Below are 72,089 nucleotides of genomic sequence, written 5' to 3'. Positions count from 1 at the left end.
TGGGACAACACAGACTCTTACCAGGATTACTTTGATTTGGATACACAGACGCAGACGTGGTTCCGTGAGTACGCAGCTGCGCTTCCAAACATTTGATCGCTTGCCTGTACGTGCGTGTCACGTACGTAACTTTGGGTAAATATATAAGCTTTATGAACCTTGGGTTAGGTGAACGGTCCTTTGGGCTGAGTGATTGTGTGTGTTGTGCAGGTGTTTGAATTGTATTTGCGGGTTATGTGGACGGGAGCTAGGAGCTAGGAGCTAGCAAAACAAACACCTAGGTGTTTGTTATGCGGGATTAATTTGTGGCATATTAAATATAAGCCTGGTTGTGTTGTGGCTAATAGAGTATATGTATGTCTTGTGTTTATTTACTGTTGTAGTCATTCCCAGCTGAATATCAGGTCCCACCCGCCTCTCACAGCATCTTCCCTATCTGAATCGCTTCCACTCCCCACTAGTCCTTCACTTGCACTTTCCTCATCCACAAATCTTTCATCCTCGCTCAAATTAATGGGGAAATCGTCGCTTTCTCGGTCCGAATCGCTCTCACTTCTGGCCGCCATCACTGTAAACAATAGGGAACTTTGCGGAAATGTTCAACTGACTACGTCACGCTACTTCCGGTAGGGGCAAGGCTTTTTTGTCAGATACCAAAAGTTGCGATATTTATCGTCGTTGTTCTCTACTAAATCCTTTCAGCAAAAATATGGCAATATCGCGAAATGATCAAGTATGACACATAGAAAAAATCTGCTATCCCCGTTTAAATTAAAAAAATTCATTTCAGTAGGCCTTTAACCCTTTTGAATAGTTTTTATCTCCATTTCTTACGGTTTGTTGGGTTAATACTGGATTGATACGTGGACATGACAAAGGAGATATTTGATACCGAGAAGAGTTTACATAAGACTGTGACTTAAAGTTTAATCCTGGCTTTGTAGATACACTCAGACAAAGTCTAAGCTCATTGTGTTTTTGAAACTGCACCAATTTCTTCAGAATTTTCAACAGACTTGAAGTGTTTTGTCCGGAAGATTATTTGTGATTTGTACATTTTCAGAATGGGCTTGTTCTATTTTTGGCCAAAGTAAAATAAAGAAAACAACATGAAGTTGTCTTAATTTTTAAGTTATCATGCCATGATTTTACCATTCCGGCCCACTTGGGAATAGATTTTCCTCCATGTGCCCCCTGAGCTAAAATGAGTTTAAAACCCCTGGGTTAAGGGGTTACAGAAGGACATTGGAGAGGTGGAGATGGCGAAAGTGCTAAGGGACGGAAGACTGTTCATTAAATGTAAAAATGGAGAGCAAAAGAGCAAAAAAATGTGATTGCAAAAGCTGTGCAATAAGATAATAAAGAAAAAATAGAAGTGGGGGAACAAAATGGGGCTGAAGGAGTAGTGACAGGAATCTGTTCGAATAATTATATAGAAGTTATCACACAACTCTTATGCTTAAAGGCCGTTGCTCTAGTTATTATCTATTGTGCTCAAGCTGTACTTTTCTTTTCTTGCAAAGGCACACAACTTGTTATCTTCCACTGCAAGTTAGGAGTTGCCTCGCCGCAGAGGTTTCTGTCTTTCAGCCTGCTAACAGCCGAGGACGGACCTCAAGCACCTCTACGAAAATAAGGCAACAGCAGGCAGACAAAGCAGAGACAGGGCGCAATCACAAGGCCCCCAGCACATTTCCGTTCTGAATCATCACGTATTGTGCGTACTGAGCTGCTTGCATAATGTGTGAGCCCCTCCCTTTAGAAGCAGCCTCAGCGATGTAACTAGGGAACTCCTAAACTGAATAAATAGGGGAGCGCGTGGGCTGTTCCTCAGAGCGTATGGTGAGACTGTAACTGAGTGCGCAGCTCCAATGCCTTCTCCTCATGAGGAAAATTGAAATCTGTTTCCTGCCCGATTCCTTGCTTCTTGTTCTGTTTAATAGACAGTTTGGTGCTTTATCTTGACAGAATTCCAAGAGGAGAACATTTTGAGGATTTGAGAAGAGAAAAAAGGGGGAACTGTCACAAGGATGAAGAGATTGATGGCATTGAAGTCCTCCCGGAAAGAATTATGATTGGCTTTTCAAGCTTTTACGTTAGACCTTACCTTCTTACGTTAACTGGTCAATCCACATCAGTAAACTTGTGAAGAAAAGTAAAAAGGTGGTAAATATTATGAGGGCTTTGAGGGGTAACGATTGAGGGTCCGATAGACAAACACTGAAAGCAATGTATATCACATTAATTTGATCTGTAAGTGATTATGGATGCATCATTTATCAAACTGCTTCAAAAACATTACTTGGTTAAGTAGACAGGATCCAGCAACCCAACATGTTGAAAGTGCCATATTGGACCAAAAATACTAAAAACAAATCGGTCTGGAGCCGCAAAAAATAAAAAGCCTAATGTAAGTGTTATAATGAAGGCAACACATTAAGTAAGTGTCTCAGAGGGTGAGATAACGCCTGGAAATGACTGGCTTAAAACTGGCAGAGGTAAAGATAAGTGTGCCCAAGTTAAAAGAATTGGCAATAAATTATAATGGATTTATCACAATCTTTGCAAGCTTGGTAATGTTTGCTGTGGTCTGGAACAACATTGCACACAATCAGAAATGCAGCCAATATTACATACAGATTATTTTCATGAGACATGCAAATATAAATTAAATACACAGAGGACATAAGTACAGGAAATTAAATGAGCTCAAATATACGTATAAACGAGGCATAATTGTCACGAAGGACGCATTCCAATGCACTTCTCTGTGCGCTCGGCTGATTGTGCCTCCAAGAGCGCACCTGTGCCAGTGCACAGCTGCAATCAATCAGCACACCTGAAGCTGATCATCAGGCCTGTCTTCATAAGCCTGCACAACCTGCTATCCCGTGCCAGAACGTAGTCATCTGTTCCCGAACATCTGCCTTCATTCCACGTTTCGAGCTGTGTGTCTCGTTTTCCCGCGTTCCCTCTATTTCCTTGGCTGCCTCTTGGGTCTCGGCCTCCCGCTCGGACACGGACATTCGACGCTTCGCTATAGCCCCCGACTTCCTGCCTGCTCACGGATCTACGAGCCCGCTCTGCCCCTGTTGGACTTCCGCCTCTCTCGCTCAACACTCACAGTAACACTCAGCAACTGATTCCCACACATAGTCACACACCATACACTCTTGGATTTTGTCACACTCCATTCCCTTGTTTATTTTATATTATTATTTGGTATTTATATATATAGTTCATATATATAAATAAATGGAGCTTAATACTATGCCCCTGTTGTCTGTGCCGTGTCCTCCTCCTGTATACACAACAATAATGATGCAATATGTACACACAGCTAGCCTAAATAGCATGTTGGCGTTGATTATTAGCACTCCACGCAAGTCAATAACATCAACAAAGCTCAACTTTGTGCATTCACGCACAGCATAAAGGGTTTGGTGGACAAAATGAGACAAAGGAGTGGCACAAAACACGTCTTTCTGTGGCAGCGTCGGAGAAAGTTGTGCATGTAAACAAACTACGGTGAGTTCAAGGACAGCCAAAATTAGCAGGACAAAACGGCGCTCGTCAAATACTGTCATCAGTGAAGCATAAACACAAACATTAAACGGTGGGCTTTCTAACAATTAGGAGGGTTTGTGTCATGTTTGTCCTCATACAGAAACATATTTTCAGTAGGAGACACACCGTATCCATTTTTGAGCAATTCTCCAATCATTTAGGGCTGTGTAAATGTTGTCATCAAATGGAAAGTGTAGGACATGTGTAGCCAAGTGGGGAAAAAATGAATTTTACAATGTAGTTCAGAGAGAACTCCACTAGGGGTCACTGTGGCATCGGTGGTGTGTTTGCAACTTTGCAAAGAGGTAAGACAGCGAATAAGCCAGAGTTGGATGAGACCCCAAGAAGAAATAAGTTGTATTTGAGTGAACTCGTAACTTTTGGATAAACGTGTGTGTACTTTTGTTGCTTCTTTAAATGTCATTCAAGATATTTTGAACAAATGAGGGGGGAAAAGCCACTGCAGGTTGTTCTTTTTATTATTATGTCATACTAAAGTTAAATAGAATTTACTTCTGATAGTTTCAGAACATAAGGTGGACACCTCTTTTGTAACTGGTGAGAATATACCCCGACCTAAACCTTTATTATTTCATTTATATAGGGTTCAACTACCAATATTTACTAGAGATGTCCGATATTATCGGCCGATAAATGCTTTAGAATGTAATATCGGAAATTATCATTATCGTTTTTTTTAAATTCGCCAACCATTTTTATAATCGATTTTAATCGATTTAATCGATTAGTTGTTGCAGCCCTAATATATATATATATATATCTGTGATGAGGTGGCGACTTGTCCAGGGTGTACCCCGCCTTCCGCCCGATTGTAGCTGAGATAGGCTCCAGCGCCCCCGCGACGAATAAGCGGTAGAAAATCGATGGATGGATGTATATATATATATATATATATATGTATATATATGTATATATGTATATATATATATATATATATATATATATATATATATATATATATATATATATATATATATATATATATATATATATATATATATATATATATATATATATATGTGTGTGTGTGTGTGTGCACAAGTTCCGTAAATAATCAAAATTTGAAGCACAGCATCATAGTTTTCACAGCTTTTTGGTTGTTAGAGGTGGAGAGCTTTTTAAAGTGGAGTTCTAATTCTTTTTTTAAAGGCACAAAAAAACAGGTCGGGTATTGAGAAACTTACATTTATGAATATATGAATATAACATTTAGCCAATAGTATAATGAGGTTGCAAAGGTAAAATCCCTTTTCAAATTTGGACACCAGAACCGCCATTAAACCAAAAAAAAGGAGGAAGAAGAAGAAGAAGCCATAAAACCACAGAAGAAGAAAATGCGGCGCATGCGCGAACACATCGGATGACACAGACGTTAGCATTTAGCATTAGTGAAGCTCGTCGGTGTGCTCGCTACTAGACATCAAACATGTTGAAAGAGTTGGTGAAAGAACGACTAATGGCGGCAGCCGATGAAATATTCGCGCTGTTTGAAAGCACGATAACGTCGTACGAGGAGGAACTTTGTCGAACGAGAGAGGAGAAGGAGCGACATCGACAACAACTGGAAGCTGCTCGCAAAACTCAAATTGTGCTACACGTTGAAGGTATTTTCACACTTTCATCATCCTCATACTTCGTCTTTTACACGACGTTATGTCGCTGATTACTACCGACAATAACGTCTAACTTTACGCCGAGTGCGTCTTCGAACCTCCGTGTGGACATCGCTGTGTGGCGTGGGCTTTTGTCCCCCGCGCGTGGTTTTCTTCGGGCACTCCAGTTTCTTCCCACGTTCCAAAAATATTCATGTTACCTCCATTGCAGACTGCAAATTGTCCACATGTATGAATGTCAGTGTGAAGGTGTTAGAACATCCACTTGCGTGATAGCATCAAAGCAAGACGAAAGAGAACCATTTTTCGACTACGCATGCGCCTCCTGGTACCCCAGTACCTCCAAAACCCTCAAATCTAAACTCCAAACATCCCAAGTCAACTTTATTTATATAGCACGTTTTCAACAACTTTTAAATTGAACCAAAGTGCTTTACAGGTTAAAAAAAGCATAGAGCAAAAAACAAAACCAAACAAAGAACATAAACAATGAATGAGCTGAACAAGATAGTGCAAAAGCAATACGGTGAAAGGGGTCGAATAAAAAGTAAAAATATGCAGAATTAAAATAATAATAATAAAAGTGCGACAAATTGAAAAATAAAACTAAAGCGAAGGGGTGGGGTGGGGGGGGACTAGAAATGGTGGCTTAGTGGGCGGACTCAGCTCACTCAGGTCAAAGGCCAGCGAGAAGAGGTAGGTCTTAAGAAGGGTCTTGAAGACCCCCAGGCTCTGGGCTGACCTAATGTGGAGGGGAAGGCTGTTCCAGAGCTTAGGGGCGGCAACGGAAAAGGCTCTGGATCTGGGGACCGACAACAGCAGTTGGTCAGCTGACCTTAGGGCTCTAGACGAGGTATGACGATGCAGAAGCTCGGTCAGGTATTGTGGGGCAGAACCATTTAGGGATTTAAAAACAATTAAAAGTAATCCAGAACAAGCTAGTCAGATTACTTCTAGACCTCCACCCCAGATCACACCTCACTCCTACCCACTTCTCCAAAGCGGGCTGGCTCAGGGTGGAGGACAGAGTAAAACAACTTGCACTGAGCCTAGTCTATAAAATCCGCTACACCTCCCTGATAGCGAAGTACATGTCAAACTACTTCCAGAACGTAAATGACCGCCATAACCACAACACCAGGGGGAGCTCCACAAACCACGTTAAACCCAGATTCCGATCTAACAAAGGTCTTAACTCATTCTCCTTCTATGCCACATCAATATGGAATGCACTCCCAATATGTGTAAAAGAAAGGGCATCTCTATTCTCCTTCAAAACCGCACTAAAAGAACACCTCCAGGCAACTTCAACCCTAGACTAACACCTTCCCCCCACCACATCCCACCTCCCCGGATTGTAAATAATCAAATGTATATACTTGTTCTTATGCTTTCTGATCTCTCTCTCCGTGTCCACTACTTGCTGTACATATCCTACCAAGTCAGTCCTACACTGTTTCACTGTCCATTTCTCTGATGATGCAATTGTTGATGACCGAAGTGCTGATATCAACCAAACTTAACCCCCCCCGCCCCAACCCCCTCCACATCCCACACCCCGGATTGTAAATAATGTAAATAATTCAATGTATATACTCTGATGATTAACTTGTGTGATGACTGTATTATGCTGATAGTATATATTTGTACCATGAATCAATTTAAGTGGACCCCGACTTAAACAAGTTGAAAAACGTATTGGGGTGTCACCATTTAGTGGTCAATTGTACGGAATATGTACTGTACTGTGCAATCTACTAATAAAAGTCTCAATCAATCAATCAGTCCTCTGAGTTGGATTTGGGGAAAACATAACTAGGGTGTTATGTTGGTATTCTTCACAATGAAGTCACTGTAAAACTAACCACACTAAAGAAAGTACATTATGTGTACACATGAAGTGCACATACATGTATAATATAGTTTGGAATAAACTGAAAAAAAGCAATACAATTATGCAGGATGAAGGTTGAGCTAGCTTAATGCTACAATGGACTAGCTCGTAGACAAGATGACTCAAATTAGCATGGCCAATTGCAGGCATTTACACTGTATATAAACAATCCTTCTGTTGAACATGATAATGTGATTGCGCCTTTACTTGTTGTATTGTACGCTTTTATTTTTGGAGCGATGTGCACCAGAAAGTGACTACCAATAAATGTGTGTGTGTGTTTGTGTGTGTGTGTGTGTGATAATGGCGGAGTGTCCATGCTGCCATTAATACGTGTTCCTATTGATTGATTGATTGATTGAGACTTTTATTAGTAGATTGCACAGTACAGTATATATTCCGTACAATTGACCACTGAATGGTAATGGTAAATGGGTCGTACTTGTATAGCGCTTTTCTACCTTTTTAAGGAACTCGAAGCGCTTTGACACTATTTTCCACATTCACCCATTCACACATTCACACACTGATGGCGGGAGCTGCCATGCACGGCGCTAACCAGGCCCATCAGGAGCAAATTAACTAAATCGTAACACCCCAATAAGTTTTTCAACTTGTTTAAGTCGGGGTCCACGTTAATCAATTCATGGTACAAATATATACTATCAGCATAATACAGTCATCACACAAGTTAATCATCAGAGTATATACATTGAATTATTTACATTATTTACAATCCGGGGGGTGGGATGTGGAGAGGGTTGGGGCGGGGGGGTTAGGTTGGGTTGCTATCAGCATATTTAAGTTATCAACAATAATATAATCTGAGAAATGGACATTGTAACAGTGTAGGTCTCACTTCCTAGGACGTGTACAGCGAGCAGTGAACATAGTGAGCTCAGAAAGCATAAAAACAAGTATTTGATTATTTACATTTGATTATTTACAATCCAGGGAGGTGGGATGTGGTGGGGGGAAGGTGTTAGTCTAGGGTTGTAGTTGCCTGGAGGTGTTCTTTAGTGCGGTTTTGAAGCAGTGTAGAGATGCCCTTTATTTTACACCTGTTGGGAGTGCATTCCATATTGATGTGGCATGGAAGGAGAATGAGTTAAGACCTTTGTTAGATCGGAATCTGGGTTTAACGTGGTTAGTGGAGCTCCCCCAGGTGTTGTTGTTATGGCGGTCATTTACGTTATGGAAGTAGTTTGATATGTACTTCGGTATCAGGGAGGTGTAGCGGATTTTATAGACTAGGCTCAGTGCAAGTTGTTTTACTCTGTCCTCCACCCTGAGCCAGCCCACTTTGGAGAAGTGGGAAGGAGGGAGGTGGGATCTGGGGTGGAGGTCTAGAAGTAACCTGACTAGCTTGTTCTGGGATGTTTGGAGTCTAGATTTGAGGGTTTTGGAGGTGCTGTGGAGGATTGTTTACATATTTGGAAAACTGAATTGCAACATTCAGGGAGGGCAGAATAAAATATAGCTCGTATTACCTTTTACAATAAGTAACAATTGAAACTGCATTGAACAAAGAGAGCACAGTCTACAAAGTCTGACATGTGAGAGCTAAAGTGTATTTGTGTTCTATAGACGTCCGGCAGCTCCGTCACGAAGAATATCCCTTTACGCCACAGGACGGAAGCTCCACTTTGAAGCAGGAGTATCCACAGCCCCCCCACCTTAAAGACGGTATCAGTCAGTCAGGAGAAGAGTGTTTTCTAGGGCCGCAGGAGGCTGATCTCACCAACTTACCTCTGACTGGTTTCTCTGTGAAGACTGTAGACCATGAAGACAAACCTCAAATTGACAACCTCTTAGCTCCTCTATCAGATAGTGACGACATAACGTCACACTCTGCTGAGGATGAAAACGAGGACCACACCCAAGAACCTTTGAGCAGCGATACAGACTGTGAGGGTGATATGAGGACGCACACTGACAACCAACACCCTGAATGCTCTGAAACGAAAACATGTAAAAAAGATTTTACCTGCTCGTTTAGTGCTGAAATGTTTTGTAAAAAAAGTTATTATGATGAACACGCGAGAACACAAACGCAAGAAAAACCTTTCAAATGTTCAGTTTGTGGCAATACATTTTCTCTGAGGCACAACTTGAAACTACACATGAGAACACACACAGGAGAAAAACCTTATATTTGCTCATTTTGTTTTAAAACGTTTTCACAGAAATCCAATTTGACTGTACACATGAGAACACACACGCAAGAAAAACCTTTCAAATGCTCAGTTTGCTGCAATCGATTTTCTCAGAAGGCAACTTTGACTTTGCACATGAGAACACACACAGGAGAAAAACCTTTCAAATGTTCAATTTGCGGCGATACATTTTCTCAGAGGGGCAGCCTGAAACAACACATAAGAACGCACACGGGAGAAAAACCTTTCATCTGCCCATTTTGCTGTAAAACGTTTTCTCAGAAAGCCACTTTGACTGCACACATGAGAACACACACTGGTGAAAAACCTTTTCAATGTTCATTTTGTGGAGCTGCATTCACTCAGAGGGCCAACCTGATATTTCACATGAGAAAACACACAGGATAAAAACATTTCAGTTGTCCACTTTGTGATGAAGGTTATTCTGAAAAGCAAAGTTTGACAGCACACACGTCTGCACACAACAGAGAATAAATGTTTTCCTGTCCAGTTTGTGCTCTAATATAGTCAAATTGTAGAAGTGCAATGTCTTGCATGAAAATAGCAGTAGTAGAAGTAGTTATAGTTTTTTTTTTTACCTTAATATTCATTGGGATTTTCATATTATACATAGACTTGATGGGGAAAACTATATAGGTATCTCAACTAAAAAAAAAGTAGTTTAATTACATTTTGTTTATAATTGAGTAAATCATTAAAAAAAAAACTATTAACAATCATAGATAAACGTAACAAAACATGCTTGTGGGATCAATAATATTTTTCTTTCCACTAGTTTCTTATCATCTAAAAGGTAGTTCTTTACCAAATATAAGTATTGTGATTTTCTTCTAAATAAATTATCCACTTCAACCATCTTTTCTTGAACAGGTCTTCCATAGTATGTAGTATATGAGTCATGTTTGTGTTTGGATCATTTCAGTGTTGATTATCTCGCCTCGGTCTCTTGCCAACCCAGACAAACCTGGAAATAATCTTATCCCAGGCTGATAATAATTGTTTATTTCTGTCATTTATACGTCACTTAGATAGTGATGATCTGTTGTGTGTATGATACCAGATTCCCTCATGAGTTCCAGGTTAGTGTGCCACTAAGAACAGTAGCTACATTATTTTAGATCGACTCTGAAGCAAATAAACAATGTTGACTAACATGTTCAGACAGTCTGATTGGTGGAGGACAACCTGGATGGATTTTTCCCTCACATCAAAAGTGTGTTTGTTATTTTATCTCTCTTTATGAGGGCACCAACATGTGCTTCATCGGTTCATTCTTTATTTAAAGAGCATTTATTATGCTATGTCTTGCTGTTTCCTTATTAGCCATCTGGAAGACTCTCTGTTATTTCTGCCTGCCACTGATGTGTGTTTGTATGATGTCTTATACATTAAAATAATTTTGTTATATTAAAGGCCTACTGAAATGAATTTTTTTTATTTATTCCATTCTATGTGTCATACTTGATCATTTCGCGATATTGCCATATTTTTGCTGAAAGGATTTAGTAGAGAACATCGACGATAAAGTTCGCAACTTTTGGTCGCTGATAAAAAAAAAAGCCTTGCCTGTACCGGAAGTAGCGTGACGTCACAGGTTGAAAGGCTCCTCACATTTCCCCGTTGTTTACACCAGCAGCGAGAGCGATTCGGACCGAGAAAGCGACGATTACCCCATTAACTTGAGCCAGGATGAAAGATTCGTGGATGAGGAAAGTGAGAGTGAAGGACTAGAGTGCAGTGCAGGACGCATCTTTTTTCGCTCTGACCGTAACTTAGGTACAAGCTGGCTCATTGGATTCCACACTCTCTCCTTTTTCTATTGTGGATCACGGATTTGTATTTTAAACCACCTCGGATACTATATCCTCTTGAAAATGAGAGTCGAGAACGCGAAATGGACATTAACAGTGACTTTTATCTCCACGACAATACATCGGCGAAGCACTTTAGCTACGGAGCTAACGTGATAGCATCGTGCTTAAATGCAGATAGAAACAAAAGAAATAAACCCCTGACTGGAAGGATAGACAGAAAATCAACAATACTATTAAACCATGGACCTGTAACTACACGGTTAATGCTTTCCAGCCTGGCGAAGCTTAACAATGCTGTTGCTAACGACGCCATTAAAGCTAACTTAGCAACGGGACCTCATAGAGCTATGCTAAAAACATTAGCTATCCACCTACTCCAGCCAGCCCTCATCTGCTCATCAACACCCGTGCTCACCTGCGTTCCAGCGATCGACGGAGCGACGAAGGACTTCACCCGATCATCAATGCGGTCGGCGGCTAGCGTCGGATAGCGCGTCTGCTATCCAAGTCAAAGTCCTCCTGGTTGTGTTGCTGCAGCCAGCCGCTAATACACCGATCCCACCTACAACTTTCTTCTTTGCAGTCTTCATTGTTCATTAAACAAATTGCAAAAGATTCAACAACACAGATGTCCAGAATACTGTGGAATTTTGCGATGAAAACCGAGCTTTTTGTATTGGATACAATGTGTCCGAATACTTCCGTTTCAACGATTGACGTCACGCGCATACGTCATCATACATAATTGTTTTCAACCGGAAGTTTAGCGGGAAATTTAAAATTGCACTTCATAAGTTAACTCGGCCGTATTGGCATGTGTTGCAATGTTAAGATTTCATCATTGATATATAAACTATCAGACTGCGTGGTCGGTAGTAGTGGCTTTCAGTAGGCCTTTAAAGTAACAGTGAAACTCAATGTATTAATCACTGAATTGAGAACTGGGGGTGGGATTAAATAAATTATCTTCTTCCCACTCCCTTTCACTCCCTATTAAGAAGGTTAGAAAACTGCTCTTAACTGGTTCAAGTCCTAGCTCGATCACGGGACATACTTTAATGAAATTGGTAAGTGTGTCTCTGACCAAATGGCGATGAACTGTAGAGGGGCTCGATTCTGGGACCCCATATTGTTCAACCTGTACATGCTGACACTAGGTCAGCTAATACGCAGGTGAATGTCGACCTGTTGATTGACTTTGTCGCTGCATGGAACAGATCAGTGTGTGGATGCGAAACAAATTTCTTCAGCTAAACTCAGACACAACTGAAATTATGGCCCACAGACGCATATACAAACTATTATTAGTTACCTTGAGACCCTCTCACTGAAACCTAATAATCAGGTTAGAAATTTAGGGCTAACAATGGACTCAGACTTGAACTTTAACAGCCACATTAAGTCAATAAAATCTGCAGCTTTTTACCACCTAAAAACATTGACAAAATCAGAGGAATAATGTCTAAATCAGACCTAGAAAGACTAATCCATGCCTTTGTCTCCAGAGAGTTAGACTACTGTAATGGCCTTCTCACTGGGGTCTCTAAACCAGCAACTGCAGTACATTCAGAACGCTGCTCGAGTCCTGACTAGAACTAGGAAATATGACCATATTAGTCCAGTGCTTAGGTCACTGCACTGGCTTCCTGTTCCTCAGAGAATAGACATTAAAAACCGCTTTGCTTGTGTACGAGTCTTTTCACGGTCTTGTGCCAAAGCACATCTCTGACAAGTGAGAACCATATGAACCATCTCGAGCTCTGAGAACCTCAGGGCGTGGTCTTCTGCTGGTGCCCGGAGTCAAGACCAAACATTTTCTCCTGATGGAATCAATAAAAGCCTTATCCCTGCAGCTATAGCCGCCCTAAACAGCAGGCCTGGCCGACCTGTCTGACAAGCCTGTAAATGTGTTGGTCGTGTATGATGTCTTTTTGTTTGTTATGTGTAATGTCTATTGTTTAAATGTACGGCAGTGAAAATGAATTTCCCCAACGGGGACCAATAAATCTAAATCAAATCAAATCAAAGTACTATCTATCTATGCAGAGACTGCGTTCCAGTTTTATTGCTCCTAAAATCTGGAATATGTGAGACATTCCTCAACATTGGCAATTCTCAAAATCCAGGCTGAAAACACTTGTATTTACACCTTTTGATTGATTTTAATTAAATTTTGATGATTATTTTATATCTGCGATTTTGCTTTCTTGTCATTTTCTGTCAAGCACTTTGAATTGCCTTGTGGACAAATTGTGCTCTATAAATAAACTTACCTTGCTTTGCCTTTAAAACCTCCATCGAAGAAAAACAAGGCAGACTTGTTTTGCTTTACTGCCCAATTTACTCGCAGGAACTTACATTCCAAGAACTTCAGCTTGTCAGTCATTCCAAGAGCCTAAAAAAAGTCTACATGCTCTACAGTGTTTTCTATTCGGGTTCCATGACTCTGGAGTGCCCTACCGGCAATCTATATACTCTAGCTTTTAAGCAGTCTCCGTTTTAGACCAGTTGACCTGCCGCTTCTCTTTTTTGCCCCCCCTTTGATGCAATGAGAGGTTACGAGAAGGCCACAGATAATACCATTCTGGAGGACATGCTAGCTGTGTGGAACACTCATTTACGACCTAGACGAAGACCTCTGCTTGCCCCTAATGGACTGGACTCTCACATTATCATGAATAATTGGCAAAAACTGTACCCACAGACCAGTGATGTCATAGTGGTTTGTGCTGGCCTTTGAGGCGCCTGTGATTTAGGGCTATATAAATATATTTGATTGATTGGTTTATTGATGGACTGTGTGAATCTAGTACAGAGGTCTTTAACAGGGTGTCCTTGACCCCTTAGAGGTCCGTAGAGGTACTGCAGGGGTTTGTGAAATATCTGATTGATTGATTGATTGAAACTTTTATTAGTAGATTGCACAGTACAGTACATATTCCGTACAATTGACCACTAAATGGTAACACCCGAATAAGTTTTTCAACTTGGTCCACGTCAATCAGTTCATGGCAAAATTCTGGTTGATTCAACATTTAAAAATATATATATTTTCTTATTTCCTGTGCAAATGTCAATGTATTTAAGTACACATTAACTCTGATTCAACACAATCTAGTGTAGTTGCAGTGAATATGAACATATTTACCTTATATTCATGTTATCATTGAAGTTACCATGAATTGATTTACGTGGACCCCGACTTAAACAAGTTGAAAAATAGGTACTGTACTGTGCAATCTACTAATAAAAGTTTCAATCAATCAATCAAAAGCTAGCGATTAGTGCTTTAGTTGTAGCCCATAGTGATTAACGTACCAAGCTGCCAACGAGCAATTGGCGTACAAGACAACAAGTTGCAAGCTCGGGATTAGCGAGGTACATGCTAGCTAGCGATTAGTGCACTAGATGTAGCCTAAGGATTAGCAGCCCTAGCTACTAGCTAGCAATTAATGTACCAGTAGCAGGTAACAAATAGCATGCTGATTGTTAGCCACGATTAGTTTGCTCGTTGTCACCGAGGGAATAGCGGCCTCAGCTGCCAGATGGCCATTCGAGTGTTAGTTTCAAGCTAGCGATTAGCGGCCTTGTGTTAGATTCCGGTAATTGACGCACAAGTTCTTTTGCGAGTCAAAATCCAGCACTCCGTCAAAGGGGTCCTGTCCTCTCGGTGCAGACGGTCTTACCGGCTGCTCCACCGACGTAGTCTCTACTCAGCTGGATGGCGAGGCAATTCGCCTAGTTCTAACTACCCTGTGTTGGTTCAGCGTCTGTCCCGCTTCCCCTTGTGGTCTACTCGGCAGAGAAGCCTATCTCTTAAGACTGAGTCAAAAAATCTCCAAATCCCGTCTAATGAATCTTGGCTTTTGTTACTGACTAGGTTAGATTCGAGGGCTGGGAAAAGAAAAGCCCTTCAGGACATATTGTAAGTGGACTACATTTAGAGTGACCCTTCAGAGCTAGGTGTTGGACACACAGGAGTCCTAACTTTCTACGTCAAGGACGCAATGGTACGATAAGGAATAAAATCTTGATACTTTTTATAATGCTTTTTATTGCAGGCTCAATAGCGTAAGCATTGCACAGCGTCAATAAATCATTCAGGATAATAATGAAAAATTGTAAAAATGTAATAAATGGCTAATCAATGAGTATCTAATTCAGTTCAAATGGAAGTTCGGTTGGATCTTACTGTGCAAGGTTCTTCGGGGAAGATCCGAAAATGTCCGAAAAAGTGTCTCTGTAATTTAGAAGAAGCTGGATAGGTCACTGGGCCCGGTGATCACATCCAGGCTTCGGCTGCATCAGCAGAAGAGCGGGGCCAGCAGAAGTGGTGTCTTCCAAGAGCCGTGGCCCGGGCGGCCAACGCCCTTGTTCCTCTGGTAGATTCGAAAGTCAGTCCTCTGGTGCCACAATGCAGAAGTCGAATCCTGTTCCTCTTCTGCTTTTGCCGCAGGGGGAGATCAGATGGAGAAGAGTCTCTTGTTTGTCGAATCAAGTCCTTCTTGGAGAGTTGGAAAAGTTATTTTAGTCCAAGCAGGTCAAGAGTCCTCTCTGTAGTCCATCCGATGCCACGTAGAAGTACGAAATCCCGTATAATAGCGAATTCTGCATCCTTATATACACTTCGATCTGGGTTGATACATTTCTAAGCCAACCACAGCTCTCCACGCTCTTGGGTTACAATATATCACATAGTTCTCAACTTTTCATTGGATATGGTTTCAGTTTGTCCCATGTACTATCATTTCATTGACTGGAAGACTCTGGTACTTTTCAGAATCTTACCCAACTTCCCGTTTCTAACTAGCCATCCGTCTTTAACTTCCCGTTTCTTACTGACCATCTGTCTCTAAGCACACTTTCCCCTGACTCAACTCTTCCTCCACCTTAGAGGTCATCCCTCCTTTCAGCTATAAGCCTTCTTCTTTTAAGATACTAGGATAATACACATATTAGCCACTTGATTAACCTGTTTTACCACACTTGATTAATATGATTACCATATACGATTAAAGGCCTACTGAAACCCACTAATACCGACCACGCAGTCTGATAGTTTATATATCAATGATGAAATCTTAACATTGCAACACATGCCAATACGGCCGGGTTAGATTAGTAAAGTGCAATTTTAAATTTCCTGCGAAATATTCTGCTGAAAACGTCTCGGTATGATGACGTTTGCGCATGACGTCACGGATTGTAGCGGACATATTGGGACACCATTGTGGCCAGGTATTAAGTCGTCTGTTTTCATCGCAAAATTCCACAGTATTCTGGACATCTGTGTTGGTGAATCTATTGCAATTTGTTTAATGAACAATGAAGACGGCAAAGAAGAAAGCTGTAGGTGGGAAGCGGTGTATTAGCGGTCGGCTGCAGGAACACAACCAGGAGGACTTTGAGTTGGATAGCAGTGAGTACGCAGCTTTGGCTTCCAAACATTTGATCGCTTGCCCGTACGTGCGTGCCGCTATGTGCATGTCACGTACGTAACTTTGGGGAAATATGTGTGCTGTATGAACTTTACGGAGGTGAACGGTACTTTGGGCTGTGGGATTGAGTGTGTTGTGCGGGTGTTTGAGTTGTATTGGCGGGTTATATGGACAGGAGGGGGGAGGTGTTTGTTATGCGGGATTAATTTGTGGCATATTAAATATAAGCCTGGTTGTGTTGTGGCTAATAGAGTATATATATGTCTTGTGTTTATTTACTGTTTTAGTCATTCCCAGCTGAATATCAGGTCCCACCCGCCTCTCACAGCATCTTCCCTATCTGAATCGCTTCCACTGCCCTCTAATCCTTCACTCTCACTTTCCTCATCCACGAATCTTTCATCCTTGCTCAAATTAATGGGGTAATGGTCGCTTTCTCGGTCCGAAATTGCTCTCGCTGCTGGTGGCCATGATTGTAAACAATGTGCAGATGTGAGGCGCTCCACAACCTGTGACGTCACGCTACTTCCGGTACAGGCAAGGCTTTTTTATCAGCGACCAAAAGTTGCGAACTTTATCGTCGATGTTCTCTACTAAATCCTTTCAGCAAAAATATGGCAATATCGCGAAATGATCAAGTATGACACAGAATGGACCTGCTATCCCCGTTCAAATAAGAAAATTTCATTTCAGTAGGCCTTTAACTATGTTGTGATTACAATCATTGATTACACTCTGGACTATATAACTGATTATATATCTGGGCCCTTCTGAGCCTAGGTGTTAGGACCCGAGGGTTTCTACTAAACTCAACACTTGTCAACTAGCGATTAGCTGACTGGTTGCCAGCCAGCTATTAACTGCGTTATACTGTTTTTATTGAATATATTATTATTGCACATTAACAAGTTTAAATTTAAAACACAACTTTTTACAGAATGTGACTATGGCTAATATTGAGGGGGTACATAAAGTCTATTAATAAACGGATGACAGAAGGATTAAATAATTAAATAAGAGAGCAAGTTTAAATATTTTAGTTATTTATTTGTATTTGTTTTTTCTTTTTCAAGTGTTTTGTGCACTGGGGGATTAGATTGCAATCTACTGTCTGACCTACACGCCGGAACAGAAGGTGGCGGTAATGCGCCATTAAGAGGGCAGTACGCATGCGCAAACGGATCACGGCGCATAGTTCTCTATTTGTTCGGGCGGTGACACGGAAGTTAGCATCTAACATTTAGCATTGCTAAAGTTTGTCAGTGTGCTCGCTACAAGACATCAACATGTTGAAAGAGTTGGTGAAAGAGCGACTAATGGCGGCAGCTGATGAAATATTCGCGCTGTTTGAAAGCACGATAACGTCGTACGAGGATGAACTTTCTCGAACGAGAGAGGAGAAGGAGCGACATCGACAACAACTGGAAGCTGTCTGCAAAACTCAAGTTGTGCTACACGTTGAAGGTATTTTTTTTTACACTTTCATTATCCTCATCTTTTGTACGATGTTTTGTCGCTAATACACGGAACAGGTGAAACAACATGGAAAAAGTTTTCCATTTAGTCGATCTTGAGTCACAAAGAGATTGTAATGTTCATCAGGCGTGACGTCAGAGTACATAGGCATCTTATAAGTAGACGCAGCATCGCGCGCTACTGGCGCTGACGAGACGCGGGGCCGCCATCTTGGAGTGGTGATCCGCTCCACTCAGTGCAATTCATTTGGCAGGAGCAATGAACTGTCAGCGCATTTAATTCTTCTTACCTCACTGAATACCACTGATTTTCACGCGGTTTTTTGTCATACGTGTAGCTATGATAAAGGACACATGTTTTGGCGTGTTTTATTATTCATAGTTTGCTTAACAGTAATAAGATTAAAAGATTAAAGTACCAATGATTGTCACACACACACGAGATGTGGTGAAATTTGTCCTCTGCATTTGACCCATCCGCTTGGGGAGCAGTGGGCAGCAGCGGCGCCGCGCCCGGGAATCATTTTGGTGATTTAACCCCCAACTCCAACCCTTGTTGCTGAGTGCCAAGCAGGGAGGTTATGGGTCCCATTTTTATAGTCTTTGGTATGACTCGGCTGGGATTTGAACTCCAACCTACCGATCTCAGGGCGGACACTCTGGAATATTCTTATATGCTGTAAGTGACCAGACGTCCGAGATCAAAACTGGGATTATAATCTCAGAGAAGGGGGAAAAACGGTCAACTATTTTTAAATTCAAGAAACAATATGATTAGGTTATATATACATGCGTATATCCTACATAAAAATTGGGTTGTAAAGCTAGACTAAATTTAGACTTGTATAATACTGTATAGCCACTGTCCATCTGATTGTCTAGTTAGCTAACATATATTAACCCCCCCCCCCCCCCCCCCTACACAATCTGGACTGTGGTCCTAACTTTTACCCCTGTTGGCTTTTACAATCTTTGTCTTCATCATTTATTTCAACTTTATGTTATTCAAGTATGACATTTTTAAATTTAATGAATTTCATTGACAAGCAATTCTATTATGGTCATACTCTTGTTTGCTAGCGGCTACAATTTCAGTACTATTGAAGATCTTTGCTCCTTCTCAACTCTGTGGTAATATTCTTTTCACAAAATACAACCAATAGTACGTTAATGTTAAATCTTACTTGTGAAAAGTAATCTCCCGATTCCTATTTTCAACAGTCCGCTCATTTGAGCAGGAAAACGCTGAACACCAGCCCGGCATCTTTGTTTTCTACCTGTCAACTGTCAGTTTAGGCTGCTCGCCGGCTCCTCATCTCCACTTCAAGATGGCGGCCGAATTTCTCGCATCACAGCAGCCAATGCTGCGTCTACTTATAAGATGTCTATGATAGAGTATCTTTAAGAAGTCTTTAATAACGCAACCACCTTGCGGAGTCCGTTTTTACGACAGCCGTATTCCAGGTCTACAGGTTTTTTATTTTATTTTTTTATTTACTTTATTTTATAAACCCTTATTTATAAATTGCAAAATTTACAAACAATTGAGAAATAATAATAATCAAAATAAGTGCAAAAACAGTACAAACAGCACCAGGGGGTTGTAAACTCAATAAAGTAATTAAAGCTGCAAGCAGCGATGGACGGGACCGACTTGAGGGCTCATAAAAGCCCAACCGGAGCAGTAATTAAAACTCTTTCATCAACTTTTAATCAGAAGGGTTCAATCTCTCTTCTGTGCTAATTTGAAGCCGACACGACAAACGCGCTCAGAGGAGATCATGTTTGAAAAAAGGTGACTGTTTTTACACAACTTTTGTTTTGAAGGGGGAATTGCAAACTTCCTGTTAATTTTTGCTGGTGGTTGTCAGTGTATGAAATATACGTCTAAGTGAGACCTACATAGAGGTTTTTGTTTCATGTCTTTACGACATTCCTACTGGGAGTTACAGGCAGTTTTGTCTGTGTTTTCTTCCTAGGGGGCGCTAGAGCGCAATTTTGAGTTTTCAGGTTTGTTTTTTTGTGTGTGTGTCCAATTTGGTGAGTTTTGAAGCATGGTAAAGGGGTCAAATTACAGCTCAAAGAGGCGGCGGTACAATAATAAAACGCTAGAAATACAATAGGGTCCTCTGTCCCAAAGGGACTCGGTCCCTAATAAGTACAAAAACAGTACAAACAGCACCAGGGGGTTGTAAACTCAATAATGTAACTAAAATAGAATGCAAAATATACATATACTGTATATAACAAAGTGCAAAGCCATAGGCTCACACAAGTTCAGTAAATAATTTAAATTTGGAACACAGCATCATCGTTTTCACAGCTTTTTGGTTGTTAGAGGTAGAGAGTGTTTTAACGAAGAGTTCTAAATCTTTTTTAAAGGCACAAAAAACAGGTCGGGTATTAAGAAACCTACATTTATGTATATAAAACTTAGCCAATTCCAGGTCTACGGGTACCCGTATGTCTCAGAAGCCTATTACGTCACATAGATGGTCGGAAGAGGAACTTTAGCTTTCTTTAAAGATGTATACTATAGCTATATATGCTATTATATATATATATATATATATATATATATATATATATATATATATATATATATATATATATATATATATATACTATTACTATAGCTATGAATTGTGCAACCGTTACTACCATTAAGGCGTGCAATCCATTTTGCTCAATATGCACAATGTATGCTGATCATCAAAACGCCCACAATACTTGGAGGACAAGTTGCAAATCTACAAAACCCAAAACCAGTGAAGTTGGCATGTTTAAATCATAAATAAAAACAGAATACAATGATTTCCAAATCCTTTTCAACTTATATTCAATTGAATAGACTGCTAAGACAAGATGTGTTATGTTCGAACTGAGAAATGTAATTATTTTTTTGCAAATAATCATTAACTTAGAATTTAAAGGCAGCAACGTGTTGCAAAAAAGTTGTCACAGGGGCATTTTTACCACTGTGTTACATGGCCTTTCCTTTTAACAACACTCAGTAAACGTTTGGGAACTGAGGAGAACAATTTTTGAAGCTTTTAAGGTGGAATTCTTTCCCATTCTTGCTTGATGTACAGCTTAAGTTGTTCAACAGTCCGGGGTCTCCGTTGTGGTATTTTAGGCTTCCACACATTTTCAATGGGAGACATGTCTGGACTACAGGCAGGCCAGTCTAGTACCCGCACTCTTTTACTACGAAGCCACACTGCTGTAACACGTGGCTTGGCATTGTCTTGCTGAAATAAGCAGGGGCGTCCATGGTAACCTTGCTTGGATGGCAACATATGTTGCTCCAAAACCTCTATGTACCTTTCAGAATTAATGGTGCCTTCACAGATGTGTAAGTTACCCATGTCTTGGGCACTAATACACCCCCATACCATCACACATGCTGGCTTTTACACTTTGTGCCTAGAACAATCCGGATGGTTCTTTTCCTCATTTCTACCACTCTTATTTTTTTGTGATAGAGTGATTGGAGCACATAGGTTTTAGAATGGCCTTCCCAAAGTCCTGACTTAAACCCCATTGAGAACATGTGGACAATGCTGAAGAAACAAGTTCATGTCAGAAAACCAACAAATTTAGCTGAACTGCACCAATTTTTTCAAGAGTGGTGGTCAAAAATTCAACCAGAAGCTTGTAAATGGCTACCAAAAGTGCCTTTTTGCAGTAAAACTTGCCAAGGGACATGTTACCAAATATTATTCCACCTACTCAGTGGCCTAGTGGTTAGAGTGTCCGCCCTGAGATCGGTAGGTTGTGGGTTCAAACCCCGGCTGAGTCATACCAAAGACTATAAAAATGGGAGCCATTACCTCCCTGCTTGGCACTCAGCATCAAGGGTTGGAATTGGGGGTTAAATCACCAAAATGATTCCCGGGCGCCACCACCACTGCTGCCCACTGCTCCCCTCACCTCCCAGGGGGTGATCAACGGTATTGGGTCAAATGCAGAGAATAATTTTGCCACACAAAGTGTGTGTGTGACAATCATTGGTACTTTAACTTTTTTTTTAACTTTATTAACATTGCTGTATGTATACTTTTGACCCACCAGATTTGCTCACATTTTCAGTAGACCCATAATAAATTCATAAAAGAAGCAAACTTCATGAATATTTTTTGTGACCAACAAGTATGTGCTCCAATCACTCTATCACAAACAAATAAGAGTTGTAGAAATTATTGGAAACTCAACAAAGCCGTGACATTATGCCCTTCACAAGTGTATGTAAACTTTTGACCATGACTAATAGTACACGCTATTTAATTCATTGCACACGCTGTTTACCGCGTGTGGTGTCTGGATCTTAGTCAATCAGGCTCTTAAAGGCCTACTGAAAGCCACTACTACCGACCACGCAGTCTGATAGTTTATATATCAATGATGAAATCTTAACATTGCAACACATACCAATACGGCCGGGTTAGATTAGTAAAGTGCAATTTTAAATTTCCCGCGAAATATCCTGCTGAAAACGTCTCGGTATGATGACGTTTGCGCGTGACGTCACGGATTGTAGCGGACATTTTGGGACACCATTGTGGCCAGCTATTAAGTCGTCTGTTTTCATCGCAAAATTCCACAGTATTCTGGACATCTGTGTTGGTGAATCTTTTGCAATTTGTTTAATGAACAATGAAGACAGCAAAGAAGAAAGCTGTCGGTGGGAAGCTGTGTATTAGCGGTCGGCTGCAGCAACACAAACACGTAGAGAACTGGGACAACAGAGATTCTTACCAGGAGGACTTTGAGTTGGATACGCGCTACCGTGAGTACGCAGCTGCGTCTTCCAAACATTTGATTGCTTGCCCGTACGTGCGTGCCGCTATGTGCATGTCACGTACGTAACTTTGGGGACTTTGTGGAAATATATGTGCTGTATGAACTTCGGGGAGGTGAACGGTACTTTGGGCTGTGGGATTGAGTGTGTTGTGCGGGTCTTTGATTTGTATTGGCGGGTTATATGGACGGGAGGGGGTAGGTGTTTGTTATGCGGGATTAATTTGTGGCATATTAAATATAAGCCTGGTTGTGTTGTGGCTAATAGAGTATATATATGTCTTGTGTTTATTTACTGTTTTAGTCATTCCCAGCTGAATATGAGGTCCCACCCGCCTCTCACAGCATCTTCCCTATCTGAATCGCTTCCACTGCCCTCTAGTCCTTCACTCTCACTTTCCTCATCCACAAATCTTTCATCCTCGCTCAAATTCATGGGGAAATTGTCGCTTTCTCGGTCCGAATCGCTCTCGCTGCTGGTGGCCATGATTGTAAACAATGTGCAGATGTGAGGAGCTCCACAACCTGTGACGTCACGCTACTTCCGGTACAGGCAAGGCTTTTTTATCAGCGACCAAAAGTTGCGAACTTTATCGTCGATGTTCTCTACTAAATCCTTTCAGCAAAAATATGGCAATATCGCGAAATCATCAAGTATGACACATAGAATGGACCTGCTATCCCCGTTTAAATAAGAAAATCAAATTTCAGTAGGCCTTTAAAGTACAATTGACTCTTGGAAAAAATAAAAATAAAATGCCAGTCTGATTGAGTTGAGTACATTGCTCTCTTGGATCTGAATGAAAGTGACCTGTACATGCGATCCGAGGGTTATTCGGGTTTGTCCCTCGTCCGCCGTTCGGTTCCAGACAGGAGCTGTCGCAGCACTCCTCAAACTCCCAAAGAGCTGATCCGGTGGAGATGAGAGGGCCATGACAGCAGAGACAGGAGAACTGTGTCATCATCCTACTTCACCACATGTCAGTAAGGCTGCGTGGTTCTGCAGTCATCGGTGTGGAGCAGGGGTCGGCAACCCAAAATGTTGAAAGAGCCATATTGGACCAAAAAAAAATCTGTCTGGAGCCGCAAAAAATGAAAAGCCTTATATAAGTGTTAGAATGAAGGCAATACATGATGTAAGTGTCTATATTAGCCTACTATCAAAATGACTTTTAAAGTCTTGTATAAGTGTTATAATGAAGGCGACACATGATGCAAGTGTCTATATTAGCTATATTAGCCTACTATCAAAATTACTTAAACAGTCTTTTATAAGTGTTATAATCAAGGCGATACATGATGTAAGTGTCTATATTAGCCTACTATCAAAATGACTTTAAAAGTCTTATATAAGTGTAATAATGAAGGCAACACATGATGTGTCTATATTAGCCTACTATCAAAATGACTTAAAAAGTCTTATATAAGTGTTATAATGAAGGCAACACATGATGTGTCTATATTAGCTATATTAGCCTACTATCAAAATGACTTTAAAAGTCTTATATAAGTGTTATAATGAAGGCAACACATGATGTAAGTGTCTATATTAGCCTACTATCAAAATGACTTTAAAAGTCTTATATAAGTGTAATAATGAAGGCAACACATGATGTAAGTGTCTATATTAGCCTACTATCAAAATGACTTTAAAAGTCTTATATAAGTGTTATAATGAATGCAACACATGATGTAAGTGTCTATATTAGCTATATTAGCCTACTATCAAAATGACTTAAAAAGTCTTATATAAGTGTTATAATGAAGGCGATACATGATGTAAGTGTCCATATTAGCTATATTAGCCTACTATCAAAATGACTTTAAAAGTCTTATATAAGTGTTTAATGAAGGCGACACATGATGTGTCTATATTAGCCTACTATCAAAATGACTTTAAAAGTCTTATATAAGTGTAATAATGAAGGCAACACATGATGTAAGTGTCTATATTAGCCTACTATCAAAATGACTTTAAAAGTCTTATATAAGTGTTATAATGAATGCAACACATGATGTAAGTGTCTATATTAGCTATATTAGCCTACTATCAAAATGACTTTAAAAGTCTTATATAAGTGTAATAATGAAGGCAACACATGATGTGTCTATATTAGCCTACTATCAAAATGACTTAAAAAGTCTTATATAAGTGTTATAATGAAGGCAACACATGATGTGTCTATATTAGCTATATTAGCCTACTATCAAAATGACTTTAAAAGTCTTATATAAGTGTTGTAATGAAGGCAACACATGATGTAAGTGTCTATATTAGCCTACTATCAAAATGACTTTAAAAGTCTTATATAAGTGTTATAATGAAAGCAACACATGATGTAAGTGTCTATATTAGCTATAATAGCCTACTATCAAAATGACTTTAAAAGTCTTATATAAGTGTTATAATGACGGCAACACATGATGTAAGTGTCAGTGTTTCCCACACATTCATTTATTTGTGGCGGCCCGCCACGAAAGAATTACGTCCGCCACAAATTTTAAAAAATATATCTTTTTTTTTTATTTTTTAATTTTTTTGTCCTGTCCAGCTTCTCAGGCAAATCATATAGTTGATGTAGATGCCCATATAGGCTGTTCAGATTTACTTTACTAAAGAGAAGCGTAGGATACTTCTCTTGTTGCCTTATTTGTATTTGACCACTACTGTTTTCTGTTTATTTGTTACTGACTGTGGCAGGACACCTCTGCCTCTGTTTCACTTTATGTTGCTGGTAAATAATATGGTTGTAGTAGTAGGCTAAAGTTAAATTATTTAGTATGCACTAATTAAAGGGGCAGAGCTTTAAGAGACATTTTAGCTTTTATATTTTACAAGATATATTTTTTGTAAGAACCACAATTAATAAATATATTTCAGTGAATAACTTATTGTTCAAATCTCTTTATAAATATGTACATAAAGTGTTGTAATTATATTGTAAAATGGATGGATGGATGGACGTTTAAAACAAAACTGTTATTATTAATTAGTAAGTATACATTTTTTTCAGCCTTTTTAGAGAAAATCATATCATTGTAGTAAATTATGCAAATTACTCGATGATGTCAGTGTGACCACGCCCATAGCCCCGCCCATAGCCACGCCCCCACCGCCACAGGTATCTTGGCAGTTTGTGGGAAACACTGAGTGTCTATATTAGCTATATTAGCCTACTATCAAAATGACTTTAAAAGTCTTATATAAGTGTTATAATGACGGCAACACATGATGTAAGTGTCTGTGGAGGTCGCCTCCCAGTGGGTTCTTGCTGATCACACGCATGAGCTGGAGACCGGCGTTCCGGGTTAACAAAGTTTTATTTTTCATACAAGTTCTAGCACGACACTCGACTTTTCAGTCCAACTCCTCCGTGTTCCGCGTGCTTCCGCCTCTCCAAGCCCTTCCTCCTCCTCCTCCTCCTGCTCCCGACCGCTACTGATAAGAATAACAGGTGATTAGACAACAAGACCCAGCTGGGCAATCTAATCACCTGTCAGCTGTGTTCCAAAGCCGGCCCTGGCACACCCCGCTCCTGCAGCAAGCATGCCGACCACGCCCCCCTCCACAGTTTCTATATTAGCCTACTATCAAAGGCTGACGCAAATCTTCGTTGACAGAAATGTTGTATTTTAATTTTTATTCTACACATTTTTGCAACATTGGAAATCATTAGTAAAATGGAGGCTTCTCAGAGGGTGAGATAACTCCTGGAAATGACTGGCTCAGAATGGCCAAAGGTATAGATGTGTGTCCAAGTTTAAGGAAACAGCAGGCTGTCTTCTTCTAATGGATTTATTACAATCTTTACAAGCTGGGTAACGTTTGCTGTGGTCTGGAACAACATGGCACATAAACAACTATGAGAAATGCAGCCAAATTACATACAGATAATGTGTCATGAGACATGCAAATATAAATGAAATACACAGAGGACATAAGTAAAGGGAATTAAATGAGCTCAAATATACCTACAAACGAGGCATAATGATGCAATATGTACATGCAGTTAGCCTAAATAGCATGTTAGCATCGATTAGCTTGCAGTCATGGATTGACCCTGATAAGCACTCCAGCAAATCAATAAAATCAACAAAGCTCACTTTTGTGCATTCAGGCACAGCATAAAACGTTTGGTGGACAACATGAGACAAAGAAGTAGTGAAATAAAACACGTCTTTCTGTGGCAGCATCAGAGAAAGTTGCACATTTAAACAAACTACGATGAGTTCAAGGATCGCCGAAATTAGTAGGACAAAACGGTGCTTGCCAAATACTCTCGTCAGTGAAGCATGCATAACATAAACAATGGGATTTCTAACAATTAGGAAGGTTTGTGTCATGTTTGTTCTCCTACAGAAAATATATGAAAACAAAAAATATATTTTTTTCTTCATCTTCTTCCATTTTCACACATCTCTGAAAGAGGTCCAGGGAGCCACTAGGGAATATTTTTAGTTTTAATACATTTTCTGTAGAACAAACATGACACAAACCTTCCTAATTGTTAGAAATCCCACTGTTTATGTTACACATGCTTCACTGATGAGAGTATTTGGCAAGCACTGTTTTGTCCTACTAATTTCAGCGATCCTTGAACTCATCGTAGTTTGTTTACAAGTACAACTTTCTCCGATGCTGCCACAGAAAGACATGTTTTTTGCCACTCCTTCTTTGTCTCATTTTGTCCACCAAACTTTTTATGCTGTGCGTGAATGCACAAAAGTGAGCTTTGTTGATGTTATTGATTTGCTGGAGTGCTTATCAGGCATATTTGGTCAATCCAAGCTAATCGATGCTAACATGCTATTTAGGCTAGCTGTATGTACATATTGCATCATTATGCCTCGTTTGTAGGTATCATTGAGCTCAATTTCCTTTACTTATGTCCTCTGTGTATTTCATTTATATTTGCATGTCTCATGGCGAAGTTGGTAGAGTGGCCGTGCCAGCAATCGGAGGGTTGCTGGTTACTGGGGTTCAATCCCCACCTTCTCCCATCCTAGTCACGTCCGTTGTGTCCTTGGGCAAGACACTTCACCCTTGCTCCTGATGGGTGCTGGTTAGCGCCTTGCATGGCAGCTCCCGCCATCAGTGTGTGAATGTGTGTGTGAATGGGTGAATGTGGAAATACTGTCAAAGCGCTTTGAGTACCTTGAAGGTAGAAAAGCGCTATACAAGTATAACCCATTTATCATTTATCATGACACATTATCTTTATGTAATATTGGCTGCATTTCTCATAGTTGTTTGTGTGCCATGTTGTTCTAGACTACGGCAAACGTTACGCAGCTTGCAAAGATTGTAATAAATCCATTAGAAGAAGACAGCCTGCCATTTCCCTTAACTTGAACACACACATCTATACCTTTGGCCATTCTGAGCCAGTCATTTCCAGGAGTTATCTCATCCTGTGAGAAGCCTCCATTTTACTAATGAGTTCCAATGTTGCAAAAATGTGTGGAATAAAAATTAAAACAAAGATTTGCGTCAGCCTTTAATAGTAGGCTAATATAGATAATAAAGACACTTACATCATGTATTGTCTTCATTATAACACTTATATAAGACTTTCAAAGTCTTATATAATCAACCCCTGAGGAATTTCAAAGATGGACGCTTTTGACCTCCCTCCCTCCTCAACGACACCTGGGAGTCGAACTTTGCTTGCATTGCATGCAGAACGATCCTGGGCTCATGAACACAACTCACTTCACCCAAAGACTATGGGCATATACACAAACACACTCCCCACCCCCACCCCACGCCTTCACCACCGCTTAATTCCCCTTCGGGGTTATGGACGGCTGAGTAGCGCTTTATAGCAGCAGGCCAGCCTCCAGGGCCCCAAATCCCCCCCTCTGTTGCAAGTTGTTGTGATTATATGTAACATGTTTATGCGTGCTATGGCAAATGAGTTTTTTTCCCTTGGACTCAGTTTGGACCCCCTCCCTAGGGTCCAGCCTTTGACTGATATTTTTTACTCTTCCCCCCCTTTCCCAATATCACCTTTTTCCCATCTTTTTTAAGTAGCACCGTAAGTGGCTGATCCGTTGGCGGTCCCGTCTTGTCTCCCTGTAACGTATGTCTGCTCTTAGTGGGACTGTGCCGAAAATGTAATTTCAGTTCTTATGTGTCTTGTACATGTTAAAGAATGGACAATAATAAAGCATCCTGAATCCTGATTTTGATAGCAGGCTAATATAGATAATAAAGACATCATGTGTTGCCTTCATTATAACACTTACATAAGACTTTTAAAGGCCTACTGAAATGAATTTTTGTTATTTAAACGGGGATAGCAGATCCATTCTATGTGTCATACTCGATCATTTCGCGATATTGCCATATTTTTGCTGAAAATATTTAGTAGAGAACAACGACGATAAAGTTCGCAACTTTTGGTCGCTGGTAAAAAAAAAAAAGCCTTGCCTATACCGGAAGTAGCGTGACGTCACAGGAGGAAGGACTCTTCACATTTCCCCATTGTTTACAATTCAGCGAGAGAGATTCGGACCGAGAAAGCGACGATTACCCCATTAATTTGAGCGAGGATGAAAGATTCGTGGATGAGGAACATGAGAGTGAAGGACTAGAGTGCAGTGCAGGACGTATCTTTTTTTGCTCTGACCATAACTTAGGTACAAGGGCTCATTGGATTCCACATTTTCTCCTTTTTCTATTGTGGATCACGGATTTGTATTTTAAACCACCTCGGATACTATATCCTCTTGAAAATGAGAGTCGAGAACACGAAATGGACATTCACAGTGACTTTTATCTCCACGACAATATGTCGGCGAATCTCTTTGATAGCATCGGGCTCAAATGCAGATAGAAACAAAAGAAATAAACCCCTGACCGGAAGGATAGACAGAAAATCAACAATACTATTAAACCATGGACATGTAACTACACGGTTAATGCTTTCCAGCTTGGCAAAGCTTAACAATGCTGTTGCTAACGACGCCATTGAAGCTAACTTAGCTACGGGACGGCGGCGGTGGCGGGCGTTGTAGCTTTCGACGACACCCCGGCCGCCATCAGAGTCGGCAAGAAACATATATGTTCCCAAAGTTACGTACGTGACATGCACATAGCAACACGCACGTACGGGCAAGCGATCAAATGTTTGGAAGCCAAAGCTGTACTCACTGTAGCGCGTCTGCTATCCATCTCAAAGTCCTTCTGGTTGTGTTGCTGTAGTCCGCCGCTGATACACCGATCGCACCTACAGCTTTCTTCTTTGCAGTCTCCATTGTTCATTAAACAAACTGCAAAAGATTCACCAACACAGATGTCCAGAATACTGTGGAATTTTGGGATGAAAACAGAGCTTTTTTGTATTGGATTCAATGGGTCCGAATACTTCCGTATCAACCATTGACGTCACGCGCATACGTCATCATACATAGACGTTTTCAACCGGAAGTGTGGCGGGAAATTTAAAATTGTACTTTATAAGTTAACCCGGCCGTATTGGCATGTGTTGCAATGTTAAGATTTCATCATTGATATATAAACTATCAGACTGCGTGGTCGGTAGTAGTGGCTTTCAGTAGGCCTTTAATTTTCTGCGACTCCAGACAGATTTTTTTTGTATTTTTGGTCCAATATGGCTCTTTCGACGTTTTGGGTTGCCGACTCCCGCACTAGGGAGATGGAAAAGGCGAAGGGGAGACAGCCAGAAGCTCGCTGTCCGGATTGCGGGCCATGTTGTTTTCCCGTAAACTCACTATGTCGATCAAGTCTTAAACGGGGACTGAAGCCATATCATCGTCATACTTATTACATGTCTGAGCTAAGATGTTTTTGTGTCCTACAGACGTCCAGCAGCTCATTGGTCAAGAAGGACGTCCCCCAGTGCCACAAGAGGAAAGCTCTAATTTGAAGCAGGAGGATCCACAGCCCCCCGATCTTAAAGAGGAAGGGGAGGGAGATTTGATCAGTCAGTCAGGAGAAGAGTGTCTTCTGGGGCCGCAGGAGACTGATCTCAGTACGTTGCCTCTGACTGGTGTCTCTGTGAAGACTGACGACCATGAAGACAAACCACAAGTTGACAACGTCGTAGCTCCTCTATCAGATAGTGACGACATAACATCACACTCTGCTGAGGATGAAGACGAGGACTACACCCAAGAACCTTTGAGCGGCGATACAGACTGTGAGGATGGTATGAGGACTCAGACTAATAAAAGGAATTCTGCTAGACGCAAGAGAACACGCACGGGAAAAAAATCTTACTTTTGCTCAGTTTGCGTCAAAACATTTTCTAAAAAGTCCACATTAACTGTACACATGAGAACACACACAGGAGAAAAATCTTACAGTTGCTCGGTTTGTGGGGATAAATTCTCTGTTAAGGCCACGTTGACTGCACACATGAGAACACACACGGGAGAAAAGCCTTTCAAGTGCTCAGTTTGCGGCGATACATTTTCTGTAAAGTCCACATTGACTGCACACATGAGAACGCACACGGGAGAAAAACCTTTCATTTGCTCACTTTGCAGCAAAAAGTTTTCTCATAGGCCTGGGTTAACTGCACACATGAGGACGCACACAGGCGAAAAACCTTTCAATTGCTCAGTTTGCGGTGGTACATTTTCTCGGAAGCACACGTTGACTGCACACATGAGAACGCACACCGGGGAAAAACCTTTCGTTTGCTCAGTTTGCTGCAGTAGTTTTTCTCATAAGACAACGTTGACTTTACACATGAGAACACACACAGGAGAAAAACCTTTTATTTGTTCAGTTTGTGGCGACACATTTTCCAGAAGGGACAAACTGAAATTACACATTAGAACACACACGGGAGAAAAACCTTTTACTTGCTTAATTTGTGGCGATACATTTTCCAGGAGAGACCACCTGAAGTCACACATGAGAAAACACAAACGATGAAAACTTTTTTAGTTGTGCAGTTTTGTGATCAAGGTTGCTATGCAAAGTTGACAGCACACATTCCTGTCCAGTTTGTGCTACACGATTGTCAAGTTGTGGGCTTGGATTGTCTCGTGTGAGGAGAAGTAATCTTAGTAGTAGTTTATTTCTGACATGTTTACGTCAATTAGATAGTGATGATCTGTTGTGTGTATGATACCAGATTCCCTCATGAGTTCCAGGTTAGTGTGCCACTAAGAACAACAGCTACATTATTTTAGATCGACTGAAGCAAATAGGAAGTGTTGACTAACAAGCTCAGGCAGTCTGATTGTTTGAGGACAACATGGATAGAGTTTTCCCTCACACCAAGAGTGCCTGGTACATAATCTGTCTTTATGATGGCACCAACCTATACTTCATTCTTTAGTCGCAGAGCATTTATCATGTTTTGTGACTCACTCATTCCTTCTTTCACTTCTGGAACACTCTGTTATTTTTGCCTGCCACTGATGTGTTTGTATGAAGTCTGATACATTAAACATTCTGCAACATGTTTTGTTGTTTTATTAGTTTTGTTGCTGGTCGACTAGTTAAAAATATGAATACAAAATGTACAATGTACCTTTAATACAGTGACATTGATTTTGCTACATACACTATATTGCCAAAAGTATTTGGCCACCTGCCTTGACTCACATATAGTAATAATAATAATAATGGATAAGATTTATATAGCGCTTTTCTAGACACTCAAAGCGCTTCACAGAGAAGTGAGAACCCATCATTCATTCACACCTGGTGGTGGTAAGCTACTTTCGTAGCCCTAGGGTAGACTGACGGAAGCGTGGCTGGCAGTTTGCGCCTACGGCCCCTCCGACCACCACCTATCATTCATCATTCATTGACCAGTGTGAGCGGCACTGGGGGCAAGGATGAAGTATCCTGCCCAAGGACACAACGGCAGCGATTTTTGGATGGTAAGAGGCATATCTGCACATACGAACTCGAAGTGCCATCCCATTCCCAACCCATAGTTCAATATGATGTGGGTCCACCTTTTGCAGCTATTACAGCTTCAACTCTTCTGGGAAGGCTGTCCACAAGGTTGCGGAGTGTGTGTTTATAGGAATTTTCCACCATTCTTCCAAAAGCGCATTGGTGAGGTCACACACTGATGTTGGTGGAGAAGGCCTGGCTCTCAGTCTCCGTTCTAATTCATCCCAAAGGTGTTCTATCGGGTTCAGGTCAGGACTCTGTGCAGGCCAGTCAAGTTCATCCACACCAGACTCTGTCATCCATGTCTTTATGGACCTTGCTTTGTGCACTGGTGCACAGTCATGTTGGAAGAGGAAGGGGCCCGCTCCAAACTGTTCCCACAAGGTTGGGAGCATGGAATTGTCCAAAATGTTTTGGTATCCTGGAGCATTCAAAGTTCCTTTCACTGGAACTAAGGGGCCATGACCAACTCCTGAAAAACAACCCCACACCATAATTCCTCCTCCACCAAATTTCACACTCGGCACAATGCAGCCCATAAATGTACCATTCTCCTGGCAACCTCCAAACCCAGACTGGTCCATCAGATTGCCAGATGGAAAAGCATGATTCATCACTCCAGAGAAGGCGTCTCCACTGCTCTAGAGTCCAGTGGAGACGTGGTTTACACCACTGCATCCCACGCTTTTCATTGGACTTGGTGATGTATGGCTTAGATGCAGCTGCTCGGCCATGAAGCTCCCTGCGTACTGTACGTGGGCTAATTGGAAGGTCACATGAAGTTTGGAGCTCTGTAGCAACTGACTGTGCAGAAAGTCTTTGCACTATGCGCTTCAGCATCCGCTGACCCCTCTCTGTCAGTTTACGTGGCCTACCACTTGGTGGCTGAGTTGCTGTTGTTCCCAAACTCATCCATGTTCTTATAATAAAGCCGACTGTTGACTTTGGAATATTTAGGAGCGAGGAAATTTCACGACTGGATTTGTTGCACAGGTCGCATCCTATGACAGTTCCACGCTGGAAATCACTGAGAGCGGCCCATTCTTTCACAAATGTTTGTAGAAACAGTCTCCATGCCTCAGTGCTTGATTATATACACCTGTGGCCGGGCCAAGTGATTAGGACACCTGATTCTCATCATTTGGATGGGTGGCCAAATACTTTTGGCAATATAGTGTATGTCTATATCAACAACATCGCACTTGCATTTTGTGTTGAAATACTCGAGAGAAACAACAGTTTCTAGGTACAGACACTATACTGTAATAACTCTGAAATCACTAGAAAATACCAAAGTTCTGTTCGTTTTTGGCTGAATCCTGTGTATAGGATGCACATTTTCAGCTCGTTGTTCCCCAGCTCTCGTGTTGAGTAGTCTTTAATCCCAATGGATGTTCCAGCTGCAGTAAAACCTCCATGGAAGAAAAACAAGGCAGACTTTTTCTTGTTTTACTGTTTTGGCCCCGGGTGTACCCTGGCTTTCGCTCGAATGTCGATGGGATAGGTTTGTTGCCACTTAGCAGTTAGCAGACTCAGCTGCCAGCTAGCAATAAGCACGCTAGTTGCCAACCATCCATTACTGTTTTATTTCATTAAATTATTCTTGCAAATTAACAAATATACTTTTAGGACAGTTGTAATGTAAAACATTTTTTTACAGGATGTCTAAGTTTCTATGTCAGTTTGGGGCTTCTTAGCCTGGAAAACATTGAAGGCCCCTGGTGACTGGTCTCGTGTATATGTTTATGGTAGACATATTGGTTTTTACTTTGCTGTAAATAAAAAAATATTTTTTATTTTTTTTTAATAAAGCTATTATTGTTATCTGAATATTTCTAATGCACATACAGTCGTGGTCATAAGTTTACATACACTTGTGAAGGACATAATGTCATGGCTGTCTTGAGTTTCCAATAATTTCTACAACTCTTATATTTTTGTGATAGAGTGATTGGAGCACATGCTTGTTGGTCACAAAAAACATTCATGAAGTTTGGTTCTTTTATGAATTTATTATGGGTCTACTGAAAATGGGACCAATTCTGCCGGGTCAAAGTCAGGAAAGTCACTTGGAGGTCATTTCAAAGCAGCGTAAGGTACATATACATTCACTGTACAAACATACATATACACATACTGTACATATACACTCACTGTACAATCACACACATACACATACTGTACATATACATTCACTGTACAAACACACATATACACATTCTGTACATATACATTCACTGTACAAACACACATACTGTATACACATACTGTACATATACATTCACTGCACAAACACACACATATACATACTATACATATACATTCACTGTACAAACACACGTATACACATACTGTACATAAACAGTCACTGTACAAGCACACATATACACATACTGTACATATACAAATACATATGCACACATACACTCATGCACATAATCACGTTTCATCAAACATATATTAACGTTGTTGCCCTAGAGTAAACTGGGTATAACACATGGCACACTGACAAAGCTTAACCTATTGTTACTATAACAATCTACAAGGTTAATGTAGGTTGCTTCTCTTTCTTCCCCTCCATTTTTCTGCATTCTTTCGTATCTCAAGCTATCATTACGTATAAGTATTGTTGCATTTGAACAATTGTATTGTTGATAATAAAGGTAAAGTATTGGTATTGTTTATTATCAATAGCGCTATTTCTATTGGTATTCATTTTTAATGTAATAATGCTCATTGTCATTTCTGTATTATTTTTTATTTTCACTAACTGCTTATTTGCTATTACTTTTACCATCATATTTGTACATGTAGTATTTGCTGATGTTGCTCTGTTGTTGTTGTTTTTGTCTCTCTGTCTAATCCCCCTTTTCTCCCCACAATTCCCCCCTCTGTCTTCCTTTTTTTCTCTTTCTATCCCCTCCTGCTCCGGCCCGGCTGCACCAAATGATAATATAAATACATTTAATAAAGTCAAATACAAATAAGGCAACAAGAGAAGTATCCTACACTTCTCTTTTGTCAAGTAAATCTGAACAGCCTGTATGGGCATCTACATCTACTATATGATTTGCCTGAGAAGCTGGGCAGGACATTAAAAAAAAAAAAAAAAATTAAAAACAAAACAAAGCAGCGTAAGGTCCCAAGAGCAACTGTGCAGACAATTGTTCGTAAGTATAAAGTGCATGGCACAGTTTTGTCACTGCCACGATCGGGAAGAGAACACAAGCTATCACTTGCTGCTGAGAGAAAATTGGTCTTGATGATCAAGAGTCAACCGAGAACCACCCAAAAGCAGGCCTGCAATGAATTGGAAGCTGCTGGAACACAGGTGTCAGTGTCCACAGTCAAGCGTGTTTTGCATCGCCATGGACTGAGAGGCTACCGTGCAAGAAGGAAGCCCTTGCTCCAGAAGCTACACCTTAAGGCTCGTCTAAAGTTTGCTGCTAATCCCATGGATAAAGATAAGACCGTCTGGAGGAAAGTTCTGTGGTCAGATGAAACTAAAATTGAGCTGTTTGGCCACAATACCCAGCAATATATTTGGAGGAGAAAAGGTGAGGCCTTTAATCCCAGGAACACCATCCTACCGTCAAGCATGGTTGTGGTAGTATTATGCTCAAGGTCTGTTTTGCTGCCAATGAAACTGGTGCTTTACAGAGAGCAAATGGGACAATGAAAAAGGAGGATTTCCTCCAAATTCTTCAGGACAACCTAAAATCATCAGCCCGGAGGTTGGGTCTTGGGCGCAGTTGGGTGTTCCAACAGGACAATGACCCCAAACACATGTCAAAAGTGGTAAAGGAATGGCTAAATCAGGCTAGAATTAAGAGTTGTAGAAATGATTGGAAACTCAAGACAGCCATGACATTATGTTCTTTTGACCACGACTGTATGTTGTTGTTTTTGTAATATTTATTTACGACTCAAAGTCATAACACTGTAATTGCAAGGGAGGCAATTGGAAGGAAAACAAGTGGGTCTAGGCTCTGGGGTTGACTGTGACTAAGTGGTTTGAGTCTTGCTGAAAGTTTTACGATGTATATATACGTTTTACAAAAAAAGTCCAAAGTCACGGGAGGGCGGAGGGAGGAGGGAGGATAAGGCTGTGGGCCGCCAGGCCAAGTGTCCTCGCAACCAGCAGGGAAGAGTCAGGTGTCGACGGCGAGTTTAACGCCGCCGCAATTGGCGAGGCGGTTGCCCATGGAACGGCCACATCCGTGGCCGACGAGAGGTCCATGGCTGCCCGTGCGTCAGGACAGCTGGGAGTCACGGAGGCGACGATGCTGGAGACGCATCCAAAGCCGTGGTACCGACCGCCGGAGACGAGGAAGACGATGTCGTCGGTGTGGGCAGAGCCGGAGATGAGGAAGACGATGTCGTCGGCATGGGCGGAGCCAAAGACGAAGAAGACGATGTCGTCGGCGTGGGCGGAGCCAGATGAGCAGGCGGCTCGTCTGCCGGCCTGGGCGGAGCCAGAGGGAGGGCCCACCAGGGTTGTTGGCGGCGTCCACAGGCCCCCCGGGGTGGATGGCGGCGTCCACAGGCCCCCCGGGGTTAAAAGTAGCTTTGCCTCCCCAGCTGCACAGGGACGGATCCAAGACATCCCCACATAGGCCCACAGACGTCAGGGATGGGTGGGAGGGAGCTTGAAACGATGCCAAAGCTCTCGATTCAGCCAACAGCGCCAGAATCCTGTCAAGCCTCTCCACCATAGAAATCTCAGCCATAGAAATCTCTGCGGGGTTCGTATTTTGCTGGAGTATTCTGTCAGGAAGTGTTGGTGACGAGCCCCAAGATGCAGAGATGGCAGGCTTGATGCAGGGAAACAGGACTCAGGAACCAGCAAACAGGAACCAGGAGACAGCAAACCGCTAGCAGCATACAGGAACCAGGAAACAGGCAAACTGGAAACAGCTAACACGAACCAGCATACAGGAAACAGCAAACAAGAGACGAGGAACCAGGGAGAACTGAAGACAGCAAACAGTCGACAGCATATAGCTAGTAATACTCCAGCACTGACTGGGGGGCAAGGCAGGTATAAATACTGGCATAATTGGCAATTGCCACCAGATGTGCCAGACTGCCAATCAGGTACAGGTGAGGGAAAACAGCACTCAGGGAGACAAACAGGAAACTGAACCAAAATAAGAGCGCTGACAGGAAATAAAACATAAACACAGAAGAAAAACCTGAAACATAAACAAACTGTCAGTGACAAGCCTGACATAAATAAACATTTACATTATTTTTCTGTGTAAATATCTCATTTCACAACGTATATATCTGCGGCTTATGCAACTAAGATATTGAAAAATATTTGTTCCTCTAAAATTTAGTCGGTAAGGCTTATATAGTCCTAAAATATTGTAATTGCATGTGTTAATTCAATTATTAAGTAGTATGTGTCCTCTTCCTTGTCATTTTCCCAAGTTGTCTTGAACTGATTTTTTTAATTTAACATCCTCATCCGGCATGAAGGTTTCTTAAGGTTCCAGGTTCCAAAAACCTTTGGAACAGCAAGCTTGACAGTGTAGGTACTGAAGTTGTACTAACAAGCATGATGTGCTGCGCGTAACATGATCGATATTATAGTGACTACCTCGATGGTCTGTTTGGGCCAGCTGGCCAGAGAAGTTTTTTTCAAGTTGAAATTGGATAGCCACATATTTTACTGTATGTCTGCATAGTTTGGCTCAAAAGTTCCACATTTAAACCCCCAACTCACGCCAACCTCACTCTCTCGGCTTTCGTCTGCTCCGACGCTTCACACTCTTCTTGGCTCTCGGTTCTAGCAGCAGCAGTTCATCCTCAGTATATTCAGCTTCAAAAAGATACGGCTGGAAATCCTCATTTTCCCTAAAATAGTCGTCTTTGTTGTCTGTTACCAAGTCTGCCACGGTTAGATCTGGTATGATGTTGCCGGAAGTCGGAAGTCCGTTGCTATGGAAACAAAAATAAACGCGCTGGGGAAAGAAGTTCAAGTAACGCACAAAATGATCAAAATACGGTAAATATTGTACATATTACAAATTGTTATGAAGGTGTCTGTTACTACATTATATATATACTTGCAGTGTGTATAATGTACATATTACATATTGTTATGAAGGTGTCTGTTACTACATTATATATATACTTGCAGTGTGTATATTGTACATATTACATATTGTTATGAAGGTGTCTTGTTACTACATTATATATATATACTTGCAGTGTGTATATAAAACATATTACATATTGTTATGAAGGTGTCTGTTACTACATTATATATATACTTACAGTGTGTATATTGTACATATTACAAATTGTTATGAAGGTGTCTATTACTACATTATATATATACTTGCAGTGGGTATATTGTACATATTACATATTGTTATGAAGGTGTCTGTTACTACATTATATATATACTTGCAGTGTGTATATTGTACATATTACATATTGTTATGAAGGTGTCTGTTACTACATTATAATATACTTGCAGTGTGTATGTAAAACATTACGCATTGTTATGAAGGTATCTGTTACTACATTATATACATACTTGCAGTGTGTATATAAAACATATTACATATTGTTATGAAGGTGTTTGTTACTACATTATATATATATATATACTTGCAGTGTGTATATAGAACATATTACACATTGTTATGAAGGTATCTGTTACTACATTATATATGTACTTGCAGTGTGTGTAATGTACAGGTATAGCTCGGTTGGTAGAGTGGCCGTGCCATCAACCTGAGGGTTGCAGGTTCGATTCCCGCTTCCGCCATCCTAGTCACTGCCGTTGTGTCCTTGGGCAAGACACTTTACCCACCTGCTCTCAGTGCCACCCACACTGGTTTAAATGTAACTTAGATATTGGGTTTTCACTATGTAAAGCGCTTTGAGTCACTAGAGAAAAGCGCTATATAAATACAATTCACACTTCACTTCACATATTACATATTGTTATGAAGGTGTCTGTTACTACATTATATATATATTTGCAGTGTGTATATTGTACATATTACATATTGTTATTGTAGGAGCCATTTAAGGCATCTTTATTTTTGTGTTGGCATTACTTTGTTTTGTCACTAGGTGGCGGGCTTTTTGGTTGAGCAGTGCAGGGGGGAAAGCATATGTAGGAGCACAGGTGAGCCAAACGAGGCAGGACTCAGGTGTGGGAGCACAAACCGTTCTTACCAGCAGCAGACAGCAGCAGACAGCAGCAGACAGCAGCAGACGACAGCAAACCACAGCAGACAACAGCAACAGGCAGGAGAACATATAACACAATATCACTGCAATAATCCCTGGTATGTTTCATTCACCCTGCAAATTCGTTAATAAATATGCATAAACTGGATTTCCGACTGGACCTCACTTCATATACAATGTTTGCTACTGCGTAGGATCACTCCCTCAAACCTGTTGAGTAATGACAATAAATTGGAACATTTGAAGGTGAAGATTGCCATTACATTCAAGTAAGAACGCTGCTCTTCGAGTGAAAAGGACAACAAGAAGAACACCGAAAGACATCAAAAAGCCGCAAGAGGACGAACTGTGCCACGGCCACGCTGCTGCTCATCAGCCAGGGTGATTGGAAACACCTGCCAGCTCTATAGGGTGAGTTGTGTGGAGCTGAAAGCAGCACAAGGGAGAGACTTGGCCAATTATGCCTGGTGGCAAAGATGATGTACAGCCACAAGGTGGCGAAAATGTGGATCCTGAAAAGGAAAATGTACAATATTTTGGAAAGGGAAAAAGAGCCATAAAGTATACTGCCAAAAGCTTGGAAATGAAAGTTGACAATTATCATAAAGCAATAGGAGCATGTGTTAAAAAAGCTGCTAAAATAAGGGACACAATGAAACAACTCATGCATTCAAATGAAAATGATAAAAATGCAAATGCTGTAAGAGGTCACTTGGATGAATTGATTCATTTGTGTGGAGAGGCAAGGGAAAATCATTCCTCATTGATTGCCTTACCATTGCCTGAAGATGAACTTGATAGAAAAAATTACTGGTTTCAAGAAAAGATTAAGATACTAGAAGGTTTCATAAAACTTGGGCATGAATGGTTATCAGACGTGAAAAAGCTAACCACACATGACACTGCCCCTGTGAAAGAGGAGTCACAATTGCATGTCTCTGCAACACATGGCTCAGTTGAAACGCAAGTCCAAGATGAAATGCATGTCCTACTTGCCCATGATGAACATTTATGTGTTACACTTTCTGATATTGGAGCCCAGGAAAGTGCATCGAATGTCTCAATCACACGCAGTTCCATAACATCAACAACCTCTTCTACCTCATCTGCTCGCATTCGAGCCCAGGCCGAAAAGGCTGCTCTCATGGCAGAGGCTGCTGCATTGGAGAAAAAACATCAAATTGAATCACAACAAAGAATTCAACAGGAACAATTCGCAAAACAACAGGAACAATTCACAAAACAACAGGAACAACTCAGAATGGAAAAGGAAAAGTTGGAAATGGAAACCAAGCTGGCAGCAGCAAATGCAAGGGAGCAAGTTTTTGCAACCATGGGATCTAGGGAAGGATCAAGAGTGTCAAGAATGAGCTCTGAATCCCACAAAGGAGCTGCTGCTCCAAAGAAAACCATGCCCCTCTCTGACACACAGTTTGGGAAGCCAAAACAATTCATATATGAAAAATATACCGAAGCTCATTACATGACTCCAAGACAGGCTGCTCACTCTTTAATGCAAACTGACAATCTGTCAAAATCAACTGTACCAATGAAAAAAGAGGATGTTAAAGGTCATACAGGTCACACTACATCCCCTGTCACAAATGCCATCAAACAAGATCACATTCTTGATTTACTAAAATCACAACATGATTTTAATGCCTTATTGGTTAAGCAGAATGTCCATTCCTCTTTACCATCAAGAGACGTACCTGTGTTTGATGGAGATCCGTTTCAGTATGAAACCTTTATAAGGGCATTTGAATATGGAGTGGAGAAAAAGTGTGACACCTATGACTGTTTGCATTATTTGGAACAATATACTAGAGGGCATCCAAAAGTTGCCAACATATGCCTCCGTCCCAGGGCTACCAGAAGGCAAGACAGCTACTCAAGGAACATTTTGGTAATGAATATCATATTGCAACAGCATATATGGAAAAGGCTTTTTCCTGGGGAACAATTAAATTGGAGGATATAAAAGGATTGAGAGCATTCTCTCTATTCCTCAGAAGTTGTTCCAATGCAATGGGAAATCTGGCCTATATGGAAGAAATGAATGTTGTTTCTAATATGAGGACCATCATCCTAAAGCTTCCATACAAGCTCAGAGAGCAGTGGAGGAACAAGGCCTGTGACCTACAGGAGAAGCAAGGCCATTGTGCCATTTTCCCAGACCTTGTGAACTTTATTGAAAATCAAGTCAAAATACTCTCTGATCCACTGTTTGGGAACATTCAGGACCATAAGCAATCAACTGTCAAACCCTCATCCGTCCCTACACCAAGAGGAAAGTCAAGTCCAAGAAGCAGCTTTGCAACAACATTAATACCCATAAAAACTGTGGAGTCAAATGAAGGAAAAAGGAATGTGATTGTCAAATCTCACAGTTGTCTTTTCTGCAAGAAGAGTGGTCACACACTGGAGTGCTGTCCACAATTCAAGAGGAAGAAGCACAAAGAAAAAATAGACTTCTTAAAGGAAAAAGGAGTCTGTTTTGGCTGTCTGAAAATAGGACATTTAAGTCGAGACTGCAGAAATCGTCTATTATGTGAAATCTGTAAACAACAACATCCACAAATACTCCACATTGAACAGACAGAACAAACACAAACCAAATCAATTGGAACCAATACTGTTGCCCCACCTCCCAAGCATACTTGTGGTCATATTGGGGCTGGGGATGACCCCCCCATCTACTCCATTGTACTTGTACAAGTTAAAAGCAACAAGGGAGACACAGCGTTACAAACATATGCATGTTTGGATCATGGAAGCACCTCCACATTCTGCACAGAAACACTGATGCAAAGACTGAACATTACAGGACAAAGAACAAACATCCTTCTCAAAACCATGAATCAAGTGAAACCCGAAACCAGCTACCACATCACTGGACTGGAAATAGCCGGGATAAATACGAATGACTTTATTCAATTGCCTGATGTATTTACACACAAAACCATGCCAGTTTCACCACACAATATTCCAAAACAGCACGATTTGAAACACTGGCCATATGTAAATCATATCACATTACCTGAAATTGACTCTGACATCGACCTCCTCATTGGCACGAATGCCTCTAAGGTACTGGAACCCTGGGAGGTGGTCAATAGCCAGGAGGACGGGCCATACGCAGTGAGGACCCTATTGGGATGGGTCATTTATGGTCCTTTAAAAGGAGATGACACCAGCAGGCATAATGGCTGCCCTGTTGCTGATGTCAATAGAATATCTATTCTAAACCTGGAGGAGTTATTAGTCAAACAGTACAACCACGATTTCAGTGAAAGATCCAGTAAGGAAACAGAGGAAATGTCAAGAGAAGAGGAAAAGTTTCTTGATATTGTGAGTCACTCTGCAAAGATTAAAGATGAACATTACTGTTTAAACTTACCTTTTAAAGAAGAAGATCCCATCATGCTGAACAACCGTCGTATTGCAGAGCAACGCATCCAGAGCCTGAAACGCAAGTTCAACAAAAATGAAAAGTTCCATAAAGAATATACATCTTTCCTCACAGATATGATTGACAGTGGCTATGCTGAATTGGTACCAGCAGACCAGCTGAATAGAAAAGATGGAAGACTCTGGTATATTCCACATCATGGTGTGCACCACTCAAAAAAAGGAACATTAAGAGTTGTTTTTGACTGTGGTGCAGTCTTTAAAGGAACATCACTGAACTGTGAACTACTTCAGGGTCCTGATCATACCAACTCACTTATCGGAGTCCTCATCAGATTCAGACAAGAACCGGTTGCCTTGATGGCAGACATTAAAGCCATGTTCCATCAGGTTAAGGTGTCTGATAAGCATGTCGACTACCTGAGATTCTTATGGTGGCCTGATGGTGATATGCAGCAAGATCTGACTGAATATAGGATGAAGGTACATCTATTTGGAGCTGTGTCATCACCAAGTTGTGCAAATTTCACTTTGAGGAAAACTGCTGAAGACAACCAAGCTCATTTTCCACCTGAGGTGACAGACACAGTACGCCATAACTTTTATGTAGATGACTGTTTACGTTCGATTCAAACAGAACAAGAAGCAGTACAATTAGTAAAAGATCTGACTGCTCTCTGCCAAATGGGTGGGTTTACTCTGTCCAAATGGATCAGCAACAGCCATGCTGTATTATCATCTATTCCACAAGAGCACAGGGCTAAAGAAATCAAGGAGTTGGATTTGGACAAGGACAGTCTACCAATGGAAAGAGCCCTAGGACTACACTGGTGTGTGGAAACTGATGTGTTCAAGTTCACAGTTGTTGTACCAGAGAGACCACACACTAGACGTGGCATTTTGTCTGTGGTCAGCTCTGTATACGACCCTTTAGGATTTCTAGGACCATTTACTCTGCCAGCCAAAATGATTATGCAGGAGCTCTGCAAGGAAAAGCTTGAATGGGATGAAACCATACCACACGTTTTCTCTCAACAGTGGACAGGATGGCTAGCAGATCTCAGCAAAATGAAGGAGTTTAAAGTTGACACAATGCTGCGAAAGGATCTACAGTTAAAACTGGAGAAATCATTTTTCTGGACGGATAGCACAACCGTGCTTAAATACATAAGCAACGAAACCAAACGCTTTAAAACATTTGTAGCAAACAGAGTCTCTTTTGTAAGGGATGCTACCGACATATCACAATGGAGATACATGAGCACAAAGGAAAACCCTGCAGATGCAGCATCAAGAGGGCTGACAGCAGATCGCTTCCTAGGCTACAAAAATTGGATAAGAGGACCAGATTTTCTCTGGAAAGCAAGCCAAGAATGGCCAATCTTGCAAGTTGAATCCAAAATCTCTGTTGATGATCCAGAGATCAAACCTGGCATCACAGTAAATGCCATTGTCAAAAGTCAGTTGAACCCAACTAACTATTTCATCCACTACTTCTCATCCTGGATGAGACTGAAGATTGCAATAGCCTGGCTTTTAAAAGTAAAGACCACACTCTTGCAACTGACTAGGAAAAGAAAAGAAGTTCAAACTGCTGTGAGTAGTGTTGAAAATGATCCTGTCAAATTAAAGAAGAAGTGGTGGAAGAAGAAGAAGAAGTGGTGGAAGAAGAGGATGAAGTGGACAAAGGAAAAGACAAAGAAGGAAAAGGCAAAGACAAGGAAAAGACCAAAAACAGCATACTGAAAAGACCAATAACCAAGATATGTCCCCTCCAAAAGACTGAAATTGAAGATTAATGAAGATTCAAGATTAATGAACTATAACTGCCAACATATTTTTATTTTGACATTATGAAAAAAAAAAAAAAAAAAAGGAACTGAGAAGAAGAATCGTGTAAAAGTGAATTTAAATGGCTCCCTTTCAAGTAATTGTTACAGTGTAAACAATTAGGGGCCGGTGTGTAGGAGCCATTTAAGGCATCTTTATTTTTGTGTTGGCATTACTTTGTTTTGTCACTAGGTGGCGGGCTTTTTGGTTGAGCAGTGCAGGGGGGAAAGCATATGTAGGAGCACAGGTGAGCCAAACGAGGCAGGACTCAGGTGTGGGAGCACAAACCGTTCTTACCAGCAGCAGACAGCAGCAGACAGCAGCAGACAGCAGCAGACAACAGCAAACCACAGCAGACAACAGCAACAGGCAGGAGAACATATAACACAATATCACTGCAATAATCCCTGGTATGTTTCATTCACCCTGCAAATTCGTTAATAAATATGCATAAACTGGATTTCCGACTGGACCTCACTTCATATACAATGTTTGCTACTGTGTAGGATCACTCCCTCAAACCTGTTGAGTAATGACAATAAATTGGAACATTTGAAGGTGAAGATTGCCATTACAGTTATGAAGGTGTCTGTTACTACATTATATATATACTTGCAGTGTGTATATTGTACATATTACATATTGTTATGAAGGTGTCTGTTACTACATTATATATATACTTGCAGTGTGTATATTGTACATATTACATATTGTTATGAAGGTGTCTGTAACTACATTATATATATATACTTGCAGTGTGTATATTGTACATATTACATATTGTTATGAAGGTGTCTGTTACTACATTATAATATACTTGCAGTGTGTATGTAAAACATATTACGCATTGTTATGAAGGTAACTGTTACTACATTATATACATACTTGCAGTGTGTATATAAAACATATTACCGGTAATATTGTTATGAAGGTGTTTGTTACTACATAATATATATATATATATACTTGCAGTGTGTATATAAAACATATTACACATTGTTATGAAGGTATCTGTTACTACATTATATATATACTTGCAGTGTGTATAATGTACATATTACATATTGTTATGAAGGTGTCTGTTACTACATTATATATATACTTGCAGTGTGTATATTGTACATATTACATATTGTTATGAAGGTGTCTGTTACTACATTATATATATACTTGCAGTGTGTATATTGTACATATTACATATTGTTATGAAGGTGTCTGTTACTACATTATAATGTACTTGCAGTGTGTATATAAAACATTACGCATTGTTATGAAGGTATCTGTTACTACATTATATATATACTTGCAGTGTGTATATAAAACATATTACATATTGTTATGAAGGTGTTTGTTACTACATTATATATATATATACTTGCAGTGTGTATATTGTACATATTACATATTGTTATGAATGTGTCTGTTACTATATTATATATATATACTCGCAGTGTGTATATAAAACGTTGAGAGGATTTTAAGTTGTTTTAGAGGGCTTTGAAGGCTACAACGGTGACTCCCACTAGCCGCATTTTGCAAGCCATTTTTTATCATCTTGAGAATCCTAAAAAAAAAAGGAGACGTGTGTTCTTGTCTCTCATGATTGTGGGAAAAAAAAGTGCTGTGTCCCTTTTAAGTTTGAAGGCTTTGTAGATACACTGAGACCAAGTCTAAGTTCATTATGTTCATTGTGTTTTTGAAACAGCACCATTTTGTTCCTCAGAATTTTCAACTAACTCGAGGTGTTCTGTCCAGAAGATTATTTGAGATTTGTACATTTTTAGAAATTTCTTGTTCTATTTTTTTGGCCAAAGCAAAACAAAGAAAACAAACTGAAGTTGTCTTTATTTTTAAGTTATCATGCCATGATTTTACCCGTCCGGCCCACTTCGGAATAGACGTTCCTCTGACCACAAATGAGTTTGACACCCCTGCTTTGGAGCCTTTCTCTTCTTGTGGCCCTGAACTCATCCAATGGTCGGATTTGCAGTGACCTATGTGATTGAACATCCTGTGAGTGGAGCTTTTCACCTCTTGGAGCTCCAATGCTTCCTCCTGCGGTGCTTTATCAGGCTCACCAGGCGTCAGGTCGTTCAACATTCAACTGGAACACCGAATGAAAACCAACAAATAGCCCAATATTCCACTGAACATACATTTTCACCATAATACTAAATAAATTAACTAGTCTTCCTCCCACCTCCTAAGACATGCACCTGGGGATAGGTTGATTGGCAACACTAAAATTGGCCCTAGTGTGTGAATGTGAGTGTGAATGTTGTCTGTCTATCTGTGTTGGCCCTGTGATGAGGTGGCGACTTGTCCAGTGTAAAAGAAAGGGCATCTCTATCCTCCTTCCTTTAGCCTGAAAAGAAAAGAGTCAAGAAACAGGAGATCGGGAGGAGAATCAGATTGGGCTGGTGCCAATATGGAAAACTGAGCAACATCATGAGAGGAGAAATACCGTTAAGCCTAAAAAGAAAGGTCTTTAATCAATGCGTGTTACCAACCATGACATATGTAGCTGAAACCTGGGCATTGTCAAATAAAATGGAAAAGAAAATAGCAGCAGCACAACACAACATGGAAAGAAATATGCTCAGAATCACATATAAAGACAGAAAAACAAATGAATGGGTGAGAAAACAAACCCAAGTCCAAGACATTATGAGAACTATCAAATTAAGTAAGTGGAAGTGGGCTGGACATATCAGTAGAACAGATAATAGATGGACTTCCCTAATGACATCATGGAGACCCATTGATGGGAGCAGAAATAGAGGAAGACAACGAGTGAGATGGCGAGATGAAATAGACAAATATTGGGGAACAGTGCAGTGGCAGGGAGCAGCTAGAAATCGTTCACTATGGCAGGCTTTCGTCCAGCAGTGGACTGACAACGGCTGATGATGATGATGATCCTCCTTCAAAACCGCACTAAAAGAACACCTCCAGGCAACTTTAAACCCTAAACTAACACTCTCCCTTCCACATCATACCTCTTCGGATTGTAAATAATCAAATGTAGACACTTTTTCTTATACTTTCTGATCTCTCTCGCTATGTCCACTACTTGCTGTACATATCCTACCAAGTCAGTCCTACACTGTTCCAATGTCCATTTCTCTGATGATGCAATTATTGATGACTGAAGTGTTGATACCAACCAAACCTAAACCCCCCCGGCCCCCCTCCATATCCCACACCCCGGATTGTAAATAATTCAATGTATATATTCTGATGATTATCTTGTGTGATGACTGTATTATGATGATAGTATATATCTGTATCATGGACCCCGACTTAAACAAGTTGAAAAACTTATTCGGGTGTTACCATTTAGTGGTCAATTGTACGGAATATGTACTTCACTGTGCAATCTACTAATAAAAGTTTCAATCAATCAATCAATCAATCAATTCCGCCCGATTGTAGCTGAGATAGGCTCCAGAGCCCCCCGCGACCCCGAAGGGAATAAGCGGTAGAAAATGGATGGATAGTTTAAACCAAGGGTCGCCCGTAAGGACCAGATGAGTAGCCCGCTGACCTGTTCTAAAAATAGCTCAAATAGCAGCACTTACCAGTGAGCTGCCTCTATTTTTTAAATTGTATTTATTTACTAGCAAGCTGGTCTCGCTTTGCTCGACATTTTTATTTCTAAGAGAGACAAAACTCAAATAGAGTTTGAAAATCCAAGAAAATATTTTAAAGACTTGGTCTTCACTTGTTTAAATAAATTAATTTATTTTTTTACTTTGCTTCTTATAACTTTCAGAAAGACAATTTTAGAGAAAAAATACAACCTTAAAAATGATTTTAGGATTTTTAAACACATATACCTTTTTACCTTTTAAATTCATTCCTCTTCTTTCCTGACAATTTAAATCAATGTTCAAGTATTTATTTGTTTTAATTGTAAAGAATAATAAATACATTTTAATTTAATTCTTCATTTTAGCTTCTGTTTTTTCGACGAAGAATATTTGTGAAATATTTCTTCAAACTTATTATGATTAAAATTCAAAAAAATGATTCTGGCAAATCTAGAAAATCTGTAGAATCCAATTTAAATCTTATTTCAAAGTCTTTTGAATTTCCTTTAAAATTTTTGTTCTGGAAAATCTAGAAGAAATAATGATTTGTCTTTGTTAGAAATATAGCTTGGTCCAATTTGTTATATATTCTAACAAAGTGCAGATTGGATTTTAAACTCTTTAAAACATGTCATCAAAATTCTCAAATTAATCTTAATCAGGAAAAATTACTAATGATGTTCCATAAATTATTTTTTTAATTTTTTCAAAAAGATTCAAATTAGCTAGTTTTTCTCTTCTTTTTTTCGGTTGAATTTTGAATTTCAAAGAGTCGAAATTGAAGATAAACTATGTTTCAAAATGTAATTTTCATTTTTTTCGTGTTTTCTCCTCTTTTAAACCGTTCAATTAAGTGTTTTTTTCATCATTTATTCCCTACAAAAAACCTTCCGTAAAAGGAAAAGAATTTGAGAGTTGACTTTTGTATTTTACATGAGTTATTATTTGTACAAACATGGTGCAAAGTAATTCATGATTTGTTAAAAAATGTTAATGGATAGCTAGTTAAAATGGGATATTGTGATTTCACAAGACTGTCTTAGAAGTGATCATTTGAAAATGTTCAATTTGAAAAATGTGCACTTAGAGAAAATATAAAAATAAAGTGTTGCATATTGATATTTATCTGTTTCTATATATATTTATTGTGAGAAATCATTAAGATGATCAGTGTTTCCACAAAGATAAATATCATTAATTATTAATAATAACATAGAGTTAAAGGTAAATTGAGCAAATTGGCTATTTCTGGCAATTTATTTAAGTGTGTATCTAACTGGTAGCCCTTCGCATTAATCAGTACCCAAGAAGTAGCTCTTGGTTTCAAAAAGTTTGGGGACCCCTGGTTTAAACCATTCATAAATTCTAACCTTGTACAGTAACTCACTCCTATCAATATTAATCCAGAATGCTTAACAGTACAGTTATGAAAATGTACTGTAACATCACAACAGTGGATGTAAAATCAAACTGATTTGTCACTTCAAGGAGCTGTTGGGGCAGATGCTTGGGCGCAAACTTTCCATTGATTTTAAGCGTTGAATCTGATCCACACTCCGGAACAGAAAGTGGCGGTAATGCACCAGTAAACTGTGCCGCGTAAAACACGAAGACAGTTGTTACTTTTGCGCATGCGTGTTTTTGTAATGGAGCGCATGCGCATAGCTCAAACGTCGCGGCAGCTCAGTACGCCATTAGCGCGGCGACACAGACGTTAGCATCTAGCGTTTAGCATTGCTCAAGTTTGTCGGTGTGCTCGCTACAAGGCATCAACATGTTGAAAGAGTTGGTGAAAGAGCGACTAATGGCGGCAGCTGATGAAATATTCGCGCTGTTTGAAAGCACGATAACGTCGTACGAGGAGGAACTTTGTCGAACGAGAGAGGAGAAGGAGCGACATCGACAACAACTGGAAGCTGTCTGCAAAACTCAAATTGTGCTACACGTTGAAGGTATTTTTACACTTTCACCATCCTTATACTTCATCTTTTACACGACGTCATGTCGCTAATATACGGAACAATATGGAATAGTTTGACATCTATATCGAGTATCTTTAAGAAGTCTTTATTAGCACATGAACAACTTACAGCCATGAGACGCAACCACCTCGTGTCGTCCGTTTTTACGACAGCCGTATTCCAGGTCTGTCTCGGACCCCGTTTACATTAAACCGGCTAAGGTTATCCAGGGTAAAGCCCACCTAACCTTATCCGTGTCCACACACAACAATGCCACCGTTTAAAGGCCTACTGAAATGAAATTGGTTTTATTCAAACGGGGATAGCAGATCCATTCTATGTGTCATACTTGATCATTTTGCGATATTGCCATATTTTTGCTGAAAGGATTTAGTAGAGAACATCGACAATAAAGTTCGCAACTTTTGGTCGCTGATAAAAAAAAGCCTTGCCTGTACCGGAAGTAGCATGACGTCACAGATTGAAGGGCTCCTCACATTTCCCCATTGTTTACACCAGCAGCGAGAGCGATTCGGACCGAGAAAGCGACGATTACCCCATTAATTTGAGCCAGGATGAAAGATTTGTGGATGAGGAACGTGAGAGTGAAGGACTAGAATGCAGTGCAGGACGTATCTTTTTTCGCTCTGACCGTAACTTAGGTACAAGAGTTCATTGGATTCCACACTCTCTCCTTTTTCTATTGTGGATCACGGATTTGTATTTTAAACCACCTCGGATAGTATATCCTCTTCAAAATGAGAGTCGAGAACGTGAAATGGACATTCACAGTGACTTTTATCTCCACGACAATATATCGGTGAAGCTCTTTAGCTACTGAGCTAACGTGATAGCATCGGGCTCAAATGCAGATAGAAACAAAATAAATAAACCACTGACTGGAAGGATAGACAGAAGATCAACAATACTATTAAACCGTGGACATGTAAATACACGGTTAATAATTTCCAGCTTGGCGAAGCTTAAAAATGCTGTTGCTAACAATGCCATTGAAGCTAACTTAGCAACGGGACCTCACAGAGCTATGATAATAACATTAGCGCTCCACCTACGCCAGCCAGCCCTCATCTGCTCATCAACACCCGTGCTCACCTGCGTTCTAGCGATCGACGGAAGGACGAAGGACTTCACCCGATCATAGATGCGGTCGGCGGCTAGCGTCGGATAGCGCGTCTGCTATCCAACTCATAAAGTCTTCCTGGTTGTGTTGCTGTAGTCCGCCGCTAATACACCGATCCCACCTACAACTTTCTTCTTTGCAGTCTCCATTGTTCATTAAACAAATTGCAAAAGATTCACCAACACAGATGTCCAGAATACTGTGGAATTTTGAGATGAAAACAGAGCTTTTTTGTATTGGATTCAATGGGCTCCGAATACTTCCGTTGCCGTCGTGACGTCACACGCATACGTCATTAGGGTTGGGTATCGAGTATCGATTGGAACCGGGACTAACTTTCCGATTCCCCCGGAATCGTTCAAAAGTTTAAATTTCGATTCCTAGTTTCGATACCCAGTCCGCCGACCGGGAAAAAAGAATAAGTCTGCCGACCGGAAGACAAAGCCGCTGAACACCAACGAAGAAGCGCCCACCGCCGGAAGTGTTAGCATAGCCGAGCCTATGTAGCCGAGCGAGTCAGTCAAGCATGGATAGCGGGCGTCGGCGGTCGAAAGTGTGGCTTTATTTTACTAAAAAAAAATGAAATATCGGCGAAATGTAACACATGCGACAGGACTGTTTCGTGCTTAGGAGGGTGCACGTCGAACATGATGAAGCACCTCCGAGTTCATGGAGTACAAATAAATGCGTGTCCAGTCTTCGACGCGCTGTGCCGACCGTCCTCCTGTGCCTCTTCCTCCGACGCCCAGCCTGGCACCTCGGTGACTGCACTGCAGTCCGAATCCGGTAAGTAAAACAATATATATGCAATAAATAATGTGTTTTGCGCCAACGTTGAGGCAGCTAACAAATTAGCCCGCATATTTTTTCATAGACAATTTACAACCTGCAAGCCAGGCTCCGCGATGTGCTCAGCGTACTCCGTTCACCGTAGCGGCAATGGGGAAGATGTCGGTGCCACAGACGGAAGAGTGCCACAGAAAGGTCACTGCACACATAGTCAAAAGACTGCATCCCTTTTCAGAGGTGGAATCTCCAACGTTTAGGTTAGTTAAGCAATAACGTTAGAGCTAAGCTAATTGATACTGGGCTAAACAGTAACAGCAACATTACATGTTTGTTTATGTTTGCAGGGATATGGTGAAAACTCTCAACCCAAAATACATACCACCTTCCAGGGACTACCTGTCAAACACATTGATCCCGGCATGGTACAAGAAGAATCGAGAATCGTCAGGAATCGGAATCGAAACAAAGAATCGGAATCGGAATTGTTCGAATTCAAACGATACCCAACCCTATACGTCATCCTATCTAGACGTTTTCAACCGGAAGTTTAGCGGGAAATTTAAAATTGCACTTTATAAGTTAACCCGGCCGTATTGGCATGTGTTGCAATGTTAAGATTTCATCATTGATATATAAACTATCAGACTGCGTGGTCGGTAGTAGTGGCTTTCAGTAAGCCTTTAAGGTGCGGTAGTGGGAACAAATATGGGGTAAAAATAAATTACACAAGAGGTAATAAAGAAAAAAAACAACAACTAACAATTGAAATAAACAGACTACTATCCAATAAAAATAATAAGCAATCCTGTACAATATACAAAACACTATAGAAATACAAAATACTGTACAATATACAGTACAAGACAAGAGTACCGGAGTAAAAAATAACAATCAGTGTCGGATGTATTGCACTCGAAGCGTAATATTGCACAGTAGGGTATTAGGGTAGGATATTGTATAGGGGTGAATTATTATTATAAGTTAGAGTTCAGGATGGTGACAGCTCTGGGAAAGAAGCTGTCTCTGAGCCTGTTTGTACTGGCTCTGATGCACCTGTAATGCCTGCCCGATGGTAGTAGGTCGAACAGGTGGAAGCCAGGGTGTGTGCTGTCCTTAGTGATGCTTTTTGCTCTGTTGAGACAGCGGGAGTTGTGTAAATCCTTCAGGGAGGGGAGGGGACAGCCGATGATTTTTTTGTGCAGACTTTCTGACCCTCTGACTCGCTCGTTTGTCTGCTTCAGTGCAGCCGGAGTACCACACTGTTATGCAGTACGTCAGCAGGCTCTCGACAGCCGAGCGATAGAAGGTCACCATCAGCTGCCTCTCCAGTCTGTTCTTCCTCAGCACCCTCAGGAAGTGGAGTCTCCGCTGGGCCTTCCGCATGACCGCAGTTGTATTTTGGGTACAGGAGAGGTCAGCAGATATGAGGGTACCGAGGAACTTGAAGGAGCTGACTCTCTCCACCTCCTCGCTGTTGATGTAGAGGGGGGCGGGGTCTGCAGTGTTTTTCCTGAAGTCAAAGATGAGTTCCTTGGTTTTTGTGGTGTTCAGTGCCAGATTATTCACTGAACACCACGCTGATAACTTCAGGACCTCATCTCTGTATGCAGACTCATCCCCCCCCCTGTAATGGGACCCACCACCGTTGTGTCATCGGCGAATTTGATGATGGTGTTCTCCGGGTGGGCTGGACTACAGTCATGGGTGTAGAGGGAATACAGTAAAGGGCTCAGCACACAGCCCTGTGGAGAGCCGATGCTGAGTGTGCGGGAGGAGGAGAGATGAGGGCTGAGTTTCACTGTCTGAGGTCGGTTGGTCAGGAAGTCCTTAATCCAAAGACAGGTGGGTGTGGGGAGGCCTAAATCCAGCAGTTTGGTGACCAGGATGTCTGGAATGATGGTGTTGAAGGCGGAGCTATAGTCGATGAAAAGCATCCTGACATAGCTCCCCCGGTGTTTCAGGTGGCTCAGTGCAGAGTGGAGAGCCATGGTTATGGCGTCGTCCGTGGATCTGTTCGCCCGATAGGCAAACTGCTGAGGGTCTAGGGTGGGGGGAGGCAGGCTTGGATGTGGTGTAGGACTAGCCTCTCGAAGCACTTCATGATGACAGGTGTGAGTGCTACTGGGCGATAGTCGTTGAGGTTGTTTGTGGCAGCTTTCTTGGGTACCGGGATAATTGTGGCGGATTTAAGGCAGGGTGGGATGAGTTCCTGTGCCAAGGAGATGTTGAAGAGGACGGTGATAATGCAGGAGAGATGGTCAGCACATGCTTTGAGCACCTTCCCGGGTACACCGTCCGGACCAGCCGCCTTCCTGGGGTTCACTGCCTTGAGCACCCGTCTGACCTTGTGCTCCTCAAGAGTGAGTGTGGGAGTGCTGGGGGGGGTTGTGAGGGCTGGGGGTGGTGTGGTTGTGACTGTTTGACGTCTCAAAGCGTGATGCGTTACTGCGTTATTTTACGTTATTTTTTATGTAGTATCGGCTAGAAACAGAAGATCTGAGTGTGTTTTATTGGAGCGCTGCGGTGTCGTTCTTCTGTGTCACAAGACCGTAGTTGAGGGGCGCAGGGGAGACGTTCCTCAGGGCCTATGTACTTCGGGGCTAACAACCTTCACTGAATGACGAGGCCGGCGGTTTGTTGCAACTTTGTGACTTTATTGGATGCAGCCATCCACCAAGCTAGAGCACCTGCACGCACTCATTGTCGCCGTTCCCTCACCTCTCTCGCCCACTCACTCACTGACGTCACTCACCTCACATGCTGTCATATCTTAAAGGGCCACACACACACACACACACATACGCTACTCTCATAACAACTAACAAGACATCATGGTGAAGCCAGAAGTCGAGTTTCTTAACATGGAGACATTCTCAATACTTTTCTTTTGTCGAGCACAAAGAAAATAACATTTTAGTTAAATGTAAGTTGTGTCTTGGATCAAAGATCCTATCTACTTAAAGTTAAAGTGCCATTATGTTGCAGCTATTTAAAATAGTTTTGTCAATTTGTTCTGACCTGAAATAAATTGGCCCTTTGAAACATATCTTTGTCTTTGTGTGTTGTATGTAGACCACATTGTTTGTGTGTTGTATGTAGACCACATTGCTTAGCAGAGTTCAGTGATGCAAATGCATGTCAAGTTGATCAACACATTGTATTATTGTCCAGTGCAATAACACTACTGAAATGAAGGGTAAAAGGGGTGCCTTAAAAAAACAGAAGAAAAAAAAGAAGTAACTAAATAGTTACTTTTCACAGTAACACATTACTTTTTGGTGTTAGTAACTGAGTTACTTTTGAAATAAAGTAACTAGTAACTGTAACTAGTTGCTGGTTTTCAGTAACTAACCCAACACTGGCTGTGAGGCCCTATTAGTGAATCACACTTGAGCCATCATAAATTAATCAACTCTTTATTAGACACATAAACAATGTAATAAAGAAAATGTTACATCAATCAAACTAGGGATCTAGATATCTGGTCAGGACACTACTCACTCTTTTGCCTTCACCTTCATTGTCCATTCGTTTTTGGTGACTTTATATACTCTGGACCTTGACGTTGAGTCCGCAATAACTGATGCAGTCTGCTTTGCCAGTCCAAATGCATTCGCCGTTTTCCGTAGTCTTCCTTCGACAGCCAGGTAATACAAAGCACACGCTACCTTTTTTTATCACATCCACGAGAGCTCGCATTCTCGTTGACTCTTCTTCGGCAAATGGACAAAGTTTTTCGGTAAGTAGAATCACAGCTGACCTGGACATTTGAAAGTTATCTTGCCGTCTTCGAAGTGTAGTATCTCAAATAGCTGCAATGGCTTTCTCTTAAGGTATTCATGTGTGATTTTAACAAGCGTCTGTACATGTAGAGCAAGGAGAAACACGGCACGTCTGGATGACTCGCCTCCAGTGTTGGGTTAGTTACTGAAAACCAGTAACTAGCTACAGTTTCTAGTTACTTTATTTCAAAAGTACCTCAGTTACTTACACCAAAAAGTAATGCGTTACTTTGAAAAGTAACTATTTAGTTACTTCTTTTTTTCTTCTTTTTTTTTTTTAAGGCTCCCATAAATGCCCTTTTAGCCTTCATTTCAGTACTGTTATTGCACTGGAGAATAATACAATCTGTTGATCAACTTGGCATGCATTTGCATCACTGAACTCTGCTAAGCAATGTGGTCTACATACAACACACAAAGACAAAGATTTGTTTCAAAGGGCCAATTTATTTCGGGCCAGAACAAATTGACAAAACTATTTTAAATAGCTACAACATAACATACGTAAGTAACAAACAGCATAATAACAATATACTGTAGCTGCAAACCTGGCTTCACCCAAGGAAGGCACACATGACATACACAAAGCCTAACCAGGCATTTTTTCTCTCTCAAGGAATTCGGAAATAAAATCATGTCTTCAGGAGATCAACACTGTACTGAAGCCCAGAACACTCTACGCTTTTCCCCATTTTTAGTTTAGAGATAAGGAAAGATTGGCCTGGCCCACTAGGATCCCTCTTTATGTTTGTGAACTTTATAGTCTATACATTTAGAGTGATGTGATAATCAAACACTCTAGAAGTCTAGAATGAAAGAGTATATAAGAGAATTGACAGAGAGTGTGTACCTTCAGTGCTGAATGATGAGCAGAGGCAGAGTTTGGAGTGTTTTCTTTAGCTCGCTTTCCATGTTTATGTACTCACTGTCCAGGTACGTGGAACATGTTTTCCGTGCCATTTGCTGTTTGACGCCGGTATCATGCTAATTAGGTGCCTGAAAGCGGGTGACTCCACTGTAGAAATAGCCTGCATGTCTTCTATCTAGCACATACGCTGCAATGGCACTATCAACTTTGTCCTGTTTTGTCCAATTTGCTCGCGCCTTTGTTGACAAAGTGGTGACCCTCGCCCCGCCCTTGTTTGTGAACGACTGAGCATTCCATGGAAGCTGCTTTTGTACCCAATCGTGGCACCCATCTGTTCCCAATTAGCCTGTTCACCCGTGGGATTTTCCAAGTGTTTGATGAGCATTTCTCAACTTTCTCAGTCTTTTTTGCCACTTGTGCCAGCTTTTTCTAAACATGTTGCTAGCATCAAAATCCAAATGAGCTAATATTTGCAAAAAATAACACAGTTTACCAATTCGAACATTCAGTATCTTGTCTTTGCTGTCTATTCAATTGAATATTGGTTGAAAGGGATTTGCATATCATTGTATTCTGTTTTTTATTTACCATTTACACAACGTGCCAACTTCACTGGTTTTGGGTTTTGTAATTGCAAACATATCTAGTAATTGATATGGTGGGATTGTGGGGTATGAGAGTGTTATGATAAATTCTATATGTGCAGAAATTGCCCAGCCTGGCACTGGTTAGTTCAATTTACTCCAGCCAGGATAACAGGCTCGCTAATTGTCTGTGTCCCAGCCTGCTCTAGTGTTGCTAGTCAAGTGAGACTCCCACAGTAATTTAGAAAGAGTGATGTCGCCTTCCTGGTTAGGGTGAAGGCCGTGCATCCTCAGCAGAGTTGGTCTGCACCAGAAGGATGGCCAAATATCTATGAAGTTATAACCCTGTTCACGACAAATGATAGCCAGATGTATGTGCCCTCCCTACTTTGTACCGTCAGCTGTGTCCGAAAGAGCCAGATCACGCATATAAGCGGCCGAAATTAGTTTCCTCTGTAGGGTGGATGGATTCACGCTAAAACTCACCACAGCTTTTTTGCTTCAAGAAGAGCCGGTTGATGTGGCATCGAGTCCACATGCCATCTCTGATGATGCGTTACGGACATGCTCAGATGGGATGAAGCCCCATGGTCGACCAAGGACACGCTAAAGCAGTGTTTTTCAACCTTTTTTGAGCCAAGGCACATTTTTTTGCGTTGAAAAAATCCTGAGGCACACCACCAGCAGAAGTCATTAAAAAACTAAACTCGGTTGACAGTGAAAAGTCGTTGTCGCAATTGTTGGATATGACTTTAAAGCATAACCAAGCATGCATCACTATAGCTCTTATCTCAAAGTAGGTGTACTGTCACCACCTGTCACATCACGCCATGACTTATTTTGAGTTCTTTGCTGTTTTCCTGTGTGTGGTGTTTTAGTTCTTGTCTTGCGCTCCTATTTTGGTGGCTTTTTCACTTTTTTTGGTATTTTCCTGTAGCAGTTTCAGTGTTTCCCATAAACTGCCAAGATACCTGTGGCAGTGGGGGCGTGGCTATGGGCTTGGTCACCATGACATCATCGAGTAATTTGCATAATTTACTACAATGATATGATTTTCTCTAAAAAGGCTCAAAAAATGTATACTTACTAATTAATAATAACAGTTTTGTTTTAAACGTCCATCCATCCATCCATCCATTTTACAATATAATTACAACACTTTATGTACATATTTATATACAGATTTGAACAATAAGTTATTCACTGAAATATATTTATTAATTGTGGTTCTTACAAAAAATATATCTTATAAAATATAAAAGCTAAAATGTCTCTTAAAGTTCTGCCCCTTTCATTAGTGCATACTAAATAATTTAACTTTAGCCTACTACTACAACCATATTATTTACCAGCAACATAAAGTGAAACAGAGGCAGAGGTGTCCTGCCACAGTCAGTAACAAATAAACAGAAAACAGTAGTGGTGGTAGATAGACACAGAGCTTCATCAAACATCTGATCCACTGAACAAAGAGCTCACTGACAAAGCTTAACCTATTGTTACTATAACAATCTACAAGGTTAATGTAGGTTGCTTCTCTTTCTTCCCCTCCATTTTTCTGCATTCTTTCGTATCTCAAGTTATCATTACATACAGGTATATGTATTGTTGCATTTGAACAACTGTATTGTTGATAATAAAGGTAAAGTATTGGTATTGTTCATTATCAATAGCGCTATTTCTATTGGTATTTGTATTGCTCCATTTGTAGTGTAATAATGCTCACTGTCATTTCTGTATTGTGTTTTATTTTCGCTAACTGCTTATTTGCTATTACTTTTACCATCATATTTGTACATGTCGTATTTGCTGATGTTGCTCTATTGTTGTTGTTGTTGTTGTGTTTGCTGTTGTTGTTTTTGTCTCTCTGTCTAATCCCCCTCTTGTCCCCACAATTCCCCCTCTGTCTTCTTTTCTCTCTCTTTCTATCCCCTCCTGCTCCAGCCCGGCTGCACCAAATGATAATATAAATACATTTAATAAAGTCAAATACAAATAAGGCAACAAGAGAAGTATCCTACACTTCTCTTTTGTAAAGTAAATTTGAACAGCCTGTATGGGCATCTACATCTGCTATATGATTTGCCTGAGAAGCTGGACAGGACAAAAAAATAATTTTATTTTTATTTATTTATTTTTATTTTTATTTATTTATTTTTTATTTGTGGCGGACGTAATTCTTTCGTGGCGGGCCGCCACAAATAAATGAATGTGTGGGAAACACTGCTCTTAGCGCAGACAGGATGAAGCAGAGTTTTTATTGTGAAGGCAGGAACTGTGCAGTCGGTCTTTGGAGTTTTGACGACAGGTACGGCGCCAGAGTCTGTTGAAATAAAAAGTGTTTCTCGCCTTCCTGTCGGTAATTTTTTCTTAATAATGAGCTGACAGCAGCCAGCGTCATCTCACAAGACCCTCGGGTGCCGTGAATGTCAATCAAGTGACGAAAGTGACGTCATAGTGAAGATTTATGATCAGTCATTTTTAGGACTATTTTTTTTAATGCCTGGCTGGCGAACGACTGACACACCCTCCGCGATTGACCGGCAGCTCGCGGTCGACGTAATGAACACCCCTACTTTAAAGCATAACCAAGCATGCATCACTATAGCTCTTGTCTCAAAGTAGGTGTACTGTCCCAACCTGTCACATCACGCCGTGACTTATTTTGAGTTTTTTGCTGTTTTCCTGTGTGTAGTGTTTTAGTTCTTGTCTTGCGCTCCTATTTTGGTGTCTTTTTCTCTTTTTTCTGTATTTTCCTGTAGCAGTTTCATGTCTTCCTTTGAGCGATATTTCCCGCATCTACTTTGTTTTAGCAATCAAGAATATTTCGGTTGTTTTTATCCTTCTTTGTGCGGACATTGTTGATTGTCATGTGATGTCCGGATGTACATTGTGGATGCCGTCTTTGCTCCACACACTGTAAGTCTTTGCTGTCGTCCAGCATTCTGTTTTTGTTTACTTCGTAGCCAGTTCAGTTTTAGTTTCGTTCTGCATAGCCTTCCCTAAGCTTCAATGCCTTTTCTTAGGGGCACTCACCTTTTGTTTATTGTGATTTAAGCATTATACACCTTTTTACCTGCACACTGCCCCCCCCCCCCCTGTTTCCAACATCTACAAAGCAATTAGCTACCGGCTGCCACCTACTGATATGAAAGAGTATTACACGGTTACTCTGCCGAGCTCTAGACAGCACCAACACTCAACAACAACACATCATTTGAAGACTATAATTACTGGTTTGCAAAAATATTTTTAACCCAAATAGGGGAAATTAGATCATCTCCCACGGCACACCAGACTGTATCTCACGACACACTAGTGTGCCGCGGTACAGTGGTTGAAAAACACTACGCTAGAGGGATTATGACTTTGAACTGGCCCTGAGACTCCTCGGGTGTCTCCCCGGTGGAACTGGACGAGGTGACTGTATATTGGGAAGTCTGGGCTTCTGACTGTGACTGCTGGCCCTGCAATCAGGATAAGCAGGAGAAAATTGATACTGTAGTTTTAACCACTGATGCATCAACACACATTCATCCATCCGTTTTCTACCGCTTGTCCCTTTTTGAGAGTCACGGGGGGGGGGGCTGGAGCCTAACCCAAAGGCAGGGTACACCCTGGACAAGTCGTTGGGCCAACACAGATAGACAACATTCACACACAAGGGCCAATTTAGTAAAACAAACACATGTCTGACTAAAGCAGGGATGTGAAAGTCAAGGCCCGCGGGCCAAATCTGGCCTGCGAAGGAATTATCTATGGCCCCCCTTGATGATATTTGATTAGTATTAGAACTGGCCCGCAGGCCACAGCCGCCTGCTGCTGTTTTGCACGCACCAATACTCCCTCAGTCCTGGCGCTAGGAATTTTCTAAATGGGGTCATCAAGTCATAAAAACGGGGTCCCACAGTAAGTTTTTGGGGTCCCACTTTTTTGTAAATGTTTTGAAAACAATTGATGCATGTATGTATTATCCTGTTTTATCTCACATTCTATATTATGTTTTGGAAAAAGGTTGCCATAAACGTTAGTTAAAGGCCTACTGAAACCCACTACTACCGACCACGCAGTCTGATAGTTTATATATCAATGATGAAATCTTAACATTGCAACACATGCCAATACGGCCGGGTTAACTTATAAAGTGCAATTTTAAATTTCCCGCTAAACTTCCGGTTGAAAACTCCTTTGGATGATGACGTATGCGCGTGACGTAGCCAGTGAAACAGAAGTATCGGTAGCCCATTGAAGCCAATACAAAATAGCTCTGTTTTCATTTCATAACCCTCCAGCAATCGGAGGGTTGCTGGTTACTGGGGTTCGATCCCCACCTTCTACCATCCTAGTCATGTCCGTTGTGTCCTTGGGCAAGACACTTCACCCTTGCTCCTGATGGCTGCTGGTTAGCGCCTTGCATGGCAGCTCCCGCCATCAGTGTGTGAATGTCTGTGTGAATGGGTGAATGTGGAAATACTGTCAAAGCGCTTTGAGTACCTTGAAGGTAGAAAAGCGCTATACAAGTATAACCCATTTATCATTTATTTATTTATAATTCCACAGTATTCTGGACATCTGTGTTGCTGAATCTGTTGCAATTTGTTTAATGAACAATGAAAAATGCAAAGAAGAAAGTTGTAGGTGGGATCGGTGTATTAGCGGCTGGCTGCAGCAACACAACCAGGAAGACTTTGACTCGGATAGCAGACGCGCTAGCCGACGCTAGCCACCGACCGCACGGATGATCGTGGTGAAGTCCTTCTTCCTTCCGTCGATCGCTGAAACGCAGGTGAGCACGGGTGTTGATGAGCAGATGAGGGCTGGCTGGCGTTGGTGGAGCGCTAATGTTTTTATCATAGCTCTGTGAGGTCCCGTTATACTAAGTTAGCTTCAATGGCGTCGTTAGCAACCGCATTTTTAAGCTTCGCCAAGCTGGAAAGCATTAACCGTGTATTTACATGTTCATGGTTTAATAGTATTGTTGATTTTCTGTCTATCCTTCCAGTCAGGGGTTTATGTATTTTGTTTCTATCTGCATTAGAGCCCGATGCTTTTACGTTAGCTCCCTAGCTAAGTTAGCTTCAATGGCGTCGTTAGCAACCGCATTTTTAAGCTTCGCCAAGCTGGAAAGCATTAACCGTGTATTTACATGTCCATGGTTTAATAGTATTGTTGATTTTCTGTCTATCCTTCCAGTCAGGGATTTATTTAATTTGTTTCTATATGCAGTTAAGCACGATGCTATCACGTTAGCTACGTAGCTAAAGTGTTTCGTCGATGTATTGTCGTGGAGATAAAAGTCACTGTGAATGTCCATTTCGCGTGCTCTACTCTCATTTTCAAGAGGATATAGTATCCGAGCTGGTTTAAAATACAAATCCGTGATCCACAATAGAAAAAGGAGAGAGTGTGGAATCAAATGAGCCAGCTTGTACCTAAGTTACGGTCAGAGCGAAAAAAATATATGTCTTGCACTGCATTCTAGTCCGTCACTCTAACGTTCCTCATCCACGAATCTTTCATCCTCGCTCAAATTAATGGGGTAATCGTCGCTTTCTCGGTCCGAATCGCTCTAGCTGCATTGAAAACAATAGGAAAATATGAGGAGGTGATCAACTGACTACGTCACGCTACTTCCGGTAGGGGCAAGGCTTTTTTTTTATCAGAGACCAAAAGTCGCGAACTTTATCGTCGATGTTCTCTACTAAATCCTTTCAGCAAAAATATGGCAATATCGCGAAATGATCAAGTATGACACATAGAATGGATCTGCTATCCCCGTTTAAAAAAAAAAAAAATCATTTCAGTAGGCCTTTAATTTATTTTAAAAAATAATACAAAAGAAAACAAATGTTTATGCATATGTAAATGTATTCAGTAAACATTCATTCACTTTTTTCTTTCCTTCATGGATCTAATTTTTACTGCTGCCGGTATTTTTTCTGTATTTTTATTGTAATATTTTCAGAAAGTGTTTGTTTTATTTTTGGCCAAAGTAAGACAAAGAAAACAATGTGGAGTTGTCTTTATTTTTTTCGTTTTAAAGGCCTACTGAAACCCACTACTACCGACCATGCAGTCTGATAGTTTAAATATCAATGATGAAATCTTAACATTGCAACACATGCGAATACGGCCTGGTTAGATTAGTAAAGTGCAATTTTTAAATTTCCCGTGAAATATTTTGCTGAAAACGTCTCGATATGATGACGTTTGCGCGTGACGTTCCACAGTATTCTGGACATCTGTGTTGGTGAATCTTTTGCAATTTGTTTAATGAACAATGAAGACAGCAAAGAAGAAAGCTGTAGGTGGGATCGGTGTATTAGCGGCTGGCTGCAGCAACACAACCAGGAGGACTTTGAGTTGGATAGCAGACGCGCTACCGTGAGTACGCAGCTGTGGCTTCCAAACATTTGATCGCTTGCCCGTACGTGCGTGCCGCCATGTGCATGTCACGTACGTAACTTTGGGGAAATATATGTGCTGTATGAACTTTACGGAGGTCAACGGTACTTTGGGCTGTGGGATTGAGTGTGTTGTGCGGGTGTTTGAGTTGTATTGGTGGGTTATATGGACGGGAGGGGGGAGGTCAGTGTTTCCCATAAACTGCCAAGATACCTGTGGCGGTGGGGTCGTGGCTATGGGCGTGGTCACCATGACATCATCGAGCAATTTGCATAATTTACTACAATGATATGATTTTCTCTAAAAACGCTCAAAAAATGTATACTTACTAATTAATAATAACAGTTTTGTTTTAAACGCCCATCCATCCATCCATCCATACATTTTACAATATAATTACAACACTTTATGTACATATTTATATACAGATTTGAACAATAAGTTATTCACTGAAATATATTTATTAATTGTGGTTCTTACAAAAAATATATCTTATAAAATATAAAAGCTAAAATGTCTCTCAAAGCTCTGCCCCTTTAATTAGTGCATACTAAATAATTTTACTTTAGCCTACTACTACAACCATATTATTTACCAGCAACATAAAGTGAAACAGAGGCAGAGGTGTCCTGCCACAGTCAGTAACAAATAAACAGAAAACAGTAGTGGTCAAATACAAGTAAGGCAACAAGAGATGTATCCTACACTTCTCATTTGTAAAGTAAATCTGAACAGCCTATATGGGCATCTACATCAACTATATGATTTGCCTGAGAAGCTGGGCAGGACAAAAAAAATAAAACATTTTATTTATTTTATTTTATTGTATTTTTTTATTTGTGGCGGACGTAATTATTTCGTGGCGGGGCGCCACAAATAAATGAATGTGTGGGAAACACTGGAGGTGTTTGTTATGCGGATTAATTTGTGGCATATTAAATATAAGCCTGGTTGTGTTGTGGCTAATAGAGTATATATATGTCTTGTGTTTATTTACTGTTTTAGTCATTCCCAGCTGAATATCAGGTCCCACCCGCCTCTCACAGCATCTTCCCTATCTGAATTGCTTCCACTGCCCTCTAATCCTTCACTCTCACTTTCCTCATCCACGAATCTTTCATCCTCGCTCAAATTAATGGGGTAATCGTCGCTTTCTCGGTGCGAATCGCTCTCGCTGCTGGTGGCCATGATTGTAAACAATGTGCAGATGTGAGGAGCTCCACAACCTGTGACGTCACGCTACTTCCGGTACATGCAAGGCTTTTTTATCAGCGACCAAAAGTTGCGAACTTTATCGTCGATGTTCTCTACTAAATCCTTTCAGCAAAAATATGGCAATATCGCAAAATAATCAAGTATGAAACATAGAATGGACCTGCTATCCCCGTTTGAATAAGAAAATCTCATTTCAGTAGGCCTTTAATGCCATGCTTTTAATAGTCCGACCCGCATTTTCTTCCATGCGGCCCCTGAGCTAAAATGAGTTTGACACCCCTGGACTGAAGTGTGTTTGTGTCCTATAGACATCCAGCAGCTGAGTGGTCGTCGAGAAGAACATCCACCGACGCCACAGGACGGAAGATCCACTTTGATGCAGGAGGATCCACAGCCCACCCACCTTAAGGAGGAAAAGAAGGAAGGTTGGATCAGTCAGTCAGGAGAAGAGTGTCTTCTCGGGCCGCAGGAGGCTGATCTCACCAAGTTGCCTCTGACTGGTGTCTCTGTGAAGACTGAAGACAGACCACAAGTTGACCACCTCTTAGCTCCTCTATCAGATAGTGAGGACGTAACATCACACTCTGCTGAGGATGAAGACGAGAACTACACCCAAGTACCTTTGAGCAGCGATACGGACGGTAAGGGTGATACCAGGACTCACACTGACAACCAACACCCTGAATGCTCTGAAGAGAAGACGGATAAAAAATGTTCTACCTGCTCGTTTGGTGCCCAAAGCGTTTGTAATAAAAGGGATTCTGCTCCACACACAGGCAAAAAAACCTTCATATGCTCCGTTTGCGGCAGTAGTTTTTCTCGAAAGTCCACTTTGACTGTACACATGAGAATGCACACAGGAGAAAAACCTTTTAATTGTTCAGTTTGTGGCGACACATTTTCTCAGAGAAGCTCTTTGACCGGGCACATGAGAGTACACACAAGCGAGAAACCTTTTATTTGTACAGTTTGTGGTGATAAATTTTCTCAGAGTTCCAGCCTGACATTGCACATGAGAACGCACACGGGAGAAAAACCTTTTAATTGTTCAGTTTGTGGCGACACATTTTCTCAGAGGGGCTCTTTGACTGCGCACATAAGAGTGCACACAAGCGAGAAAGCTTTTATTTGTACAGTTTGTGGTGATACGTTTTCCCAGAGTTCTAGCCTGACATTTCACATGAGAACGCACACAGGAGTCAAACCTTTTAATTGCTCAGTCTGTGGTGACACATTTTCTCAGAGGGGCTCTTTGACTGCGCACATAAGAGTGCACACAAGCGAGAAACCTTTTATTTGTACAATTTGTGGTGAAACATTTACCCGGAGTTCCAGCCTGACATTACACATGAGAACGCACACAGGAGTCAAACCCTTTATTTGTTCGGTTTGTGGCTACAAATTTCCTCGGAGGTCCAGCCTGAAGTTGCACATGGCAAAACATACCGGAATAAAACCTTTCGTTTGCTCAGTTTGCCACAATCGATTTTCTCAGAAGTACTCTTTAACTGTGCACATGAGAACACACACAGGAGAAAAACCTTTCATATGTTCAGTTTGTGGCGATACATTTTCCCGGCGGGACAGAATGAAATCACACATGACAAAACACACAGGATAAAATCATTTTAGTTGTCCAATAAGGGATAAAGGTTATTAAGATAAGCAACGTTTGACAGCACACATGTCGACACACAGCGGAGAATAAATGTTTCCCTGTCCAGTTTGTGCTACAAGACTGTCAAGTTGTGGAAGTGGAATGTCTCACGCAAGAAGTGGAAGTAGTCATTTTAGTAGTAGTTGATTTTAGATTCCCTCATGAGTTCCAGGTTAGTGTGCCACTAAGAACAGCAGCTACATTATTTTAAATCAACTCTGAAGCAAAAAGGAAATGTTGACCTACATGATAAGACAGTCTGATTGTTTGAGGACAACAGGGATAGAGTTTTTCCTCAAATCAAAAAGTGTTTGGTATATTATCCGTCTTTATGATGCACCAACATGTACTTCATCAGTTAATAAAATGAGCTGAAAACCACACATCAAGCACATAGAGCCGTTGTCAAAAGTTGACATACACTTGTAAAGAACATAATGTCATGGCTGTCTTGAGTTTCCAATCATTTCTACAACTCTTATTTGTTTGTGATAGAGTGATTGGAGCACATACTTGTTGGTCCCAAAAAACATTCATGAAGTTTGGTTCTTTTATGAATTTATTATGGGTCTACTGAAAATGTGAGCAAATCTGCTGGGTCAAAAGTATACATACTGCAATGTTAATATTTGCTTACATGTCCCTTGGCAAGTTTCACTGCAATAAGGCGCTTTTGGTAGCCATCCACAAGCTTCTGCTTGAATTGTTGACCACTCCTCTTGACAAAATTGGTGCAGTTCAGCTAAATTTCTATGTTTAATCTGACATCACATGGACAAAGATAAAAATGTAGCTGCTTGGCCACAATACGTAGAAATATGTTTGGAGCAGAAAAGGTGAGGCCTTTAATCCCAGGAACACCAAACCTACCGTCAAGCATGGTGGTGGTAGTATTATGCTCTGGGCCTGTTTTGCTGCCAATGGAACTGGTGCTTTACAGTGAAAAAGGAGGATTACCTCCAAATTCTTCAGGACAACCTAAAATCATCAGCCCGGAGATTGGGTCTTGGGCGCAGTTGGGTGTTCCAACAGGACAATGACCCCAAACACGTCAAAAGTGGTAAAGGAATGGCTAAATCAGGCTAGAAATTAGATTTTAGAATGGCCTTCCCAAAGTCCTGACTTAAAAGTGTGGACAATGCTGAAGAAACAAGTCCATGTCAGAAAACCAACACATTTAGCTGAACTGCACCAATTTTGTCAAGAGTTGTGGTCAAAAATTCAACCAGAAGTTTGTGGATGGCTACCAAAAGCGCCTTATTGCAGTGAAACTTGCCAAGGGACGTGTAAGTAAATATTGACATTGCAGTATGTATACTTTTGACCCAGCACATTTGCTCACATTTTCAGTAGACCCATAATAAATTCATAAAAGAACCAAACTTCATGAATGTTTTTTTTGACCAACAAGTATGTGCTCCAATCACTCTATCACAAAAAAATAAGAGTTGTAGAAATGATTGGAAACTCCAGACAGCCATGACATTATGTTCTTTACAAGTGTATGTAAACTTTTGACCACCACTGCACTACATAAAGTGGCAAAGGCTAAATATCTCCTGAATCAAAAGTCACGTCATACATGTATTGTTCATTGGTGTTATTTTAACAAGATGTGTTCAAAAATATTGTAATAATATTTAAGTCTATCATGTTCGAAAAATAACAGTTGGCCATTTCTTTGGTGTTTGTAAGATTGTAAAGGACTGATGTTGATGTGCTAAAACCTCTTTATTGTTTAAAAGCTACATACTATATTAATTGTTCCTTGTCATGCACATAATAAATATTAAAAGTGTTTGGATGTATTCATTGAATCAATGTATTCTTCTGAATGTTTTATAGTTTAAAAAAACATCAACCCTACCTGACGCTCTGATTAAATTAAAGAGGAGCTCCAAGGGATGAACCTGTAAGTGAGCACATAGCGATGAACTTGGAGAAGTTCTAGAAACATCCGCATCAGTGTGTCCATATTGATGACAAATAGGTAGCTGCAAAATAAAAAAAAGTTATTGCTTTAATCACAGCGAAACAAAAAACCTCCAACAAAGTGCCATATAGTGGAAGCAGTTCAATGAATTTCAACGGTCACATCCATCACTAATGTGTGACCAACTATTGATGCAAACTCAATTGTGGGCCATTTTGATATTTTTCATTTTCAAACCATAAAATATATGGATTTTTTTTATTTATTTTACCTTTAGGGGCCCCGAGGACCATAAAGGGTCTCAGTCATTAAAATGTTAAAAATAAGTTAAATTATTATTATTTTTTAATTATTTAACACTTACGGTAAATCTCTATAATAACTTCAAGTTGATATAAAGTAATAAAAAAATTTAAAAAATAAGGTTTTATGGCTTTTCTGTCAAAAAAAAACTTTGTTTTTTTATAGTAAAACTGAAATATGCAGTATTTAGTACTTAGAGCCCTAAAATATCAATAATGCAGGACACCATTGATTTTAATTCTTTAATATTTTTGAGTAATCACAGTGAAAAGATAAATAAAATACCACTAAGTATATTTGGGATCCAAAAGGTGCCCCACTCATAAAGTGATACATTTTTATTAGGTTTTTCTTTTACTTTCAACACTTAAGTTACGAGATCAACTTCAGATATAGCTGTCCATTTTACGTTTGAACTATTATTTTGTTTGTTTTATGCGCTTTTGTCAAAGAAAACTTTGATTTTTTTATATGGCAACTACACAATATATGCAATATTTACCACATAAAACATTTTAAAGTTAAATATTTGAAGTAATTGGAGCCTTGAAAATAATTCATTATAACATGGATTTTTTGTAATTTTTTTTTTTTTTGAGCAATGGCAAAAAAAGAAAAAGAAAGAAAGACAAAAAAAACAAAAACAGCCTGTATGGCAGCTTTGTGTAAACGTTGCAACTTTTTCTCATTAGATTTCACCTCATTCCACTTTTTTTAATGTTCTTTTTTATTTTTGCATATCTGTCTATTACCTGACACCTGACATGTTAGCTACCTCTCTTTGTTTATAATGTATCTTTTCTGCTGGTTCTACTCTCTATTTTATGCTGCCTTTTTTTTTTTTGCTGCAGCTGTCACATATACTGTATTATTTTACACGGTAATTGAGATTTGTTATTTTATAAAAATATAATATAATATATCAGTATATATATTTTATACTGTATATATCAGTATATATTTTATACTGTATATATCAGTGGTGTCCAAAGTGCGGCCCGGGGGCCATTTGCGGCCTGCAGCTAATTGTTTACCGGCCCGCCACACATTCTGGAAATGCTATTGCAAAAATAAAAAAGAACATTAAAAAAAGTGGAATGATGTGAAATCTAACGAGAAAAAGTTGCAATGTTGACACAAAAGCTGCCATGCAGGCTGTTTTTTTTTTCTTTTGTCTTTCTTTCTTTTTCTTTTTTTGCCATTGCTCAATAAAAAATAATTACAAAAAATCCATGTTATAATGAATTATTTTCAAGGCTCCAATTACTTCAAATATTTAACTTTAAAATGTTTTATGTGGTAAATATTGCATATATTGTGTAGTTGCCATAGAAAACATCAAAGTTTTATTTGACAGAAGCGCATAAAACAAACAAAATAATAGTTCAAACGTAAAATCGACAGCTATATCTGAAGTTGATCTCGTAACTTAAGTGTTGAAAGTAAAAGAAAAACCTAAAAAAAAATGTAGCACTTTATTAGTGGGGCACCTTTTGAATCCCAAATATATTTAGTGGTATTTTATTTATCTTTTCACTGTGATTACTCAAAAATATTAAATAATTAAAATCAATTGTGTCCTGCATTATTGATATTTTAGGGCTCTAATTACTAAATACTGCATATTTCAGTTTTACTATAAAAAAACAAAGTTTTTTTTGACAGAAAAGCCATAAAACCTTTTTTTTTTTTTTTTTATTACTTTATATCAACTTGAAGTTATTATAGAGATTTACTGTAAGTGTTAAATAATTTTTTTTTAGATAATAATTTCACTTATTTTTAACATTTTAATGACTGAGACCCTTTATGGTCCCCGGGACCCCTAAAGGTAAAATACATTTTAAAAAATCCATATATTTTGTTATGGTTTGAAAATGAAAAATATCAAAATGGCCCCCACATGCTTTAATTTTTCCGTGTGCGGCCCTCAGTGGAAAATGTTTGGACACCCCTGGTATATATAATATGTGCATTTTATATATATGTTATAGTTTATATTGCTACTATGGTACATTTTTTGTCTACTTTATGACTGCATTATCCTTTCCATCCTTTGTAACTGAGCTACTGTGTGGAACAATTTCCCCTTGTGGATCAATAAAGTTTATGTAAGTCTTAAGTTAAAGACATGACAGTTAGCTTGCTGTTGGTAAATTACATGTACATTTTGTGCAAAAAAAAAATCGCTGGTCAGTGTTCTGCCAATAATATTTGTTTTATAGCATTATTGTCTGTTGTAATCTAAGTCAGCGTTAAAGATAATGACTGATAAAGTTCAATCTGGAACACTGGCACTAAACAAAGTCGCTAACTAAGCGAGCTGCAGGACCTGGCAACAACTTCGCTGGTGGGCATGAATACAGAGCAATAGCCTTCGATTCACAAAATATAACCAATGGTAATGTTCACTCTTACTTGTGAAAAGTAATCCCCCAGGTCTGACAATTTGTGCAAGAATACGGAGCACAATACTCTGCCATGTTCTTCCTTCTTCTTTCTGCTGCTCAAAGAGGAGTAGAATACCGGTTCAAGATGGCGGCCGAATCTCCTGCGCCACTGCACCCAATGCGGCATCTATTCATTAATGATATCTATGCCTATATCCCTTTTATTTTGTTCTATCTTTTTTTTTTTTTTTTTTATTCACCAACAAACATACATTTGAAATTCACACAAAAGTCAAGGCATTTTCAACATCAAGAAAATAAAACTAA

At 40.4% G+C, this 72,089-nt stretch overlaps 3 protein-coding genes across 5 annotated transcripts; all 3 read left to right on the top strand.

Moving 5' to 3' along the window:
* The first annotated feature begins 4,913 nt into the window (after window positions 1-4,913).
* LOC133644848 (zinc finger protein 239-like) lies at window positions 4,914-10,723 on the top strand. Its single transcript, XM_062039593.1, has 2 exons — window positions 4,914-5,192; window positions 8,683-10,723. The coding sequence occupies exons 1-2, from the start codon at window positions 5,015-5,017 to the stop codon at window positions 9,657-9,659; spliced, it is 1,155 nt and encodes a 384-aa protein (XP_061895577.1). The 5' UTR covers window positions 4,914-5,014; the 3' UTR covers window positions 9,660-10,723.
* A 6,976-nt stretch (window positions 10,724-17,699) lies between these two features.
* LOC133644869 (oocyte zinc finger protein XlCOF6.1-like) lies at window positions 17,700-32,235 on the top strand. The gene is made up of 2 exons (XM_062039616.1): window positions 17,700-17,988; window positions 30,626-32,235. The coding sequence occupies exons 1-2, from the start codon at window positions 17,811-17,813 to the stop codon at window positions 31,705-31,707; spliced, it is 1,260 nt and encodes a 419-aa protein (XP_061895600.1). The 5' UTR covers window positions 17,700-17,810; the 3' UTR covers window positions 31,708-32,235.
* Window positions 32,236-50,419: 18,184 nt separating this feature from the next.
* On the top strand, window positions 50,420-67,562 carry LOC133645231 (zinc finger protein OZF-like). 3 transcript variants are annotated; one of them, XM_062040118.1, is made up of 4 exons: window positions 50,420-50,686; window positions 52,533-52,622; window positions 52,711-52,882; window positions 52,970-54,936. In XM_062040118.1, exons 1-4 carry the CDS (start codon window positions 50,509-50,511, stop codon window positions 53,238-53,240), a joined length of 711 nt encoding a protein of 236 aa, XP_061896102.1. In that variant the 5' UTR covers window positions 50,420-50,508; the 3' UTR covers window positions 53,241-54,936. The 3 variants fall into 3 exon arrangements, with proteins under 3 accessions (XP_061896102.1, XP_061896103.1, XP_061896101.1); XM_062040119.1 differs by lacking the exon at window positions 52,970-54,936 and having other exon boundaries at window positions 52,711-52,898; XM_062040117.1 differs by lacking the exons at window positions 52,533-52,622; window positions 52,711-52,882; window positions 52,970-54,936 and adding an exon at window positions 65,788-67,562.
* The last annotated feature ends 4,527 nt before the right edge of the window (window positions 67,563-72,089 follow it).

Source organism: Entelurus aequoreus, linkage group LG28, assembly GCF_033978785.1.
Source record: "Entelurus aequoreus isolate RoL-2023_Sb linkage group LG28, RoL_Eaeq_v1.1, whole genome shotgun sequence".
Classification (NCBI taxonomy): domain Eukaryota; kingdom Metazoa; phylum Chordata; class Actinopteri; order Syngnathiformes; family Syngnathidae; genus Entelurus; species Entelurus aequoreus.
This window is presented reverse-complemented; position numbering and strand designations above follow the sequence as displayed.

What these genes read in the sequence shown, in the direction of transcription:
- LOC133644869 (XM_062039616.1), top strand. Translation starts at nt 17,811, where the DNA reads ATGTTGAAAGAGTTGGTGAAAGAGCGACTAATGGCGGCAGCTGATGAA. An exon ending in AGTTGTGCTACACGTTGAAG is followed by an intron (nt 17,989 to 30,625) that starts GTATTTTTTTTT and finishes TGTGTCCTACAG; the next exon opens with ACGTCCAGCAGCTCATTGGT.
- LOC133644848 (XM_062039593.1), top strand. Translation starts at nt 5,015, where the DNA reads ATGTTGAAAGAGTTGGTGAAAGAACGACTAATGGCGGCAGCCGATGAA. An exon ending in AATTGTGCTACACGTTGAAG is followed by an intron (nt 5,193 to 8,682) that starts GTATTTTCACAC and finishes TGTGTTCTATAG; the next exon opens with ACGTCCGGCAGCTCCGTCAC.
- LOC133645231 (XM_062040117.1), top strand. Translation starts at nt 50,509, where the DNA reads ATGTTGAAAGAGTTGGTGAAAGAGCGACTAATGGCGGCAGCTGATGAA. An exon ending in AATTGTGCTACACGTTGAAG is followed by an intron (nt 50,687 to 65,787) that starts GTATTTTTACAC and finishes TGTGTCCTATAG; the next exon opens with ACATCCAGCAGCTGAGTGGT.